Source organism: Ascaphus truei, chromosome 20 (genome assembly GCF_040206685.1).
Source record: "Ascaphus truei isolate aAscTru1 chromosome 20, aAscTru1.hap1, whole genome shotgun sequence".
In the NCBI taxonomy this organism is placed as follows: Eukaryota; Metazoa; Chordata; class Amphibia; order Anura; family Ascaphidae; genus Ascaphus; species Ascaphus truei.
The window spans coordinates 362136-434224 of record NC_134502.1 but is presented as its reverse complement, the minus strand read 5'-3'; the positions used below and the strand labels follow the sequence as shown (position 1 = coordinate 434224).

General features: G+C 47.0%; 2 long non-coding RNA genes across 2 annotated transcripts; both read right to left on the bottom strand.

Annotated features, from left to right (window-relative positions):
• Positions 1 to 23476: 23476 nt before the first annotated feature.
• LOC142470638 (uncharacterized) lies at positions 23477 to 44358 on the bottom strand. Its single transcript, XR_012789283.1, has 2 exons — positions 44144 to 44358; positions 23477 to 23881 (listed from the first exon to the last, which is right to left on the bottom strand). It is a non-coding gene; the product is annotated as an uncharacterized LOC142470638 (long non-coding RNA).
• On the bottom strand, positions 37431 to 42646 carry LOC142470639 (uncharacterized). Its single transcript, XR_012789285.1, has 3 exons — positions 42156 to 42646; positions 41470 to 41544; positions 37431 to 37814 (listed from the first exon to the last, which is right to left on the bottom strand). It is a non-coding gene; the product is annotated as an uncharacterized LOC142470639 (long non-coding RNA).
• Positions 44359 to 72089: the final 27731 nt, after the last annotated feature.

The following is a 72089-nucleotide window of genomic DNA, read 5'->3' as shown; positions in this document are numbered from 1 at the left end:
GGCTGGCAGGTAATCTGGGGGTGGTCTAACTGTGCCACAACCCCTGGTACCTCCAGCCCATAGCAAGGCTGCAACAGGGGGTTGCTGATCTGAGACACCCCCTGAGGCTTTGCCAGGGTAACGGGGAAAACTGGCTGGCTCACTCGCTGCCTTCCCTCCCCGGTTCCCACTGGCCCACCCAACCCTCTCCCAGGCAATCCTACCCTAGAGCTGGGTGCTAACGGGGCTAGCCCCTATCCCTGAAGCTGTGCCCCCATTACCGGAGGTGAGCTCAGGGTTGCTGGTGCAGATGCACCCACCTTAGCTCCTGGCTGGCAGGTAATCTGGGGGTGGTCTAACTGTGCCACAACCCCTGGTACCTCCAGCCCATAGCAAGGCTGCAACAGTGGGGCTCTTAACTGAGAGTCCCCTTGCTGCTCTGCCCAGGTAATGGGGAAGCCTGGCAGCCCTACAAGCTGCCCTTCCTTCCCCTCCCCTGGTAACTGATGCGGGCTACCTACCTGCAGCCTCCCCTCACTCCGTTTCTCCCTAACTAATCCTAACCTGGATCCTAGGGACACCTGAGTGAAGCCATCTCCCTGACACTGTCTCCCCATTACCGGGGATGAGCTCAGGGTTGCTGGTGCAGATGCACCCACCTTAGCTCCTGGCTGGCAGGTAATCCGGGGGTGGTCTAACTTTGCCACAACCCCTGATACCTCCAGCCCAGAGCAAGGCTGCAACAGTGGGGCTCTTAACTGAGAGTCCCCTTGCTGCCCTGCCAAGGTAATGGGGAATCCTGACTGCCCTACCAGCTGCCCTTCCTTCCCCTCCCCTGGTGCCCCTATCTCCTGCCACCCCCCAGTCACCCCTAGAGTGAAACAACAGGGTACAGTCATAGGGAAACATAAGTCAGAGTCAGTCTGCGACTTGGTCTGGCTTACCTTGCTGGTCCCCGCAGAGACCGCCGCCTTCGTTGGTCCCAATTGCAGGGGGACTGGAGCGGCCGCCGCCGGCCCCATCTGGGCTGGGCAGCACCGGGCCACTGCCGCAACAGCGCCCGGGTTGGGTACAGGTAAAACGGTGCAGGACAAGGGTCCCAGGTCTTTGTGGAGGAACACAGCTCCATGCAAACTTGGTAAAATAACCCCCTCCCGCAACCCCTGTCCCTCCCCCCGAATAAAACTGCCGCCGGCAGGATGCCGGAGTGGCGGCGTCTTCTCTGCCGCCGCCGCTGGTTCTCCGCCGGGATCAGGTGGATGGCCGCTGCTCTCCGCCACTGTTGCTGATGCAGCCCGTCCAGGTTCTCCAGGAGACGTCCCGAGGAGGGTTGTCGCCCTGGCTGGGCGGGAGCCATCAGAGGATGCCGCTAACTGGGTCATCTTTTCCGCAGCTCGTGAGCGTTGGCCCTGAGGGGCTTCTTCGCCTGACCGCGCACGGTCAGGGCACTGGGCATTATTGTGGCCCATTTGTTGGCAGTGCCGCAGCAGCTGCCGGTGCTTCTCCGCCACCAGTGGACTAACCCCAGCAAGGGGCAACGGAGTCCAGAGCGGAGTTGCCTGAGCGCCGGGCTCATTCTAGAGCTTCTCCGCCGCCGGTGGACTAATCCCAGCAAGGGGCAACGGAGTCCAGAGCGGAGAGGCTTGAGCGCCGGGCTCTGGGAGGGGATAAGTGGGTCGGATCATCGCCAGCTTCAGCTGCTCGAGCCGCTCAGCCGGGGACATCTCTCCCTGCGCAAACATCAGGGCCAGCAATTCTGGGTAAAATGGACTGGCCGCCGCAACGGCCAATACCTCTCCTGGTGCAAGACCACCCGCTCCCTCCACATGTCTGATGGTTACAGCAGCTGCAGCTGTGGATCTTTGCTCAGCCTGCCGGGTTTCATGCTCACCGATCGCTGTCTCTCTCTCAGCCTTGCTGGCTGCTGCTCCCCGCGCCGACTTGATGCACTCCTCTGGTCTCAGTGCCCGGCTCCAGTCAGATGGATGGCCGGCACTTTGGTTCTGGAGGAAATGCTTCTCACAAGTAGGGGAACAGTGAGGAGGTGCCATATCTTGTGTTATATGTTGTACACTGTGTGTTCAATATCTTTAGTCCCAGGAACTTGCAATTACCATCAAGCTCCCACTGGATCACAGTACCCCGCAGAATACTGTAATCCAGGTCCAGTTCGATCCCGCCGCTGCCACCAGTTAATTACAAGCCTGTCACGAGAGCTTATATATATACCTGGGTTTGAACTGGGACGAGACTTAGATATGATAAATAGAATTTATTCCTTGATAAAGGTGAACACAACAGATTATACAATAACAGGCAAAATATAGACACTTACTTAAAGATTATGGCAAGAAAGCCAGCAGGATCACAGCCTGCCACTTCTCCCATTTGAGTTGACATCACAGCAAAACAGGCAGGTCACATGCATGCATGAAGATCATTTGCATGAAGAACAATGAACAGCATGAACACCATGAACAGCATGAACACCTGATAGAGGATGGACAGCTAGTTTATATACCGTTTGTCCCTCTATCTGTAACCTTAGGTGCCGAGACGGCTAGCAAATGTCCCTTGGAAGCTTTTGAAGCTCATTTTGGGACTTCCAGCTTGGGGTAGCCCCCCCATCAATAAACCCTTTGAAGCAGGGTGGACATTTGTCATGTTCACTCCTGCAGGAAACCTTGGTGTGTAAATGTGAGTTACCACGTTTACAAAGGCATCCTCTTCCCTGCTCATTATCATAGCAGGGGGGCTGCAGTTTCTGAGAACTTCAACCAAAATTTCATATTTACTGCAAATCATTGCATAACTTCCGTTCCGTTATACACACAGTCCGGTGAGATATATTAATACGGCCGGTGGCACCTGACGGTCGCAGAAAGACCAAAAATTACATTGTAATATGAACATTAATAGAGATATTAATATCTGGCATTTCGTAACAGGTAAATGTACAATGTTTAGCCTCAAAACGATGGGCTACATCCAACGGATACACATATGTAACTCTTATCCTTTTCCGCCCAGGACATCTCATAATATTCTTATATTTAATAAAGTTACTCACTTTGATTTGCTGCTGGGGGATACCTTTTGCTGGAAGGTGTGAATAACAAACACTTCCCTTCCTTTTGCCTGCTTCCCGCATAAACAATTCCCCTGGGAAGCCAGGCTCCAATCTGGCCAATTCACACCTCCCTTTTGATATTCACTGGGAGAGAGGAAGCATGCATAGGCAAGTGACTAGACTCAGATGAGGCAAACCATTTGGTTTCTGGACATTTCTACAAACTGCAAAAAGTCACTTTATCAAAAATATATGTCCCCCATCTGCATCTATCATGTGGGGTGCTAAAACCTTCTCTTCTCTAAGACCCCAGCTCAGAATACCTCGCTGGCAGGCAAGACAGGTTAAAATATTCCCCCCCCTTTCCCCTCATGTTCCAGACATCACTTACACTCTGACACAGGCAGTTGCAGGCCCATGAGGCAAAGGGAATACACAGATAACGCATTAACTAGCCCACTGGGCTTACACAATTAACCCCTGATGACCCAGTGTGTGTGTTATGCAGGTACTGATTAACCCAGACATTACAATGGAACAGGGAAGAATACATTTACAGGTTATAACAAGGGTAAAATCACATTTCTGGGCCTCAGCCCAGTTAACCCCTTGTCTCCCTGGCGACGTTAGAGGGGGGCCCTTGGGGGGTAACCCCGTTAACCCCGGGCCAAACCCTTCCTACCGCCACAGTGACCAACCGGAATTTTCTCCCCAACAGGTAGTATTTGAGCGTCTCTACAGCCCACTTTATTGCGAGACACTCTTTCTCTACTATGTATTAATTTTTCTCCTGGGGATTTAGTTTCCTACTTAAATAAAGGATGGGGTGTTCCTCACCTTGAGAGTCCTGGGAGAGTATCGCCCCCAGCCCTACCTCAGATGCGTCGGTTTGGACTACGAACTCTTTGGAGAAGTCAGATGTGACCAACACTGGTTGGGCACAGAGAGCTTCTTTCAGGCTTCTAAAGGCCTGTTTGGATTCGGGGGACCACTTTACCATTAGCGGTCCTCTTGCTTTTGTGAGGTCGGTTAGTGGGGTTGCCTTAGTTGCAAAATTGGGAATAAACCTTCTATAGTACCCAATTAACCCCAAAAAGGTCCTTACTTGTTTTTTTTGTAACTGGCCTTGGCCAATTTTGTATCGCCTCCACTTTGAGTGTTTGGGGTTTGAGTAAACTTCTGCCAATAGAATACCCCAGATACTTGGCCTCCTCCAGACCAATGGTGCATTTAGCGGGGTTAGCAGTTAGTCCAGCAGACCGAACTGCGTCGAGCACAGCTTGGACCTTTGGAAGGTGGGATTGCCAATCTTCACTATGGATTACCACATCATCCAGGTAGGCAGCAGCATACCGAGCATGTGGTTTTAAAATTTTATCCATCATTCTTTGGAATGTGGCGGGAGCTCCATGTAAGCCAAAAGGCAGCACCCTATACTGAAAGAGGCCGTCTGGGGTTGAGAAGGCTGTCTTTTCTTTTGCCCTTTCTGTGAGGGGAATCTGCCAGTACCCTTTTGTTAGGTCTAGGGTTGTGAGATATCGGGCTTTGCCCAGTCTCTCTACAAGTTCATCTACCCTGGGCATAGGATAAGTATCACATTTTGACACCACGTTTAGTTTCCGGTAGTCATTACAAAACCTTGTTGTACCATCTGGCTTTGGGACTAAGACTATAGGGCTGTTCCACCCACTTTGGGATTCCTCAATTACGCCTAGTTTTAGCATTTTTTTAACCTCTAAACTTATAGCCTCTCTTTTGGCCTCTGGGATTCGGTACGGTTTAAGGTTATCTCGGACCCCCGGTTCAGAGACTAGGTCGTGTTCAATTACGCTAGTTCTAACTGGCTGTGTAGAGAAGATTTCTTTGTTTCTTCTCACTAAATTCTGAACCTCTTGTTTCTGATGAACGGACAGGGTTTCAGCTATGCTAACCTCTGGGTCAGTTTCTTGACTCTCTGACGGACCTGGGGTTACTAGGGTTGACAAGACTTCTCTATCTTTCCAGGGCTTGAGTAGGTTTATATGGTAAATTTGCTCAGGTTTCCTCCTACCTGGCTGTCTTACCTTATAATTTACTTCTCCCACTCTTTCCAAGACCTCATATGGCCCATGCCATTTAGCAAGGAATTTACTCTCCACGGTGGGAACCAGAACTAGTACCCTATCACCTGGAAAAAAAATTCTGACCCTAGCACCCTTATTATACGTATTCCTCTGTGCTTCTTGAGCTTTCTCCATGTGTTCCCTCACTATGGGTAGGACTGCAGCAATGCGGTCCTGCATCTGGGCAACATGCTCTATTACACTTCTGTAAGGGGTAACCTCGTGTTCCCAAGTCTCTTTGGCTATATCCAGTAAGCCCCTTGGGTGTCGGCCATACAATAGTTCAAACGGGGAGAAGCCTGTGGATGATTGGGGAACTTCCCTAATGGCAAATAACAGGTACGGTAACAAACAATCCCAGTTTTTCCCATCTTTATCGACCGCCCGCCGTAACATGCTCTTTAAGGTTTTATTGAACCTTTCCACTAAACCATCTGTTTGTGGATGATAGACTGAGGTTCTGAGATGCTTGATTTTTAGGAGTTTACATAGCTCTTTTGTTACTTGGGACATAAATGGTGTTCCCTGGTCAGATAGAATCTCTTTAGGAATCCCGACCCGGGAAAACAGAACTACTACAGTAACTCTTTTGCTATGTTTTTAGCAGAGGTGCTACGTAGGGGAACTGCCTCCGGATATCGGGTGGCATAATCTAATATTACCAATATATGCTGATGTCCCCTAGCAGACTTTATTAGGGGTCCTACTAGATCCATAGCAATCCGGTCAAATGGTACCTCTATTATGGGAAGGGGTACCAATGGGCTGCGGTACGCCTTGAACGGGGCGGTGATCTGACATTCTGGGCATGAGGAACAATAATTCGTAATTTCTGCCAGAACCTCAGGCCAATAGAAGCTTTGGAGAACCTTTTCTTTTGTCTTTTCCACCCCTAGGTGTCCCCCCAATGGATGACTATGTGCGAGGTGTAATACTACATTACGGAATGTCCGTGGTACCAACAATTGTTTAGTTGTAACTGATTTCCTTTTATCAACCCGATATACTAGGTCGTTCTCTACCTCGAAGTAGGGGTAAGCAAGTGACCTATCTGGTTGGCCAGGAGTACTATTCTGGTCCCGTATATTTCCCCTTGCTACCGCTAATGTGGGGTCCTCCCACTGGGCCTTCTTAAAACTCCCAGGACTGACCTCTAGGTCAGCGAGGGTCTTATCCGGTTCTGGGGTGGTAAGTGCCTGATCAACATCTTGATTTGGGGTATTCCCTACCAAAGTAGTGATGGGGAAGGGAATTTTACAGCACTCCTCCTTTTCCCCCTTCTTATTTGGGCCCTCGTCAACCTCCATTTCTGAAAAAGGGAAAGGATTTGTTTCTTCTAATACTTCGTTATGGTCCGCTATTGAACTCTGGGCGCTATTCTGAGCGGGGGACCACATTTTTAGAAAATGGGGAAAGTCGGTCCCTATTAACACATCATGTGCCAGTTTGGGTACAATACCCACCTTGAAATCTAAAGAACCAAACTCTGTTTCAAAAAAAACATCAACAGTGGAATATTCATGATTATCCCCATGTATACAACAAATTGCCACTCTTTGTGAACTGTGTCCCTGTTTCTTCTTAATGGGCAAGAGGTATTCGGACACTAGTGTGACCATGCTCCCAGAGTCAAGAAGTGCCCGAACCCTCTTACCATTAACCTTTACAAATGCCCACAGATGGTTATTCAAGGGGTCCTCTGGGCTAGGGCCCATACATTGGGACAACAGCGAATAAGGTTCCACGCTGTTGCATTGCATGGGCTCATCATTTAGTGGGCAGATTTTTTCTGTGTGGCCCCTCTCATGACAATTTACACATTTAGGTACATAGTCTGTGTCCCACTTAGAGCCTTTTCCCGGCTCCCCATGTTGGCTATTGCCCTTAGTGTGCGAACCACTGTTGCTGGTGCTGCATGAAGGTGGTCGCCGCTCTTCAGCGCCCCTTAACCCCGGTACCCTTTTACCGTCTCTGGAAGAGTCCTGGAACCTCGGGTAGTGGGTTTGCTCCACGACTTTGGGTTGCGGGTGCTCTTCTGCTGCATTCTACCTTTCTACGAGGGCCACAAGCTCATCCGCATTGTGGGGGTCACTCCGACTGACCCAACGGCGTAAGGCAGAGGGAAGTTTCCTCAAGAACTGGTCCATGACCAACCATTCCACGATGTGGCTTGCTGAGTTGATCTCGGGTTGTAGCCACTTCCGGGCGAGGTGGATGAGGTCATACATCTGGCTTCGGGTGGCTTTATCCATCGTGAAGGACCATGCGTGAAACCTTTGGGCGCGAACAGCCGTGGTTACGCCGAGGCGGGCGAGGATCTCGAACTTCAATTTTGCATAGACGTTAGCTTCGGCTGGCTCTAGATCAAAGTAAGCCTTCTGGGGTTCGCCGCTTAGGAAGGGTGCGATTAGACCAGCCCACTCAGCTTCTGGCCATCCCTCTCTCTGTGCCGTGCGTTCAAACGTGAGAAGATAGGCTTCCACATCATCCGAGGGTCCCATCTTCTGAAGGTAGTGGCTTGCCCTGGTCATTTTCGGAACTGGGGCTGCCTCTGCCAGTGGAAGGTTACTGATAGTCCCCCTCAGGATCTCGAGTTCCTGCTGTAAGCCCTGAGCGAACCGCTGTTGCTCCTCTCTCAGCAAGCGGTTTGTCTCTTGCTGGTTTGCATTAGTCTCTTGTTGGGCTATTAACAGCTTTTGCTGGGCTTCATTCGCGTCTTTCTGGACAGCGACATTGCGTACCAGCGCACTCACCACGTCTTCCATCTTGTTTGGAGAGAGAGAGAAAAAAAAACTTTTTTTTTTTTTTTTTCTTAAAGTTCTTTAACCCGCAGACCTTTTAGTGTTCTGCCCGCATTCTCCACCATATGTGACAAACAGCTTACTCCGGGGCTCCGCCGCTTGTCCGGGACTGTTAGAACACGGTCTTTTAGGGTAGGTTAAATGAGGAGGCGTCACGTACTGTTCCTTTAAATAGGCTATGCCTGGTTTATTCAGTCCCAGGCACTGAGACTGCCACAGTGCATACAACAAAACACATCAAAACAAAAGCTGCTCACCTGAGCGATAACTTAACTTAGATTTCCCTAACTCAGGGTGGAAGTGGCTTTTCCACTTTCCAACAACAAAACAAGGTACTTTTGCAGTCTTAGCCAAATGAACAGAATGATCGAACCTGTGTGGGGAAGAGGCTTTTCCCCACTGTAGTTCAGCAGCCTTCCAGGCTCTGGAGAAGAGGGGAGAGCAAACAGGAAATCAGTCTTACATACCTGATTTCTAATTAGCATGACAGGTGACAGAAATCAGGCAGGCAGACAAACTCTGGTCTGGATCTCTCATCCCTCAGTTCCAGCGCTTGCCAAACTGTGGGATGGAGTGCATGTATTATAAGGCTGCACTCCCAGGCCAGACAGGATAGAAACTGTTCAGTATCCTGGGAGCCCTATATATGGAATTTATTACCATCCCCTGGTTTCTGTCTCAGAGGCTATGGAAATGATATTCCCTCTGATTGTAGCCTTATGGGCCTCCCATAGCATCGCTGATGACTCTACGGAGCCCTTGTTCAGTGTAAAGTATTCTCTGAGTTTTTGTTTAATTTCTATTTCTACATCTGGTTGGTTTAACAGAGAATCATTTAGTTTCCAATTGTATTGGCTATTTTTATAGAAGGGGAGGGAGAGCGTCAGCGAGACCGTGGGCGTGGTCCGACCAGGATATTGATCCTATATCTGACTGGGAGGTTGCCTGGAAGATATCCTTAGTACCCAGAAAATAATCAATCCTTGAGTAGGTCTGGTGCGGGGGGGAGAAGTAGGAGTAGTCCCTCTGACCCTGGTGCTGTGCTCGCCAGATATCTATTAATGCGAACACTTTCAGTATGTTACGGAATTCCCTAGCATTTTTCTCCGTAGCACGAGGGAGGGGGGTATCTAATGTACTCATCCTGTCCTGGTCGGGATCTACAAGCATATTTAGGTCTCCGGCCAACAACAGTGTAGTTCTAGGCTGGGGAGCTAGGCTGTCACAAAGTTCTCTCAGGAAGTCAGCTTGGGCCTCGTTTGGGGCGTATATATTGACCATAGTAATATCCACCCCGGACAAGGTGCCTTGGAGGATAAGAAATCTGCCTTCCGGATCTGCAGTTTCTTTTTTTAAAGAAAATTTAACATTTTTTTTGAACAAAATAGCTACCCCTCTCTTTTTGGTTGGGCAGGATGCATAGTAGGTCTGAGGGTAATATCTCTGGAAGGTATTGGGGGGGGGTTGTCGTGTTAAAGTGAGTTTCCAGTAAAAACAGGATGTCTCCCTTTGTCTTTTTGAGCTCCTGAAGAGCGAGCCTTCTTTTAAGTACTGAGTTTAGTCCTCTGACATTTAGGGATATTAGTTTAAGTGTTGTGTTGTGGGCCATTGTTACCTGGATGGCATTTCAGGGCTTCTGTCAGTCCCTCCACTTTCCCAAGGTGGTGGGCGTCTCTACAGTCATACCTTGTCTTGACCTCTTAGTGGCCTTTTTGTGGAATCTTGGTTTCTGGGGACTCTGGTTGTCTGCGTATGTGCTCGTCCCTGCTGGGTGTGAGTGAATAGAAAAACAGGGTTGTGTTCATTTTTATGTGCGACTTTTCTTTTGTATAGAGTACCTGGTGCTGACGAGAGCTGGTTCTGCAAGATCTTCCCCAGTGTTCTCTGGGCACGTGGATGGCTGGGGGGGCATGGGGGGGATGGGGGAGGAGAGGAAAGAGAGGGGGTGAGAAAAGAGTGGAAAAAGAAAAGAAAGTGGGCTGTCCTAGAGCCCAATTTTAGAGACCCTCATCTCTCTATTGAAGTATAATAATATAAATATATATATAAATAATACCATATGAGCTATATTTTATATCTCTGCAAATACAGTGGTGTCTTCATAACCCTTCCATTGTAATTAATGCAGCACGAGAAATTGAATCTATGGAATGGTTTTAATTTATGTAATTAATGTTTTCACTGTTTTAATTTTTCTAATCTTGTATGCAAATTATCCTTCTTATAAATACTGTGGGGTCACAACCAATGGGTAACCCCTGATGAAGTCATCATAGATGACGAAACGCGTAGGGCGTGGCTAAGGCAGAGGAGGCACTTTCCCACTGAGAACCTTGCATCACGGACTAAGATGAACGCAGGCTGTGAGAGGCTAAGCCAGTCAGAAGAGCGGGCACATCTCTACTTCCCCTGGTGGTGCAGCAGCCAGAAGCAGGCAGGCGAAGGCTTTGGTTCCCGGAGGGATTTCCTTTTGCGGGGCACCAGACCGGGAGGACGTCACTTCGGAGACCGCGCCATGTGTGTGTAGGAGAGGACACCATTGCTGATCCGGACACTACCACTGGCTTATGAGGGCCTATCTCATAACTGCACTTATTACCGTTACACTTGTGAGTGGGCATTTGTCTGTTTTTAATGTTCCATAAACTGATTGTTATACTATAATGCACTAGGTGTGCGCCTGTTTTCTTTCTTTTTTCTTCCATATATATATATATATATATATATAAATATCCAGAGATTGTCCATAGCTGACTGGGGAGAACATTGGGATAAGGACCCCAAATACGTTTTATGTGTTCTCACACATGGCAGTGTGAGTATTAATTATATCCACACCTCATGCTCCATTACATTATTCAGTGATACAAACAATACTTTACTATCTGTTAATTGTTGGTGTTTACCAGTTTTGTAACCAGCGCTCCCCATCTTTTTGTGTATATTAAACTTGATGAACATATGTATTTTTTCAACCTCATTTACTATGTAACTATGTAAGAATGAGAGAGACTGCTTTACAGTGAACTAGACTGCTTTCTATGGGGTCAGATGTCCTTCTGATGAATAAGACCATCCTTCAATGTGAGAAACTGCCCACCCAAAAAATGAGACAACCTTCCAATGAATGGGACATCCTTCTGAGTAAGACCACCAATGAATGAGACTGGGTTCCAAGCAGTAAGCCATCATACCATTTAATGTATCATTGTGCATAGCGTATCACCCACACACAGCTATTTTAACAGCACATTTAGAAAGGGGATCTGTCTTCATTCATTATTGTATGGGTCTGTGCTTCTCCCTCCCCCGTGTGTAGATGCGATTTATGACTTGAGGTGTTAAATAGTCCCTGAATTTTAGTGATGTAAGAGTGTGTGAGTGTGTGTAAATATAAATGAATGAAGAGCTCACAGTCTATACAGCGCTTTACAAAAGGTGTGTGTGTGGAGTGGGAGTGTTTATATATGGTGTGGGTAGGTGTGGAAATGTGAGAGAGTGTTGCATTTCTATGAGTGTGTGTACTGTAGATACTATGTGGTCCCTATTGGTATATAGGGATGGAATGACATAGATTACTGTATATATATGTGTAAGAGACAGCTGTGTGTGCATGCATATAGCACAGAATGTACAGACATGGCCTTTAGCACTCATGGGAAGAAAGAGAGTTCACTTGTGTCAGTAATGACTCATAAAACATTGGGATCGGATACATATACAGTATATATATATATATATATATATATATATATATATATATATATATATAAATATATATATAGTAATAGGACTAGTGTATCTATCTATCTATCTATCTATCTATCTATCTATCTATCTATCTATCTATCTATCTATCTATCTATCTATCTATCTATCTATCTATCTATCTATCCATCCATCCATCCATCCATCCATCCATCCATCCATCCATCCATCCATCCATCCATCCATCCATCCATCCATCCATCCATCCATCCATCCATCCATCCATCCATCCATCCATCCATCCATCCATCCATCCATCCATCCATCTATCTATCTATCTATCTATCTATCTATCTATCTATCTATCTATCTATCTATCTATCTATCTAGTAATAGGACGAGTGTATGTATGTGTATATATATATATATATATATATATATATATATATATATATATATATATATATATATATAATCAAAAAATAAATAGATGATACCGTTCTGTGGCTAACGAAATGCTTTTATTTGTGCGCGCTTTCGAGATACACTGATCTCTTCTTCTGGCGATGTTACAATGAATGAAGCAAGGGTATACTAAAAATATATATATATATACACACATATATACACTTGTCCTATTAGAGTACTATATATAGCAAGATAGGAGAAAGGAAGAGGCACACAAATTCTAGTGGAATCAAATGATTTAAAATGTATTAATGCATCAGAGCTAACAATGGTAACGTTTCAGGACAAGCAGTCCCTTCCTCAGACCAAACACCTCGAGACAAGAAATCATTCTCAGCTTTATCATATAGCTGCAGCATCCCCTGAATCCCTATACTAGGTTCAGGGTACCTGGTCATGTACCTGGGCACTCCTCCTTATACTAGGGTCCCTCCTTTATACTAGGGAACCCCTGTATGGTTGCAGATATACATTAACCCTTAAATGACGGTTTACCGTGTCTGGAAGATGCTGCAGCAGGGATCCTGGCGGTGAGTTGTAAGAACATTTTCAGAGTCAGAGTTTGCCCGGAGGAATGTGCTTGGCTGTATCCGAGATTCTCACTTGATTCCCGGTTCAAACTTTTGGGGTGTCCCATAACTCCGGAACCCCGATACATAGATACATTCTGTAAAGACTTTCTCCTGCAAACCTACCCTGAAACTTACAGCCTAGAAATCTCCCGGTCCCAGCACCCCAGGAAAGGCAAAAGATTGAAAAATCATTAATGTCGCATAATTTGCACACAGTCACAGTATTGCATTTCTGACATCTATGTCCAAGAGCTGACACTCTAGGACCTTTAACATATTGATCAAGTGTAACCAAGTAGGCTTAACATTTATTAGTTAGCCTGGTTAACCCCTTCAACTTCACACCCAGGTAACCAAAAGCCATTGTTTTATAGGACTGTAGAAGCTAGCAAAGGCTACTTTTTTCACCCAGAGCCCCAGTAAGTGTGTTTTTCCATTGTATATTGCAATCCATTGTGTGTGCGTCTGTTTCCAAGGAATAAATCAACAATTTATTTTACCTCCTTGTTTTGCTCAATGTTATGATCCCGGTTTAAAAGGTGTAAAAACCTGGTCTCCCTCAACACAGAGACAGAGACGAGAGACAGAGACAGGGAGGAGAGACAGATACCGAGATTAGGGACGTGCTGCTTTATATTTCTCCATTTGCCCACACAGGAGTACCACCACCAGCTATTTAATATCTATTTACTATCAATTAACATATTTATCTGTGTCTGTCTGTGTGTATGTGTCTGTCTGTCTGTGTGTGTGTGTCTGTGTGTGTCTGTCTATGTCTGTATGTGTGTCTGTGTGTCTGTGTGTGTCTGTCTATGTCTGTATGTGTGTCTGTGTGTGTCTATGTGTGCGTCTGTCTGTCTGTCAGTATGTGTGTGTCTGTATGTGTGTGTTTGTGTCTCTTTCTGTCTCAGTGTGTGTTTGCCTGTGTATGTACAGTATGTTTCTGTGTCTGTTTCTGCATTTCAGTGTATCTGTGTATGTTAGTGTATGTGTGTGTCTGTGTATCTAGCTGTATATCTATCTTTAACAAACATAAAATAAACAGACATTGTGGAGCTGTCCCCTCACCATATGTCCTATCCCCTCTTATTATATATACACTGACAGTAATATATATTACCTTTAGTTATAGGGAGCAGCAGGTTCTCTGATGCAGCAGATATACAGTGGAGAGAAATGGTGCTCAAGCACCTGACCTCACATTAATAATGAAAGGACAAGAGGGCACTGGGAATTGCAATTAAGTGGTATAAACCTATGAAGAGGGCTCCAATTACCCTGAAGGCAGGGGGTAAATGCACAAAAACACCCCCCCTTACCTCATTGGGATGGCCCCAGGCAAACGTACTCACACTAGTACTGTACCTCCAGTCCCTCTCTCCTTGGGCGTGCTGCTGAATCCAGTGAGGAAAGATCCAATGTAGTGAAGCGTGCAGCGCACAGCCAAAAAGGCAAGAGTGGTCTGGCAAAAAATCTTTTATTAAATTAAGAGATCATAAACAGAGGGTTGTGAAACCTTCGACGCGTTTCGTGCAACAACAATGCACTTTATCAAGAAGTGCCTAAAACATAGATCAGGTACCTTTAATAGGGATCGTCTGCCGCTTTGGCGCCAAAATTCAGCGTGTGACATCACTTAAAATCTCCAACCACAACCGGAACACGCTGCGCACGCGCCATGCAGACCAACAGCTAGCTGAGTCTCACTGTGAGACGCAAGCCTGAACACGCCCCAGCTAGATGACACGCACCCAGAAGGGAAGTGAGCGGCGAACTCTCACGAGATGCGGCTCAAGCATGTCTCACCTGCCTGCGCATGCGCAGACGTTGTACCAGTCAGGCATGATTAAATGCTCAATTTCGCGAGATTAGGTCAACAGCCCATCCACCTTCCTATAACTGCACAATATGCGCTATAACAATGCTCAGCATTGAGACAAAGTGAGAAAGTAATCAATATTAAAAAAAATGTATCCAACCATTAAAATATGTATCCAACTACCCCAGATCAGTGACTCAAGAGCTCTTCTCATGTGAAAACACAGACAAGAACACTCTATGAGAAACACCACCTGGGGAGGGGTGTTGAGCATTTAATCATGCCTGACTGGTACAACGTCTGCGCATGCGCAGGCAGGTGAGACTTGCTTGAGCCGCATCTCGTGAGAGTTCGCCGCTCACTTCCCTTCTGGGTGCGTGTCATCTAGCTGGGGCGTGTTCAGGCTTGCGTCTCACAGTGAGACTCAGCTAGCTGTTGGTCTGCATGGCGCGTGCGCAGCGTGTTCCGGTTGTGGTTGGAGATTTTAAGTGATGTCACACGCTGAATTTTGGCGCCAAAGCGGCAGACGATCCCTATAAAAGGTACCTGATCTATGTTTTAGGCACTTCTTGATAAAGTGCATTGTTGTTGCACGAAACGCGTCGAAGGTTTCACAACCCTATGTTTTATGATCTCTTAATTTAATAAAAGATTTTTTGCCAGACCACTCTTGCCTTTTTGGCTGTGCGCTGCACGCTTCACTACATTGGATCTTTCCTCTCTGATGCAGCAGGAAAGGTGAGAGGTTTACTATGTCTGTAGGAACACAGGAGTATTTAAGGGAGAGAGGGAGGTAGAGGAGGGACAGTGACAGAAGAGGTACAGAGACAGAGGAGGGACAGTGACAGAGAGGAGGCAAAGAGGGGAATGACAGAGAGGAGAGGCAGAGACAGGGAGGAGGGATATGTGCTGCATTTTTTTTACAGGCATACCCGCATTAACGTACGCAATGGGACCGGAGCATGTATGTAAAGCGAACATGTACTTAAAGTGAAGCACTCCCCTTTTCCCCACTTATCGATGCATGTACTGTACTGCAATTGTCATATACAGGCATAACTGATGTAAATAACGCATGTGTAACAGGCTCAATAGTCTCCCCGCTTGTGCACTGCTTCGGTACAGGTAGGGAGCCGGTTTGCCTATTGAGCGATATGTCCTTACTCGCGAGTGTACTTAAAGTGAGTGTCCTTAAACCAGGGTACAGGTATGCCTGTACTCCATTTTCACACCCAGGAGTACCACTACTATCTATTTACTATCTATTTACTATCAATTAACATATATACTGTATGTATGTGTGTGTGTGGGTGTGTGTTTGTGTGTCTGTCGGTCAATCTGTGTATGTGTGTGTATTGTATGTGTGTTTGTCTGTTTCTGTCAGTGTGTGTCTGTTTATGTCTGTGTCTGTTTCTGTCAGTGTGTGTGTGTCTGTTGTGGATATCTGCTAATTCATACTGGTACCGTATGAGGAAAAACGAAAAAAGAAACAGCGCAAAAAACCTCATAGTGTAGCATATAAAATTATATTGTGGTAAAGCAGGTGAGTATTGCACGTACATCAGATTAAAAATTACCAGCAGGACATGTATATGGACATGTTACCAATCAGTACTCTTCTGGCTGGCCGAGACTACGTGAGACATCCGTCGGCGCCACTTGATGACGTCATCAACGCGCGCACTCAGTGGATGCCGTGCACTCTAACCGACGCCAAGGAACCAGAGAGAAAGCTTACCTTCCCGCAGCAGTTGCTGTACCCACGCCATGTAGCAGCTGACTTCTACCCGAGCGAGTGGAGCGTTGCTGGGACTACTTACGGGAGACGTGAGAGGAGATTCCACCCGGTGATTGCTACTAAACCACCAGTTGTTGCTGATTGGTAACATGTCCATATACATGTCCTGCTAGTAATTTTTAATCTGATGTACGTGCAATACTCACCTGCTTTACCACAATATAATTTTACATGCTACACTATGAGGTTTTTTGCGCTGTTTCTTTTTTCGTTTTTCCTCTAGCACTTGGTTTGTGGATCCATTCCACGAAATCAGCAGCACAAACCTCACATTTAAAGTAACAGGTTTTTTTATTTTACTTAATATTCACCATTAAGCACTTTATTCACGATTATAAGAGCGCAGTTCACCATTTGTTTCTACCTGGTACCGTATGCGCAAAAACAGGTATGTTATTGTCATGGGAGACCAGCCCTTTTAACCGCTTTTACTTTCTGGGATCATTTCACTCGGCATAACATGGAAGTGGAATAACATGTAGTTTATTCGGTTAAACCCATGTAAACACAATGATAAACAAAATACAGATAGAATAAACACTTACTTGGGGTCTGGGGGTAAAAACTAGCCTCAAATAGGTGCAGTGCGCCTGCTTTGGAAGGCTTTCCCAGACCGGGGACCTCGTCCTGAGCTTCCTGGTACTCTTTACAGGTAGAACACCTAACCGCGACCGCTACGTACTATTCTGAGAACTTGGTCTTCTGCTGGGCAGGCTTTCCTTGCTCCAAACATGAAGCCGGATGCTCTTCTATTCGCAAAAGCTCGCCCTTGCATTGCCGACTCAAGCCACTAGATGGTCTGGTTCTCTGGTCAGGCAGTCTCCGTACATAGAAATTGCTGTTCTATGTTTAACATGGAATGGAGAATAGCGACCAATCAGAGGACAGATCCTGACTCAGCCAGCCAATCAGAATAGGGTTTCGTCTCGCTGCTGATGTCAGAGAAGGTGGCGTGCCAAATCGTCTCGAAAAGCCGGGTGGGTGGGAAATATGAATCACGTACCCGCCAATCATACACTATTTGCGAGTAAAATATCAGTACTACCTGTATCTCCGGCCAGCAACACTTTATATAGATTTTAACTCTAGTTGCCTCCCCGATATCCACCTTTAACCTCCTGCTTCCAAATTCCCAGTCCTGCAGCTATTTCCTATAGGGGACCCTGACCACACATGGCATCCCTAGCTTATAATCCTGCAGGGGACAGTATAATGGGAAAAGCGTTAAAGGGAAACATAACAGGTTGCATTGCTAGACCCAAGTGCTGACACTCTCAGCTCTTGACACACGTATTTTAGGGGCAGCCAGCTGGCTTTATTATGAAGGCCATCTATCCCCTACCGTCAAAGTTATATTGAGTAATTTATTGCGTATCACATACTGAATGATCACACAGGACAGTCACCAAGAGACTCTGCAAGGGGAGGTCCCAAGAGGTTTTATATCGTCATCTCATTTTCATAGTCTAACATTGTTTACTACGCAGATTATAATGACGTGAAACATACATTCGGATATCACGCGGGCTTCTCCCTATACTTTGTCTATAATTTTAAAGGTCACTAAAATGAGTAAAAACTGCTATTAAAACAGCTAAGTACAACAACAAGGTACGTCAGGGTACATCTTATCACTACAATTCTGTACAACAACAGAATACATCTTATCACTATACTTCTGGGTATTGAGACATAGGCACGGCCTTGAAAATATACTGTCAGCGAAACTCAATCTTTCAAACACATTCTTTCACAGAGAAATTGAAACTGAGACAATACAGGACAGACAAAATGGATTCAGTCTAATGCTAATAATTGTTTTCCAGAGACACCCCCCCCCAGTCAATTTCAACACTGTGTATGTACGTGTGTGTCAGATTCTGTCTGTCAGTGTATGTGTGTATCAGTGTATCTGTGTGTAACGGGTGTTCCCCCTAGTCTGACCCACCCAATCTCACATTGGCCCGTGTGGTCTAACCGGTCCCCATTACTTGATCGTGTATGGGGGTGCACCTGCAAGTAACAGGACTCCAGAGTCTCCCGCTTGATGGTATTAGGGGATGTCATCAGGACAGGTAGCTGAGGTAGTGGGTGCGAGTCCAACTTACTTCACGTGCAGCGCCTCCACCTCATCAGGATCTATGACTTCGCAGGGAGATGGTCCTGGTGAGGAACTCCTTCTTGGTGCCATCCACTGTTGAGTAAGCTCACACTCACAGTGGGGGTATCTTTAACAAGGCCATCTTTATTGTAGAGTTGGATGTAGCAGACTGCCCCATGCAGCTGCCGTCTCTAGCCGCACATTTCTCTGTGCTGTCCCTTTGCCAGGTACGCCCTCCCGTATTGAAGTGGAATTCCCTCTTCTCTTAGGGAGATCACCTCTGTGCCAGGTCCCTGGACACAGAGTGGCCTAGACAGACTTGATTGGTCAACCTGTACCACTAGTTACTGCACTAGGGTCACAAAGTGTTCCTACAATCCCTTATGCAGGAGCCAAACACTTTACCAACACAACCACTAACTGACAGTGTTGTGCCTTATATACTTCAAGAGGCAGGCACAGCTCTGATGTCACTATCCAGGGACTCAGAGCATACGGCCACTCCCCTCCATACATAGGGCACCTCACCACGGTGTGAGGGAAAACCTCCATAACTACTGCTGGCATACCTGTACTTACCAGGACTTACTGCCAACAGGGAAGAGGTCTGCAGTCCATTATTATGCATGGCTACATACTCCCCCTTGTGAATCCCCACCATCCCGGCTGGGACCTAAATTTGGTGTACCTTGCGCCAGGAAACACTGCAAAAGAACACACAAATTAAAACGTCAAACATGATCACATTCACATAATAATGTAAGAACATCTCACTCACTGACCAGCAGGGAGTGCCAAAGACAATGCAGACCGCTCTATTTCGGGACCTAATAATAGTGTCGAGGGTCTGGTTTCTTCACCTCCCGTCCCGCTGCATCGGTGACTGTCACACTATATTCCCGGGGCAGGGATCGTTCATTACAGTACACTGCTTTATTCATGTAGATACTGCGCCCGATCTTCCAAACCCTCATTAGTCGGGAAACCCTCTGTTCAGCCTGAACTCCCTTAATGGCACCTCCCTTACTGACAATATAATACTCTATGTCAGTCCGGAGCCATCTCTCCCGATTATCCTCTATCTCTCTCATAAGAGGTTCGGGAACATAAGGGTACTCAAGCCCATGAGATTTCTTATACTTCGTGGCAATAGCTCGCTCTGCCCGACAGGCCCGGGTCAATTTAACTTGTCCCGCCCTCCCCGGCAACACCCATGATAGGGGCTCGTCTGATTCCACGGGACCCTCTAATCCTTCGGAACCTTTGGGCGTAATTAACCCTCTCTTAATTTTGTTCCACCTCACTCGCAGCTCCTTGAGGTACGCGTCATCGTTGAACTCCCCGGGAGCCCACCAATGGTCAACTATCCCATCCCTTTCTAAAATGAACCGGGTGCGATCTATCCACGCTACATACCCCTCATATAGGGGCGCCCACCATCTAGTCTCCCGTATTTCCTCCTGCCCGGATCCTAGTGGCTCCACCTCATCAGGATCTATGACTTCGCAGGGAGATGGTCCTGGTGAGGAACTCCTTCTTGGTGCCATCCACTGTTGAGTAAGCTCACACTCACACAGTGGGGGTATCTTTAACAAGGCCATCTTTATTGTAGAGTTGGATGTAGCAGACTGCCCCATGCAGCTGCCGGCTCTAGCCGCACATTTCTCCATGCTGTCCCTTTGCCAGGTACGCCCTCCCGTATTGAAGTGGAATTCCCTCTTTTCCTAGGGAGATCACCTCTGTGCCAGGTCCCTGGACACAGAGTGGCCTAGACAGACTTGATTGGTCAACCTGTACCACTAGTTACTGCACTAGGGTCACAAAATGTTCCTACAATCCCTTATTCAGGAGCCAAATACTTTACCAACACAACCACTAACTGACAGTGTTGTGCCTTATATACTTCAAGAGGCAGGCACAGCTCTGATATCAGTATCCAGGGACTCAGAGTATACGGCCACTCCCCTCCATACATAGGGCACCTCACCACGGTGTGAGGGAAAACCTCCATAACTACTGCTGACATACCTGTACTTACCAGGACTTACTGCCAACAGGGAAGAGGTCTGCAGTCCATTATTATGCATGGCTACATGTGTATGTGTGTGTGTAAGGATTCTGATCAATGTGTGCCAGGTTTTGCTGCCAGTTCGTGTTTTCCAGGCTGCCTGCCCTTCTGCTCAATTTTGCAATTTTTGGTTACTGGCTGCCTGCTATATAAGGCTGCACTTCCTGGTGGGAGTCGCCAAGCAAAGTTCTGTGTTTTTGCAGCTCCTCTCTGTCTTTGCTGTCGCCTTTTCCTGTTATCTGTTTGGATTCCCTGTTGCTGACCCCGGACCGTGACCCCGATCTCACTGCTTTCTGCTTTCCCCGACCTTTTGCCTGTTGCCTGGACTTTACACGGCTGCCAATTGCCCTGACCTTTTGCCTGTACCCTGGGCTCCACACCATTGCCGCCAGCCCTGACCCCTGCTTTCATACCGACTATGGATATTCTTACAGGACTCTGTCCCTGGGCTGTGATCAGTTTATTTGCATCCCTACCTCAGCCCTGCATGAAAACATGGACTCGGCTGAGGTAGCGCCAGCCGTATCTCTCCAAGGAGAACTACTTGGAGATCATGCGACACGCCTCACCCAGCAAAACCAAGAGCTGTCACTCATTTCTAGCCGGCTTCATGACATTAACACCGGCTGGATACATTCCAGGTGGGTTTTACCCCTGCACCGCCATAGCTGGTAGCGTTTCCAGCCCCACCTCTCTCATCTTCTATGCCCAGGGAACCACGGATCCCGATGCCTCTACGTTATGGAGGGGACCCTATGACGTGTAGAGGATTTTTGAATCAGCGTTCGATCCAGGTTGAACTCCAGCTCCCCATGTTCTGCACCCATCGATCCGGGGTAGCATACGTAATTTCTCTACTGTCAGAGGAGGCTTTGGCCTAGGCCTCCCCTCTCTGGGAAAAGGAATCCCCACTGATTGACAACGCCGCTGATTTTCTCCAAGCATTCATAAGAGTTTTTGACGCTCCCGGTCGCGGGTCCTTGGTTTTGCTACGCTCCTTCGAATACGGCAAGGAACCTGCAATGTGGGCCAGCGAGCAGAGATCGCAGGGGGGGGTGCCAGCGAGCAGAGATCACAGGGGGGGGGGTGCCAGCGAGCAGAGATTGCTGGGCTATGAGGATCAGGGTGAGTTTTGCAGAGAAAATCTTTTCAGATTGTGGCTACAGATGAGACAACGAGTATTCTAAGGCTTGGGACATAGTATGTTAAGCTCACTGAGCCGCGCTCCTGCTCTGCCTCGCCTGCTGAAAATGGGGCTTTTTTCTGTCCTTGCAGGTGAGGCAGTGAGCGCGCTCTGGGGGCGGGGCAGAGCTGGGGCGGGGGCAGAGCGGAGGCGTGCCAGGAGGCGGAGCGGGAGGTGGGACTAGTCCCCCGCTCCCATTGGATGACGTGACCGCTCCTCCGCTTCCCTGAGAGGCAAATTTCAAACCTGCCTGTCTCTGCAAAGTTTCTCAGCCTCCGCACGCATCAGCGCGCATGTGGAGGGAGAAACTATAGCCGCGTTGATGACAGATGCAGGGGCTTTGTGCATCTGCTCAGCGCGGCTCAGCCCGCCTCAGAATGCTTAAAACTCACTATGTCCCAGGCCTAAGGCTTGCCTTTAACTAGCCCGGTTACATGCTGGGTACATGCTGGGTGTAACCTGGCTAGTTTAAGGCAAGTTTAAGGCATTTCTGCAGTGACCAATGACCCATCGGATTAACACAGCAGGGGTCCCTGGCAGTCCCATTCAGTTTGACTGCCAGGGACCCCCGCTGTTAATCTGATGGGCCATTAGTCAATGCAGAAATGCCTTAAACTTGCCTTAAACACAATCCAGAATGTACCTGGGTCTTTTTGGCGATTGCCACTGGTTTGTGTTAGAATAACCGTCGGCACTACGGTATGTAGCGGGATTCCAGAGTTACTGGATACTCCAAAAAGTTAGCCAGGAATCAGCTCAGATTCTCGGATACCTGGAAGCACAATGCTCCGGTCAAAGTCCTACCATGAAAACGTTATTTCAGCTTACCGCCAGGAGTCCCCGCTTCAGCACAGACCAGAAAGGTAAAAGGGGGCATAGGGAGTTGTGTATCCCGGGTATAGTCAGGGGTCCCTGGTTCAGGGGGAGTCCCCCACAGTATGTGCCCCAAACCCCCGGACCCGGTATAGGGGTTCTGGGTGTCTCCAACCATGTATAAGGTTTGCGAGAGTAAAATTGTTTCTAAGTCCAGCTTCGGTACAGTTGAAGCAACTCTGAAAATGAACCTAAGTGTTATTTGATGCAACTTTTTGTAAACTTCTTATAGGAAGGGCTAGGAGCTCTGAAAATGAACTGTGCGTCTTTTCAGGAGATCTGAGGGACTTAGAAGAATTTTGTAAGATTTTAATTAACATGGTGTCTATAACAAGGGGTCCCTAGTATAAGGAGAGGTGCCCAGATACATGCCCAGATGCCCTGAGCCTGGTATAGGGGTTCAGGGGGTGCTCCAGCTATGGGATAAAGCTGAAAGTGATTTCTTGTGTGTAAAAAGTTTTAAAAGTTATTTTCTAAAGTGTGCCAAGAATGGGGCTAGTGAGTGTAAGCAGTATATCCCCTCACTCCATCCCTGACACCAGAATAGGGACTTATACATTTTATCACACAAGATACAGCAGGACACCGTATATTTTATTAAAGGGTTTTATTTAATAGGTATATCTGCTGTTAACTTGTGAATGAACTGTGAGATTTCCAAGTCATGGATTCCGAGGGACCCGATGGCGACCAAGCTTGGTGCCTATGGGTCTGTGCGGAGTCCGGACTTGAAAGCCTGAGGGATGCCAAGGTGTTAGAACAGGAGGGGTTCTGCAGTTTTGCTTGAGTACTGCGTCATGGGCTCGCACAGGGCTATCCGGCCACCATTTGCCAGAGCCCAGACTCTGGGGAGCCTGGACAGCGGGTGAACAGCTGAATGAGACATCCTTCTAATGAGTAAGACCACCAATGAATGAGACTGGGTTCCAAGCAGTAAGCCATCATACCATTTAATATACCATTGTGCACAGCGTATCACCCACAGACAGCTATTTTACCAGCACATTTAGTTGGGGGATCTCTCATCATTAATCATCCTACATGAGTGTATCCCGGATGGGAGTCTCACAATTCTTGGCTTCCCAGGAGCGGCCATTGTTATCCTGACGCCGACATTGGAGCGGATGCTTAAATGGACTACAGGGTCCAGATTGTCAAGGTTTTCTGGGTCATCGATGCTGATGGTGACCGTTCCAGCCTCTGTTGCTGTGTAGCGGCGTTGCCCATGCTGGATTAACATCCGTTCTTTAAACCCGTCAGGGTGAGTGATGGTCACCGAGACATCTTTTCCATATTTGTTGCAGACGTGGGTAAAGTGTTTGTTCCCCATTGTGAATTTCTGAAAAATGATAAATAATCAATAGGAGGAGATATTAAGAGCGCTTATATAGCCAGTAGAAGGAGGAGATAGATTTTTTTTATATATATATATATATATATATATAAAGCTCAGCTATCACAGTACAGATCTCTCTCTCTCTCTCTCTGTCTCTCTCTCTCTCTCTCAATAATAGCACTCTAGTATACCATATGAATATACAAAATACACAATTTATTTATTAACTGTCACAGAACAAAATATAAAAGAAAGCATAGAATATTTAAAATCATGCATGGATCCCATGTACGTAAAACATGCAAATCAGAAAGGACACAATATCTCAGATGACAAAATCTCAACCCAATAGGGTCTCAAGCATAGGGTGAGATAATACTGCAGATTAAACTCACAGCTGCAGTATGGAGGAAATATCTATAACCAACTAATCAAATCACCCACTACAAAAATCACGGGAATAATATAAAGTAATCCCTAGAAGGCTGAACACAGCTGTGCAACAATCAAAGCTGTGGGTGAAGGACCAGGTTAAGCACACTCCAGAAACTGTATACCATGAAGAACATACCACCTAAGTGTAACCATGCTGTAAAATGGCTGCAGTCATCTCTCCTGCTGACAGTAAGGCCTGGTAAGTTATGGGCATGCCAGCAGTTATCATGGAGGTTTGCCCTCACACCCTGGTGAGGTGTCATATGTCCCATAGGAAGTGACAACATGCTGTGTGTCCACGGTTAGTGACATCAGAGATGTGCCTGTTCCTAGGTGATATAAGACACAGCACTGTCTAAAGTTAGTTCAGTTCCTGTTGTTGTGCTGCCTCTGTTCAGTAAGAGGCACATGGAGGTCTGCAACATTGTTGCAGTAGTCTGATGCAGAGCTGTGAGTCTGGCAGCATAAGGCAGACAGAGAAAAGCTGTTGGTGGCTGATGTAAGAGCTATGAGACAAGGAGTAAGTCTGAGTGCAGGCTTGGGAGGAGACAGCTTATAAGACTGTGACCAGGGACCTGGCACAGGGACTATCTCCCTAAAGGGGAGATAGGGGAACCCACCAATTAAGGGAAGAGATACCTTTCAGAGGGAAGCAGCTGAACAATGGAGGGCTAAATACACCCCATTGTGGAGGGCAGCTTGCACACCGTGCAATAAAGATGATGCTGATAACAGAAACCCTCGTGTGTAAGAGTGAGGTGATTGCACAGGGGGCTGCACCACAGAGGAGTTCCTCACCAGGACCATCCACAAGCTAATGCTGGGATCCTGATGAGGTGGAGGCGCTACACTGGATATAGGTAGGACTCTGCCCACTACCTCAGCTGCCTGTCTGGACGGGTCATCCCCATACACCATCATGCGGGAGACTCAGGAGTCCTGTAGCCAACAGGTGCACCACCAGACACAATCACACTGTAATGGGGACTGGTTAGACCACAGGGGCCAATGTGAGATTGGGGGGGTCAGGCCAGTCCAGAAAACCCGTTACATTTGTAGGCGCTGCTGAGATGCTTTTAGCTAGGTCACTGGGAAACAGGGAGAAGTGTCTGCTGCCACTTTGTGCTGCGTTGGGACGGTGCCTAGGGGTAGTCAGGGGGCTGATGGTGTATGTCAGTTCGCAGGGACGACCTAGGGGCCTGAAAGGAGTGAGAGGTTTGGAGCCGGGCTATAGCTGACCGAGTCACCTTGAGGTAGTGCTAGTTGGTAGGATGCCAGAAGGGATAGCCTGTTAACGTGGTCAGGAATCCTGGAGAGGGTCTGCGCTAGGCTAACCAAGACAGGTAGACGCCCAAGTACTGCATGCATTTACTGTACATTTAGTTTTGTTTATACACTGCTATGGCTGGCCTTTTGTCCCAATTGCCCGATTTTGCAGCATGGAAGAAGACAGAGGCGGCCAATGTCTTTTCACTTGATGGAGATGTATCCACAACCGGGGTCACGAGCAATAACACCTACTTCTCTGGCTTGGAAAAAATATATAAACGGCGAGCCAAACTGTGGTGGGAGATAGCGAGCTTAGAGAACTATATATCAACCGACCTCATTCCCAGAGGCCTACGAGTTGATCTTCCGCCATCAACCACACACACTGACCCTGAATTTCTCATCAAGTGGAATAAGATTTTAGGCATTTGCTCTGCCTCTTTTTTTTTTTTTTTTTTAACTTTCTTTTATTGGTTTTTGCAAAGATAGTACAATCCAAAATCACATTGGTATCATTTAGTCAGCTTTATGACATACAACATCAAAACAAACATGGTAGGGGGAAGACGTGAAGGGGGATGGTGAGGGGGTGGGGAGGGGGGGAGGGGCAGGTAACGGCTAGAGGAAGAGTGTAATCTCCTCCGAGTATTCCGCTAAACCTGGCTCTTTCTGCGTGTTCTGAACTAACTCATTGATCATCACACCGAGTCCAATGATCAGGGAAAGGCGGAGGTCTCTTTCTTTTGTCATATATTTCGAGCTTTTTGTCAACCCTCTCGTGTGTCTGTTCCGCCATTGAAGGACAGCCCACCTGCTACTATCAAAGCCAGACGGTGGCATTGCTCATCCCTGGGATATCGGTCTGTGCCAGCCACAATGACCAGACTTTTTGGAAATTTGAGCCAGTGTCGTTGACTAGACTTGTCAACTTTTCCATCTGGCAAGCGAACCAAATTCTATTCCGAATTTTGTCTATCGATGGAATTGCATTCTGATTCCACAACTCTGCGGTCTCGCACCTCATCGCCATAGCAAAGTGTGCTATTAGTTTGTTTCCTGATCTAGATACCTCGTCTGTGGGCTTACCTAATAAGAAAACCCACGGATCTAGTTGAATTTTGAGGCCCAAAAAGACCTTCTGTAGCCAATCTCTAATTTGTGTCCAGACGGGTATGATTCGTGGACAAGACCACAGCATATGCACCAGATCTCCTCTGTTCCCCACACTGTCTAGGACAGAGTGGGGAAGCTCCCGCAACAAATTTTGCCCTTCTAACTGGGGTGAAGTACCACCTCAATAATACTTTATATGAGTTCTCCTTCAATGTCGTACAAATCGAGCTGCTGGCCGCAGCTTTGAAAATTGCTGTCCACTCTTCGTCTTCTAACGGTCCTGTCAAGTCTGTCTCCCATTGAGTCATGAAACTGGGTCTATGTGAGTCACCAATGTCTGTCCTGGCCACCTCTCTGTAAAGAGCAGAGATGAGTCCCCGCGTATCGGTTCCCTGATCACAGAGCTTTTCAAAATTAGTTAGTGGTGGTCTGTTTGGGTGTTTGGTATAAAATGCCCGAACCTGGAGGTATCTAAGAAAATCTGTGTTGGGTAAGCCCGTTTCTGACTGTAAAATGTTGAATGTTTTGATTGTGTCTCGGCCCTCCAGGTCCTTAAGCCTTCTTAAACCCCCTTTTTGCCAGAGTGTGAAATTCCTATCAATTAGCCCCGGAGCAAAGTCCGAATTGCCATATAAAGGGGCCATTAATGAATCTTTAGAGGTCAATGAGTGCCTATTTTTAGTCGATTCCCAGACCAAGAGAGAGTTCAACACAAAGGGTAGCGGGTTCTTGAGATCTTTTAGTCTAGTCTTGGGATACCAAATAAGATCCTTGAGCTCTAGCGGGGCACATACCTCCCTCTCCAAAGCGACCCATCGCCTCAGCTCCGGATCCCCATGCCACTGCGTAATTTGGCATAGTTGGGCCGCTTTATAGTAAGCCATCAAGCTTGGCACTGCCAGACCTCCAGTTTCCTTAGGCCTTTGCATAATTGACATTTTTACCCGTGGTTTTTTATTTTTCCAAATGAATTTCGTAACTGCTTTCTGCAGTTCTATAATGTCTGATCTTACTACGGGTATCGGAAGGGTTTGGAACAGGTATAGTATCCTAGGGAGGAGGTTCATTTTCACACAGAAGATCCTACCAATCAGGATATCCCATATGCAGACCACTCTTTAAGTTCCTTTGTGAGGGCTCTTAGGAGTCTCGGGTAGTTCTCTTGATAGAGATTGTGGCTATGCTTAGTGAGAAAGATTCCTAGGTATTTTATAGCTCTGGTCTGCCATTTAAATTGAAAGTTGTTTTCAATTAGTTTCTCCGTCTCCTTTGGAATATTTAGATTCAGCGCCTCCGATTTCGATTGATTGATCTTAAAGCCGGAGATTCTGCTAAATTTATCCAGTAGCGCGAACAGATTGGGCAACGAAGTAAGCGGTTTTGTCACAGATAATATAATGTCATCTGCGTATAGAGCGATTTTATGCTCTTGGGAACGTATTTGCACTCCGGCAATGTCTGGGTTATGGCGTATGTGTGCCGCCAACGGTTCCACGCATAGGGCGAACAACAGAGGCGATAGTGGGCAGCCCTGTCTGGTACCGCTTTTCATTTTAAACAATTCCGATGGGAAGCCCTGGTGTATCACCCTGGCGGTCGGGGTCGTATATAATGCTTTTATTGCCCTTATAGTTTTGTCTCCAAACCCGAATGCCTCAAGCGTGGACTCCATGTATGGCCAATCGATCCTGTCAAAGGCCTTCTCCGCGTCTAAACTTAAAACTACTCCTCGGATCCCGTTGGCGTTAATGAAGTTAATAATATCTATTATTTTTCTTGTGTTGTCGGCCGCTTGTCTGTCTCTAATAAAGCCAACCTGGTCCGGGTGGATAAGCCTTGGCAGGATCGTACTCAATCTATTGACAGTTTGGAATATATTTTAACGTCCGAATTGATTAAAGATATTGGCCGATAACTTTGGCAATTTGTAGGATCTTTGTCCTTTTTATAAATTATGGATATTGACGCCTGAAGCATCTGGGCCGAAAAGGGTTCCCCCGCCAGAACTCCATTAAATAACTTGAGCATATGTGGTGCTAGCACCCCTATAAATTTCTTGTAGTATAAATTAGAAAACCCATCTGGGCCTGGGGCCTTGGAGGGTTTGAGATGTTTGATTACCGCTGTCAATTCCTCTAACGTGAAATCAGATTGGACTGCCTCGTTCTCCAGCCTGCTCAGCTCCGGTAGGGCTGCTTCCTCTAAGAAGGACTGTAAAAGTTTGTTTGTTTTTGGATTGTGTGTCACTTTCTCCCCATTATATAACTGTTCATAATAAAGCCTAAACTCTTCCACTATGCGTTTGGGGTTGGAGGTCATCTCCCCCGATTTGGTTTTTAAAGTTTGTATGTTATAACTCGGTTGCCTATTACGGATCCTGTTAGCTAGCATAGTGTCCGGCTTGTTGCCTTTCTCGAAAAATTTCCTCTTTGTCCAACTTATATCTCTCTCGGCCCGGGATGTGAGGAGGAGGTTAAGTTCTATCCTTACATCCTTCAGCTCCTTGAGAATGTCCTCTCCACCTGATCGGCTATGTAGTGCAGAGAGTTCATGTAACCTCTGATATAGCTGAGTCAATTTTGATTCTCTCTGTCTTTTACGTCTTGCTGCAAGACCAATCAGAGTCCCTCTTATTGTGGCTTTGTGAGCCTCCCACAGCGTAGTGTGGGATTCCACAGTGCCTGTGTTTGTGATAAAAAAATTGTCTGATTTCGTCTTTGACTACCTGTGTCAATTCAGGTATTTTAATCAGGGACTCGTTTAGTTTCCAGTTTGCTCCCGGGCTAACCTGTCTGATTTGTGTGCATCTTAGCTCAATAGATGCATGATCCGACCATGTAATGTCATGGATCAGAGTGTTGGAAATTTGTGGGACCATTCTACTCGATACAAAGAAGTGGTCAAGTCTGCTGTAGCTGTCGTGTGGGTGCGAGTAGAATGTATATGTGCGCTCACCTGGGTGTTGTTCTCGCCATATGTCCACCAGACATCCCCTTCGTAGCCCTTCTAGTAGCTCTTTGGTTCCTGCTTGTCTCCCCTTCTCCTGTCTCGGAGATCTATCAAGGCGAGGGTCTAGGGCCTTATTAAAATCTCCCGCTAGTATCACATTACCAATTGCCCAATTTTGTAATTTGAGAAAGAACTCTGTAAAGAACTGGGGATCATTTTCACAGGGGGCATATACACACGCCAAAGTTACCCTAGTTTGCTGCAAAGTGCCTACCATTATAATGTATCTACCTTCTGGGTCTCGTTTTAATTTTTCCAACACGAATGGGACTCTATTGTGGATCAAGATAGCCACACCCTTTGTTTTTTCTTTAGCTGAAGCCAGATAGACTTTCCTATAATGTTTGTCTATAAAACTCGGGTTCTTATTGCGGCAATAATGCGTCTCCTGAAGGAAGAGAACATCGGAATTTCTGCGCTTAAATTCAGCAAACGCTATTCTGCGTTTTTGGGGGGAATTAAATCCCTTGACATTCTGGGATATGAATGTTAATGCCATCTTTGTGTGTGGAGTGAGTCTGCGAATGTGTACAGGTTTCTCCGCCTACCCGAGTCGCGATGTCCCGGTGGATGATGGTAGTGGATCTGCAGGTCTTGTGTTGCCAAGTTTTCTTTTCTGAGGATACCTGAAGGGGGGGGAGGAAAACACATAGGGGAGTGACAGGGAACATATAACCTTGTTGTACAAACAAGGGAAACCCATTTGGTCTTTGGAGACCTGTGGTTTGCTGCCCGGGAATACCACACAGACTCCGGATGTTCCCATTTCCCCATGTAGGGTTGTGGGAGATCATCCAGGCCGCGGATGCCCAGGTCTTTGATTAGACTGTGGCTTAAGGCCACATTCCAACCCCAGAGGCACATGCCAACAGGCACTAGAGAGGTCAGACATCCGCCCCTCCGCCGGCAGCAAAAAGAAAACATTATTTTTAATATTCAGCATGTAAACATTATGATAAACCTCAACTCTAACTCATCTTATGTATAGTGAAACTCTGGTTAATTCTAACCTTTAACTTTTTTTTTTTTTTTAAATCTTTAACTGGCTACCCTGCCTCTATAATTCATCCTCTCTCCCCAGTAAGGGAATGCGCGGACCCCTCTGGAGAGCTCCGGTGCTCGGAGCAGACCCTCCGGTTTCTGCTCCTGTCCCCTGGGCTTGGGTTGTCAGCGTCCTGAGCGTCTTGCGCCAGAGGCGCTGGTAGTGACGTCAGATTCCGGGCGCCTCACTCTCGCGAGAGATTAGCCGTCGACGTCAGCTGAGGGTCGTGCGCAGCTCTGGCAGGGGATTGTAGCGGAAGTAGGCGTGTCAAGTGGGCGGAGACTTCTGGAGCACCTCGCGTTCGCGCCCAAACGTCCTCCGCCATTCGGATCCGGCGCTTCTTCTCCGATTTCTCCCGCCCAGCTACTCGTGGAGCCTCGTGGAGCCATCTTGGTGAGTTGAAAAAATAAGAAACTTTTGCAGTGTTCTTTCTTTATTTAGCTTTTCCTTGTCCGCCAACGAGGCTAGTTCAGCTGTAGTCGGATCTTCCGGGGGGAGATGTAGTATAGCTCCTCTTACTTGGGACTATAGTTCGGGAGGGTAGACAGTTCCAAACATGGTAACAATAACAACTGGCGAGCCTGGTATAACTGTGAACCTCAGTGTTTAATTTTCACCCCGGTCTTGAAGGGCCCGACTTTGTGTGCTGTTGTCCGGATGGCTGTCGCACTTTTTCCCATTCGGTCCGCCTAGTTGTTCGGCCAACCGGGGCTTCAGACAGTGGTAGGGCATTGGGGTAGCCCAACTTGGTCAGGAACTCAGGCCCCTCTGCAATATGTTTAAGAACGTGCGACCTGCCATTTTGTAGTACAATCAGGGCAAAGGGAAAAGCCCAGCGATAGCGGACATTTTTCTCCCTTAGAAGTCTGGTGACTGGTTGTAGGGCTTGACGTCATGCCAAAGTGATTGGAGAGATGTCTTGGAATATTGACATCTCTATTCCCTCGAATTTGATCGTAGGGGTGGCCCTGGTGGCTTTACATATGTCGGCTTTGGTCGTAAAATGGTGTAATCTCAGGATCACATCTCTGGGGGGGTTATTAGGAAGTGGCCGGGCCCTCAATGCCCGGTGACACCTGTCCATTACCAGTTCTGATTCCGTTTTTCCTGGCATTATAGATGTCATCCAGCGGTTTATTAATAGCTCGGGGTCCAAGATCTCCTCTGGTATCCCCCGTATCCTGAGGTTGTTCCGTCTGTCTCTATTCTCGCTGTATTCGTGGCGTTCTTCGAGTTCTGCCACTTTTCTCTCCAGTATGGTAACTCTGGAGTCTGTTGCGGTCTGACAGCGGGTGGATTTGTCCATTTTCTCTTCCAGGTCATTTGTACGGGCCCCGATACTGTGTATATCTTTTCTTAAGGTGTCCACTTCCCCGCGAAAGAAGGTTTTTAGATCGTAGAGGAGTTTAGTAATTTCTTTTTTCAGGGCACCCGTCTGTTTCTCCGTTGTCACGTCCAGCTCCGGACCGGAGTCAGATTCGGATGCCGCCATGCTGTCCGTCTCCTGTATCTTTTGCGCTCCCACAAAGTATGTGCGAACGTTTTCTTTCTGTTTAGACTTTCGTCTTGTAGCCGCCATGAAGTTTTATGCCTGATGCTTATGTCTACTAAATCCTGCCGTTTTTATGTAGTTTGGATGAGTTTTACTGTGCGCTTTGTATGTTTACTGCCGGTGGGACTCGGAGCGATCAGATTAGGCTGCCATCTCTGCTCCTGCCGCGCATGCGCCTCCTGCTCTGCCTCTTTAATGAGATTACTAGTCGAAACAGACAATAATACATTAGTAGTCGTAAATGCAGAACTAGCAGAACAGCGTAATGATGCCGAGAAATGGCGAGGTAATTCAGAGTTTATTAGTCTAGAGAATAAACTGGAAGAAACGATAGGTAGGTTTACGCGCGAACTAAAAGAAAGAAAGCAGCGTAAATACATTCGCGACACTAAGGACTTTAAGGAAGGCAAAATATACAAACAAAAAAAGGAGAACAAAAAAGTCCGCTTCCACCACCCAGAGTCCTCGACCGATTGGGACACTTCCAATGAGGAGAGTGACGGTGGGGGAAGAAGAGACCAGGGACCAGTTGATACACCAAGGTTAGGTTTTTTAGACCAGGACCCCCGCCACCCACCACCCCCAGATCGGGCAAGACCCGAAGAGGCCAGATGGGGTGGGCTGCGCGACAGAGACACCTGGGGTTACAGGGGGGGTCCGAAGCGACGATCACGTCGACGGCGATAGCCAATGTCACTGATGATTTCAGTCAGGTGATAAATCTATCTGACGTAACCCTGAGTGAGGGTCAGATGTCTGTCCTGCATAAGGGATTGTCATTCTCTCCCACTGAGGATTTTTCCAGATTTGACTGGATCAAAGACACATACTTATTTGGCCGCAAATTACTACTGCACAAGTTCTTTAAGAGAAGGGCCCAGAACCTACTTAGAGCAGCAGGTCAGGAAGACTTTGATGACCAATATTTAGAGGGTATTAATATCTTAGCAGCATTGGAGGAGGAATCCTTCAGGTCATTGGGCGAAGGCCCATTCACCACACTGAAACCCAAGTCAAGGTTCACACCGGGACTTGAGACATGCCACAATGTTGCCACCTTTATTGGTTTAGTCACTGCTGACATTGAACACCTTAAACCTAGACCCGCCCCTACTAATCTGAATAATCTGGAGAGACAATCACTGTTAGAATTGAAACAAAATTCTACAATCACGATTAAACCCTCAGACAAAGGGGGCAATATCGTGATAATTAACACCACAGATTATGTCAAAGAGAACTTGCGCTTGCTATCTGATCGTGACTGTTATTCAATTTTGAGAACAGATCCCACTAACATCTATCTGCGTGACCTGAAACTCATCCTAGACTCAGGCGTTGACACTAAGGCCCTCTCAAAACAAGAAAGTATGGCACTCCTCAATAAGAACCCAAGGATGGCTACTTTCTATTCCCTCCCCAAGGTGCATAAGAGTCTTGTAGCACCACCTGGATGCCCCATAGTCTCAGGAATCTCCAACCTAACTGAGCAATGTAGCGTCTACGTTGATAGGGTGCTTCGCCCCTTTGTGGTCAAACTACCCTCATACTTGAGGGACACCAAGGACGCCCTTAACAAGTTCAGGGAGGTTGCAGTCGAGGAGGACACGTTGCTAGTCAGCCTGGATGTGGAATCTCTGTATACTTCTATAATACATGAGAGAGGCATCCAGGCTGTAGAATACTATCTGAACAAGAGGTCTTGTGAATACAGTAATCACAACATACTGGTCCTAGACCTCTTAAAGATTCATCTTAACGCATAACATGTTCACCTTCGATGGTAAACTTTACCACCAACTCCGTGGCACTGCCATGGGGACCACCTGCGCCCCCACCTACGCCAATCTCTATCTGGGCTGGTGGGAGGCGGAGGTTGTATTTTAAGAACGTTTTCGTCAATATACCTCCCATATCCTTTTGTGGATAAGATATATTGACGACATCTTTGTCCTATGGCAGGGCACCAAGACGTTTCTTGACACGTTTATTGATGAGCTCAACACCAATCCCTTCAACCTCAGACTAACTTCGGAGGTCGATCGGGAGCACATCACGTTCCTTGATCTCTAAGACCACATGTGGGACCCTAGCCACATCCCTCCATCGGAAATCCACAGCTAGAAACAGCCTCCTCAGAGCCGATAGCCACCACCCTAAACATCTGTTAAGGGGTATACCTACTGGCCAGTTCTTACGCCTGAGGAGGAACTGTTCCTCTAACGAGGACTTCAAGGCACAGGCTGTAGCCATGAGATTAAGACTCATGGAAAGGGGATACAGCAATAGGGCCATTAAAAAAGCGTACCAAAGAGCTAGGGCCACAGATAGGAACACGTTACTAGACGAGAAGGCGGCACCACCCAATGCGAAACAAATAATACGCTACATTGGTACGTTCAACAACCAATGGCCAGAAATCACTAATATTATGAACACACACTGGCATGTATTACGTGAGGATGTGGATTTGAAAAAGGTCCTCAATGATAGGGCGACATTGGTAAGCAGAAGAGCCACGAGTCTTCGGGATCTGTTGGTGCATAGCCACTATCAAAGACCATCAGCAGGTACGTGGCTGGCCAACAGATCCGTTGGCTTCTACAAATGTCACAAATGCACCGCCTGTTCCTCCTGTACTCCCACAAAGACCTTTCATAACTGGAACAACACACACAGTTTTAATATTCGGCAGTTCATTAACTGCAGAACCATGGGCGTGGTCTATCAAATTATCTGTGTCTGTAACAAAAAGTATATCGGTAAGACTAAACGACAGCTAAGACACAGAATACTTGAGCACCTAGGGGACATTCGCAATCATCGCGATACCCCTGTTGCGAACCACGTCCACAACCAACATCAGGGACTACCTACAGCCATCAAATTTGTGGGGATCGAGGCTGTGTTCAATCACAGTAGAGGAGGTGACTGGGACAACGAGATTCTAAAGCGTGAATCTCAATGGATTTACACCTTGGGCACACTGGTTCCAAAGGGACTTAATGAGGAATTTCTCTTCTCCCCATTTATTTAAAGAGCCCATGTATCCCTTTTACCATTATCCACCAGTCTCTCACTCGCTAATTGAACATCATATGATATGTGTGTGTCTGTTCGTCTGGCACCTAAATGCGTATGCTCCTCATTTTCGTGACCATTCATAATGGGCAACGTCTCTACACTTATGTCTTTGGCATGCTCCCTCCCTTTGAGCCGTTAGTGTCCCCCAGATACCCCTATCCTCAAACTCTAGCCACTTATCTGCAGGGTATGCTGCAATATGGCACTTACCTCTGCAGACAGAGATATGGCTATCCATACTTCTCCCCACACTATCTTTTTCTCTGCCCCCCTATACTTCAACGATTACAGTGTAGTGTTGCTAGGGGGAGATAGATATAATTATCAGCCATAAGGATCTCAGGCAAGATGGCAATGCCTTTATTTATCTGGCATCACCATTTAAACAATTGTACACATTTTTATTCAAGTTGCTGCTGCTCTCACCTGCATGCATATAAATATACTCTACTTATATGGTATGCGCTAATATTGGCCTGCACAGGGTACTTTAACAAGGGACAAACTAACCCCAATATGTGTGCAAGCCACGTCACTCCCGGGATTAACCAAGAAACTGCAAGATTGACAATGCATCAGATAGCCTAGCAGGCGACATAGGGGAGACACTCCCCCAACAGTCGCCATAACAACCAGTAGCTATTTAAAGTGCACGTTTACTATGTGCCTATACCTTTGAGAAAGCGCGATCACGCGCGAAACGTGCGTCAGGTGACCAGAACGTGGTGACGTCACCGCACCCAAGATGGCGCCTCCGCGGCTGCAGCTGCTACTGTGAAACCGGGACACTTTCTTCTGGGCATCCTGCCTGCTTTCCCTTCCACTCGGGGAAGCAACGAAGGGGCTATGAACTTAGACAGCATCCAGGAGCTAAGTATAACACTTTATTAGCCTGTTAGATGCCTATGTCTAGGGAACTGGGACTACACGGCACTATATACTCTGCCTCCCTCCCCATATAGCCACCATTCTACAATTACATCACCCGTGCAGGGCATAGGGATCAATGATTTAACCCCCAATACTAAGGGGCTGAGTTAGGGGCACTATTTACTTAATGTGTGCAGCATCAGCTACTCACTGTCTATATATGCTTACATGTATGGAGGTATAACACTAGTAACCATTTAGTGAGTCCCACAACCTGTGTACTCATCCAATAACCCAATATTGACCCTGTTTGCTCAGTGTCTTTTACCGGTTTCAAGTAAGGAGATTATGTTAACGATCTCTGCGTTAAACTATCAGTATATTAATGAGGCTATAACTGGATACGGTCCTTGAACCGTGCCTCTGGGCATCCATAAGAGCACACTTTGTGCCTGCCCTTTGCAGAGCATTAACACCATCTAGCCAATTATTTTATTATATTCTGTTTACTCACACATTACTTTATGTGTGGTTATGTTTTCATTTTATTTTCTTTCTGTTGTTATTGACTTCACCCTGTTCTGGATTTATTCTATACCCACCCTTAAAGTGGTCTAGTGATCACACACAGATTTATATTATCTGTCCAGTCGGCTTTTGTTTATCACCCCTCCAGATTTAGCTTCAGTAGATCTGGATCATTCCAGGTTTATTGAATTATTGATAATAGGAACTCCATAGGCACAATAGGCCTTCCAGTCTGGAGTTACATACAGGGGATTCACTAAGCGAGTAAGCCCACTTTAGGGCGGTGTACTGTTACTATCTTCCTACTTATGTTGAAGATTCTGTTGGTTTGTTTATAAGGGGCTGGTCCTGGACTATTTTACCACACCCCTCTATACAAATAGGTTTTAACTTTCTTATGTGATTAAAAGGTTTTTAACTATAATTACCACATCACCAATTTAGCCACTCTGAGTGCATTCAAGGAGGTATCTTCTGTTTGTTTGTTTACTGCATGGAAGAGCCAGAGTACTCTAGTCCATTCCAGACCACTCACCGTAGGGAGCACAGACTGGGAGGAAGGAGATACAGCAGACACTAAGAGAGTGAGCCTAGCCTGAGGTAGTGCATACAGGAGTCCGGCTTACATTAAGTACACGAAGGTGGTGCATCAGGGCAATCTTTATTGTACCGGTGTGGTGGCTGCTCCGCAGAGCGGAGCCTTATATACAATCAGAACAACACCGCAACGCAAGATGGCGACGGCGTTGGAGTCAGTAGTAATGCTCAATCAGTCCGTTGTGTGTAAAGAGGACATGGGACAATTGATGAAGCGGTACTACAGTCTTCGTCAGAAAGACGGAGAGGAGCTATCTGAGTTCCTCCTGCGGATTGGAGCAGTCTTGTGGGAGATGCGGAGAAGGAATCATATTACGGCCACCGAAGTGGATATGTTCTGTTGTGATCAATTTCTGAGAGGAGCGATACCTGACCATCCTGTTGTGGTCATGATGAGGTGCTCTTGGATGCAGGGTGACCCCCTTTCCTGGAAGTGGCTAGTGGAGAAGATAGAGAAATACGAAGTTACAACTGCTGCTAATATGAATAGCAGAGCGACCCAAAATGGCGGTTCCCGCTTCCCTGGGAGACCGCGTGAGCCAGTTGCAGAAAATGCTGCAAATGCTAAAATTGCAGAAACTTGTCCGGGATTGGCGGGAAAACCTAAACCCCACCCCCGCCAGCCGAGTGACGCCGTGCAGAGCCAGAGTCACTCCTTGAAAGAATGTGCCGCCCCTCCTTTAAATTCCACCAGGGGAGCGAGAGTTTTGAGCAGTCATCAGCCATTTCTGTTCACCAGGAGGAGGAGCCGGGACTCTATATCACTATGAGTCCTGCTGAAGTTCAGGCTGTCTTCAGGGAGAAGTTACTTTGTGCCTCCCATGACCAACACCCAGCTGTGGTGATGCCCCAGCCGGCGGACCACACCAGTGAAGCTGGAGATAAGGAATCACCTGCCCCGTTATCTATGGAACAGGAGAGACCACTGTGCAAAGTGTCTCCCGTAACCAGCACAACAAAGAACGAGATAGACATTGGGGTATATCCGTATTTATTGCCAGGAGGCTCCCTGGTAGTCAAGGCGGGAGCGGACACAGCCATGCTGACGGCTGAAGTCCCGCGTGCGGCCTGCACCGAACCAGTTGATCCCGGAGAATGGGGATCGCTCCTAATGATCGCAACGGAGCCTAGAGAGAACGGGGTCTACAACCGCGGTGAGAACCCGGAACCTCACCGTCGGTCCCCTGCGGAAGTGCCACTACTAGCGTCGGAGTCTGCTTCATCGGACGAGGAGCAGGCAAGCCCGACATCGGTGGTGATGCACCTACCGGCGGACCACTACAGCGGTGCTGCAAAAGAACCAGCACTTACCTGTGTTGCAGCGGAGCGGAGTCTCGAGGTGCCGAGATCGCCTGTGCGGAGACAACCGGAGCGGCGTAGTCCCACGGCCGTGGTGACTTACAGCGCGGAAGGAGGAGAAGATCCCATCCCGAGACGACGGAGCGATGAGATACATCCTTACCCTCCCCAGGCGCCGGTAGTGGCAACGGCGGAGGAAGGCCTAGCCCAGGCCCGAGCGGAGCGGAGAGCAGAACCATCACTTCCGGCGGCGGATGTCGTTGTGGAGGAAGAGATCCCGCATGGGGATCCATCGCAAGATGGCGGAGTATCCGGTTCCGGTGATGATGTCACTTCCGGCGGAGGTAGCGGAACGACCAGAGAGAGAACCACAACGCCTCGGCGATCGGGCAGTGCTTCCCGATCACCTGTGACAACAAAGAGCTGGCAGGCAGCGAGGAGAGCCGAAAAGGGTGAGGCTCAGCCAGCGGAGAGTCCTCACAATGATACGGGACTATCCGAAAGCAGAGAGCAGGTCGGAACCCCGCAGATGCCCATTTCCTGTCCCTATGCCCAACCCCATGCCCTAGGTAATGCCCCTGTCCCTGTCACCTTTTCCTGTGGGTCCACATCCAGTTTGGGAGTGTCGGAAGGGTCCCAGGGAATCGGTGAGGAAAGGACTGGGGAGAGACTGAACAGCTATGCCTCTGATGGTGGGTCGAGGGGTGGAGGGCAGTTGGGAAAAGTATCCGAGTCTCGATGGGTACCTAGTGTGGCCGTAGTTAAGTCTCAGGATAGCTCCAAACAAGAGAGGTGGTCTAGGCCTCTTTCATCAAGGACCTCTGGGGTATCTTTTTGGGGGGATACACAGGAGGGGGACTCACTAGAGTGGGGGTCTGAGGAACGTAAGGAGACCCGATGGTGGGCTCCCTTATTTGAGGGATACGTGGGGTGGATGGACCGCACACGGTTCTTACTACAGAAAGAGGACGTAGTGGACTATTGGTGGGCGGTGGGGGAATTTACACCGGCCCAGAGGAAGAGGGAGATGCAGGAACGATGGTTTCAGATATGTCAGCATAATATACAGTCTATGGGGCCTGGGATATTAGCTGACCCCGTGGACACAGACGAGCCCCGGTCATGGGTGTTGCCAGGGAGGGCAGGGAACGCAGAGCTGACTAGGAGCAGCCGGTCCGAGAGGGCTATTATAGCCAAGTACAAACACTCGCATGGCCTGGAATACCCATACGTCCCTGAGCCCCTCAGAAAGGGAGAAATTGAGTTTGAGATGGGTTCCACTTGTGAGGATAGGGGATATGGCACTGAAGAGGAGGAAGGATCAGGGGAAGAAGATTGGGATCCTGGCGGGTTACATGAGAAGTGTCACCCAGAGGGTTACAGCATTGCTGCTTTAAACCCAGTGGACCATGCTGTGCGTAGGCCACCTTAAGAGGGTATGGTAGTACCACTAATGGATACTCCATCAGGGAGTAATCCTGGTTGTTATACATCTATGTTAGGATGTATCTGTTATTATGTATGAAGATATGTACTGTAATGTTGTGACTAATTATGTGTGTTTTCCATTTTACAGTGCTTCCTGAAGAAAGGTACTTCAAATTTAGGTCCCAGCTGGGGTTGGTGGGATTCACCAGGGGGAGAATGTAACCATGCTGTAAAATGGCTGCAGTCATCTCTCCTGCTGACAGTAAGGCCTGGTAAGTTATGGGCATGCCAGCAGTTATCATGGAGGTTTGCCCTCACACCCTGGTGAGGTGTCATATGTCCCATAGGAAGTGACAACATGCTGTGTGTCCACGGTTAGTGACATCAGAGATGTGCCGGTTCCTAGGTGATATAAGACACAGCACTGTCTAAAGTTAGTTCAATTCCTGTTGTTGTGCTGCCTCTGTTCAGTAAGAGGCACATGGAGGTCTGCAACATTGTTGCAGTAGTCTGATGCAGAGCTGTGAGTCTGGCAGCATAAGGCAGACAGAGAAAAGCTGTTGGTGGCTGATGTAAGAGCTATGAGACAAGGAGTAAGTCTGAGTGCAGGCTTGGGAGGAGACAGCTTATAAGACTGTGACCAGGGACCTGGCACAGGGACTATCTCCCTAAAGGGGAGATAGGGGAAACCACCAATTAAGGGAAGAGATACCTTTCAGAGGGAAGCAGCTGAACAATTGAGGGCTAAATACACCCCATTGTGGAGGGCAGCTTGCCCACCGTGCAATAAAGATGATGCTGATAACAGAAACCCTCGTGTATAAGAGTGAGGTGATTGCACAGGGGGCTGCACCACAGAAGAGTTCCTCACCAGGACCATCCACAAGCTCACGCTGGGATCCTGATGAGGTGGAGGCGCTGCACTGGATATAGGTAGGACTCTGCCCACTACCTCAGCTGCCTGTCTGGACGGGTCATCCCCATACACCATCATGCGGGAGACTCAGGAGTCCTGTAGCCAACAGGTGCACCACCAGACTCAATCACACTGTAATGGGGACTGGTTAGACCACAGGGGCCAATGTGAGATTGGGGGGGTCAGGCCAGTCCAGAAAACCCGTTACATAAGCATAAAAACCACAATGTCAGTGAAAAAGCATGGAGCAACTGCTCGAATTATAATTACGTGTCCCTGAGAGGGGACAGACCAGGGGATACTGCCTACAGCACCCACTCCTACGCATTTCGGCAGATGCCTTCAACTGGGAGCGGTGGGGTAGGCCGGATGAGTAACAGGCTTTAAAAGGGATTATTGTCGCGCCAAAAGCGCCGTCTACAGGTGAGAAATTAAAGACTTTCAATTACCTTAAAGTGTTCTCAGTGGTGCACTCGCATATCCGACCAAGTGCGCATGAGCGCGATGACATCATCAGTGAAAGCCTATATGACCAAAGCGTCGCAAGCTTAGAGATGTCACAGGGCTGGCAATAGATTCCCTCAAATCAGAGGGAGCTTATCCGCATGCGCAGAGCTTATGTGCATTGCCCTGAATTTAAAGGGAAACTAACAATGCAAGCCCCAGTATATTGTGAGCGGGCATAATTAAGAGGATAAAGCACAAACGATGCACCTCCTGTCTGAGAGCCATAACCTAAAATAGATAGGTATATAGTAATATGGCTGAGAGAAAGTAGTAAGTCTACTAAGTAGAACGCAGAATACACCACCATACAGACAACATGTAAGAGTGTAGAGGTACTTGTATGGTTACTTTAAATCTTTTCTTTTGCTTAACACATTACTAGGCACCACTGACATACTATTAAGTTTCTTTATTATTGCAGTCAGTATTTGGTTACCCTTATTGGTCTTGTGGATGCAGGGTCCGCTCTCTCTTTTAGCATATATATATATATATATATAAGAAAAACAAAACAGAGCGCACGCCCCATATGTAACACTAACATTTTATATAGGGGAATAAGGATGGGGGGATTAAAAACTCTCACAATGTGTAAATTAAAAAATATCAATATGTGATTTATAATCACCACCAAGGCTGGCACAGTCCGCAACAGGTAGAGAGTCCAAGATCAGCTGGAATCAAGTTCCCAAACAGCGCTTTTCCTCCGGTGCCACTTAAAATCCTCCAAATCGGTAAGGTAGCAGAGTGAGCCTCACTATAACTCCATGTGCTCCCCGGCCGTATAGGACACACACAGCATGATGACGTAGTGTCGTAAGGTACGTCCCTGACGCGTTTCGTCGCAACAAATGCAACTTTATCAAAGGGAATGTCTCTGAACAGAAATGGCAGTGTATAAGTACTAGAGTGTCTCGATCGTGATTGGTGGGTAAACTAAATGAGATGACCTCCCCTAAAAACGAGCCGTAACATAATGGAATTGCAATTAAAACTTTTAACACTTTAGATTCTGCATTTTATAACAATTCTAAGGACCACTATTTGTTATATTCCAGTAGGATAAATACCAAGTTAAATGGACTCTCTAGTGCTAAAACACTGCCAAAAAGTGTAAAAACATAGCACTATCACATACAGTATAATACTATAATTAAGTTATTAAAAGCTATGTAATGAAAGAAAAAATAAAAATAAATATATGACAAACTGTAATATATATAAAAGTATATATAAGATGTTACAATGATTCCATGTGAAATATATAATTATTCATAACAGAGATATGATCAATTGACAAAACACCTTGTAATTAAAAATGAACTTGAAATCAATATTCATATGGAATCTTTGTGTATACACATATTATGTAGTTAAAAACAATTAGAAGTTTATATTTATAAAAACAATAATAATTTTAACACATATTCATAAAATACACACATGCCAAATGCCAGTATTATATTATATAGACAAAAAAATAATAAATAGTTATAATTAAAATATATCTCAATTATAGAGAAAATGTAAAAAGAAAGAAATGGATGATATATCATATGTGATGAACTAACAATAATGTGATAATCTAACAATGTATGGGGGAAGGGGAAGGGGGGAGGGGAGGGGGAGGGGGGGGGAAAGGGGAGTGTGGGGATAGGGGTGAGGAAGTGAGGGGGATGGATGAGAGTGGAAAGTGACGGCGGGTTGAGTGAGGGTAGGGAATGGGGATGTGGGAAAAGGAGGGGGGAGAGAAGGGGGGAGGGGGAACTACAGCAGTGGATGGGGAAAAGATACAAAAGAGGGGGACGGGATCAAAAAGACAGCACAGAAATAAACAGAGAAACATATCCACAATATTTCTATCAAGCCTACACCAGAGTACTGGTATCCAAACATATATAAATATATATATATATATATATATATATATATACTAGCTGATATACCCGGCGTTGCCCGGGATGTAAATCTGTAATAGGTAGTATTATTTATAAATTGTGGAACAATAGGTTGAGTATTTGTTGGAAAGGTTGGATAATAATGTTGAAAAGAAAGATGGAAGAAAATGTAATACGATGTTGTATAAAAATGGTTTATTGTAAACACACCACAATACAATGTGAGGAGGAACAGTGACAGGGATCAGAGACAGAGAGGTATAGAGAGGTATAGAGACAGAGTGAAGGGACCACTATTATCTATTTACTATATATTTACTATCAATTAACATATATACTGTGTGTGTGTGTGTGTGTGTGTGTGTGTTTGTGTGTGTGTGTGTGTGTATGTGTGTGTGTGTGTGTGTGTCTGTATGTGTGTCTGTGTGTGCGTCTGTCTGTCTGTCAGTATGTGTGTCCCCGTATGTGTGTGTTTGTGTCTCTTTCTGTCTCAGTGTGTTTGCCTGTGAATGTATGTTTCTGTGTCTGTTTCTGCATTTCAGTGTGTGTGTCTGTGTACTGTTTGTGTGTGTCTGTGTATGTTAGTGTATGTGTGTGTGTGTATCTATCTGTATATCTTTTTTTAACAAACATAAAATAAACATAAATTGGGAACTGTCCCCTCACCATATGCTCTATCCCCTCTTATTATATATACCCAAACAGTAATATATATTACCTTTAGTTATTGGGATCAGCAGGTTCTCTGATGTAGCATGAAAGGAGAGAGGTTTGTTGTGTCTGTAGGAACACAGGAGTATTTAAGGGAGAGATGGAGGGACAGAGAGGAGGGACAGTGACATAGAGGAGGGACAGTGACAGAGAGGAGGAACAGTGACAGAGAGGAGTAACAGTGACAGGGATCAGAGACAGAGAGGAGGGACAGTGACAGAGAGGTATAGAGACAGAGTGAAGGGACAGAGACAGAGGGGAGGCACAGAAACAGAGAGAAGGGACAGAGACAGGGAGGAGGGACATGTGCTGCATTATATTTCTCCATGTTCACACCCAGGAGTACCACTACTATCTATTTACTATATATTTACTATCAATTAACATATATACTGTATGTATGTGTGTGTATGTGTGTGTGTATGTGTGTGTGTGTGTGTGTGTGTGTGTGTGTGTGTGTGTGTGTGTGTGTGTGTGTGTGTGTGTGTGTGTGTGTGTGTGTGTGTGTGTGTGTGTGTGTGTGTGTGTGTGTGTGTGTGTGTGTGTGTGTGTGTGTGTGTTTGTTTGTCTGTCGGTCAATCTGTGTGTGTGTGTGTATATTGTATGTGTGTGTGTCTGTGTGTGTGTCTATTTCTGTCTATGTCTGTTTCTGTCAGTGTGTGTGTGTGTCTGTTGTAGTATCTGCTCGTTCATACAGGTAGGAGCAAACACAGGTGTGTGATTGTCATGGGAGACGAGCACTTTTAGCCCCTTTTACTTTCTGGGATCAATTCACTCGGCAAAACAAGGTAGTGGCATAACATGTAGTTTATTCGGTTACACCCGTGTACACAATGATAAACAAAATACAGATAGAATAAACACTTATTTGGGGTCTGGGGGTGAAAACTAGCCTGAAATAGGTGCAGTGCGCCTGCTTCGGATGGCTTTCCCAGACCGGGACCTCGTCCCGAGCTTCCTGGTACTCTTTTCTATTAGAATACCCAACCGCGACTGCTGCGTTCTATTCTGAGAACTTGGTCTTCTGCTGGGCAGGCTTTCCTTGCTCCAAACATGAAGCCGGGTGCTCTTCTATTCGCAAAAGCTCGCCCTTGCATCACCGACTCAAGACACTACATGGTCTGCTTCACTGATCGGGCAGTCTCCTTACGTTGAAATTGCTGTTCTATGTTTAACATGGAATGGAGAATAGCGACCAATTAGAGGACAGATCCTGACTCAGCCAGCCAATCAGAATAGCGTCTCGCTGCTGATGTCAGAGAAGGTGGCGTGCCAAACCGTCTCGAAAAGCCGGGTGGGTGGGAAATATGAATCGGCCAATGGGAAACGCGCCTACCAGCAGCATCTTCCCCAAGCAAACCCATTGCCAGCCACTGGGCAGGCACCACCAGGTCTGGCATTCCAAAAGGTGCCCCAACTGGATGCCCTTTGTTCTCCGGATCTGGCCCTTCGCCCTTCCCCGCTCACCAAACAGTTTTTTTCACTCCTGGACATCCTTTCTCCTTTGAACTCCGATGTCTATACAGACATTCCGCAAGCTATGTAGATGCCCGGGCTGACTGTACACACACTATAGTCTCGGGGATTGACTCACTAACTGCCAATCTCTCTTTATACATAGATACTTTTTTTACAGCAATTTTTAATGTGGTTAAACAAAAGGCCTATTTGAAGGACACTGTTGACATACTCAATCTTTTGAGTGGTGTGAAATGGGAAAACCATTTTATATTAGCAACTTGTGACGTTGCTTCACTTTACACGATCATTGAACACTCACAGGGATGTGAAGCAGTCAGGCAAGTTTTACAAGAAGATGAAAGTTTACCAGAAACACAGATTAATTTTATTATTGAAAGCATTAAATTTATATTAGAGCACAATTATTTTTGGTATGCACAAACTTTTTATCTGCAGAAATGTGAGACGGCGATGGGGTCGAGATTCGCGCCAAGCTATGCCAATCTATTCGTTTCAGGTTGGGAGAAAGATAACATCTGGTTTGAGGGAGAGCTTGGTGCGAATCTTGTCCTTTATCGCCGCTACATAGATGATATATTTTTTATTTGGAGGGGAGGTGAAGACACATTAGTTAAATTTATAGAAAACATGAATGTTAATACACATAATCTAAAATTCACGAGTGAATGGAGTCATGAACAAATTAACTTTTTTAGATTTGAATATCTATATTGAAGATGAACTAATAAAGACAAAGACGTATTTCAAGGAGATAGACAAAAACAACTTCATTAGAAGCGACAGCTGCCATTTACCAAGATGGATGGATAATGTACCATCAAGCCAGTTTACAAGAATTAGAAGAAATTGTTCGGATATAGAACAATTCAATACACAATCTGAAAAAATCAAAGATAGATTTCTGGAAAAAAATTATAAAGAGGAGACAATTGAATCAGCTAGGAGGAAGGCAGAGGGACTTCAGAGAGGTGATCTATTGGTGCCCAAACAAAAGGATGCAATTAGAAATAACAAATTTGATTTTGCTTTTCTGACGGGATACAGCAGAGATGCTGGGAAGGTTAGAAGCATAATCTCAAAACACTGGGACATCCTTAAAAACGATCCAGTCCTCGGCCCCAACATTCCAGAAAGACCGAATGTGATCTTTAAAAAAGCAAGTAACCTTAAAAACAAATTAGCCCCCAGTGCGCTTAGGGATAATAAATCAAAAGACAATGGGTGGCTTAACAGGAAAGTTTTTTTTGGCTGTACCAACTGTAAGGCATGTCAGTTCAGGTCGCTAGATCAAACCAAGTTTACCTCTAATGTCACGGGTGAGGTTTTTGATATTGAAACCTTTATGACTTGCAGGACAGACCATGTAGTTTACATGCTGGAATGTTCCTGTAAGTTACAATATATAGGAAAAACAATCAGACCAATAAGAACAAGAATTATTGAGCACCTAAGTGGCATTAAGAGGAAACTAACTAACCACAGTATACCAAACCGTTTTACAGAATTTCATGGTGGTGAACCGACATGTCTTAAATTCAAAGCCATTGAACATGTGCTACCCCATTGGAGGGGAGGGGATAGGGGGTTAGAGTTACTGAAACGGGAAACTTTTTGGATTCACCGCCTTAAGACACTAGCCCCAAGAGGTTTGAATGCTGAGATAGATCTCACACCATTTTTTAAATGAATTCTAAAAATGTATTTGTAAGTAATTGCATCTTCAGTCTGCTTCTGTTCCCTCGTTCTTTCCCCTGCTTCTCTTTTCAGAATAACATCCAGAAATGGCAACTTGTCTCTTATGTTTAAAACATCGTTATGTCTAAAACATCGTTATGTCTATTGCTAATTATATCAACCATTTGTCCATGTATTATAAATACATTCTCTCATTCACTGTAAATGAAATGTCATTATAGCACTATATTGTTAAAGAAAAGTGTAGACTGGAAACTCTAGCTATAATTAAAACTACGCCTTACCATCTCTAGAAGATACACAGATAACTGCCCTATGTGAGTGTTCATATACCATTTAACACATAAAATGCCTTTCACACCCAATATGCAACGTGTTAATTATAAATAATACTCCAATCTCTAATAGTGTCCTTAGAATCTATACATATATATTCGATAGACTTACCACTATATCTATACGCCACAAATTAACGTAATTAGTTTTGATGAACCTCATAAGTCTCTTTCCAGATTGTTTCCTCCATCCTGTTATAGTAAATCTGTAAGGGAAATAATACTAGTATTCCCTAGTATGTGCTGTAAGAATTATGTCCTTCATTAACTATGAGACACACATCGAAATTGTCCATTTATTGCTTAAATTAATGAATATCAATGTCTTGTGACTAATAAAATTTGACCATCTGCTATTAAAACAATTATGTAAAATATAAACACATAGTGATTTTCATATCACAAGTGAGTTTCCTTTAAGAAGCTTAGTTCTATCTCTCAAACCCCTTTCCTCCACAGATAAATAGACCAAGAAAACACTATTGAGATTAAACTCACAAACTAAGATTGGTTGAATAAACAGACAAACACTTGAGTTCAAAAATAATTGTTTAATGACATTTCATATTACCCACTAAGGGTTGCTTTGTTATGCATTTGTATTATAAATTGAAAATTCATAGGAATAGAATATATGTATGTTAGATATATGTCCCCCCACGTATTGATTCTATAGATCATTGTAGCATTTTATGACTTTTTATCCATGTTAAAGACATGATGTCTAAATCCACTTCTACTCCCAGTGCAATATATGCTGATTAAATTGTTTAATTGAAAGATAAGCTAATTTAGCAAGATCAATGGGTATATAAGAGCCATCAGTACACAATTACACATACTCCTGACGAAGCCGACAACAGTTCCTGGAAGCTGGGCGAAACGCGTTGAGTGGACCAATTTTGGGCTTGGAGGCGACCCGTAGCAAACCTACCCTGCAGCCGTGACGTCACACATCCAGACGGGCGCACAGAGGGAAGCTCTGATTCGGGACATAGAGCCGTGGAAGCCAGCCAAATACCTAAGGGAGGCGGTGAGCAGTTCGGGACACCTCCAATTCACCTTGTGTGATAAATGCTTATTTTAAATTGATACATTGTAAGTGCGCATTTTTTACCCCCTTTTTTTAATACATAAAGTTTTCCAATTTGATCGCACTACAGTATGTAGCTTTCTCTCTCATTTTATATGCTATCATTGCTGATGGAGAATTCGAAAGGGGGTCCTGTTTACAGTCATCTATATGGGTGGCAAAACAATTTGCCAGCTGCCTTTATAAACTCTAATATCCTGTGAGTAGAACAACTATCTGAGCCAAGACGCAGTCTATCAATTTAATTGATTTAAAACGCCTGCACTTATATCTGTGTATTTTGTTCTCGTATTCCCCTACATGCTCCCCCTGGATGTTTGAGAAATATACAGACATTCCGCCAGCTATGTAGATGCCCGGGCTGATTATATACACATTGACACATACAGTATAACACATTAAAACACTGTTTTAATAAACTCATAACTTTTGGGGAACCTTATACCTGTTTGGGAAATGGGAATGGAATACTACTGCTCGAAATCTAGGATTCTGGGGGACACTGTGTAGCCCCGGTGTAATTCCCCTCACATGCACACAAATCCTGCCTGCACTTCTGGGAGAATTAAGGGACTACCGGTAACTTTGTCCCCGAGCTCCGGCAACCAAGATAAATACATTTTGACCCACATATGACAACGAAAACGCCCACTCCTGAAGTTTAATGTTTCTGGGGAAAAGGGAACTGGTAAACAGGTCAGGTTTTCCCTATAATTTACATGTGACTTCCATAACCCACCGCGTCTTAATCTACAGACACGTACCCACCAATCATACACTATTTGTGAGTAAAATATCAGTACTACCTGTATCTCCGGCCAGCAACACTTTATATAGATTTTAACTCTAGTTGCCCCCCCGATATCCACCTTTAACCTTCTGCTTCCAAAGTCCCAGTCCTGCAGCTATTTCCTATAGGGTACCCTGACCATACATGTCATCCCTACCTTATAATCCTGCAGGGGACAGTATAATGGGAACAGCGTTAAAGGGAAACATATCAGGTTGCATTGCTAGACCCAAGTGCTAACACTCTCAGCTCTTGACACACGTATTTTAGGGGCAGCCAGCTTGGCTTCACCTTTATTATGAAGGCCGTCTACCCCCTACCGTCAAAGTTATATTGAGTAATTTATTGCGTATCACATACTGAAGGATCACACAGGACAGTCACCAAGAGACTCTGCAAGGGGAGGTCCCAAACAGGCTTTAATTTGTCATCTCATTTTCATAGTCTAACATTGTTTACTACGCAGATTATAATGACGTGAAACATATATTTGGTTATCACGCGGGCTTCTCCCTATACTAAGTCTATAATTTTAAGGTCACTAAAATGAGTAAAAACTGCTATTAAAACAGCTAAGTACAACAACAAGGTACGTCAGGGTACATCTTATCACAATAATTCTGTACAACAACAGAATACATCTTATCACTATACTTCTGGGCATTGCGACATAGGCACGGCCTTGAAAATATACTGTCAGCGAAACTCATCCTTACAAACAAACACATTCTTTCACAGAGAAATTGATACTGAAACAATACAGGACAGACAAAATGGATTCAGTCTACTGCTAATAATTGTTTTCCAGAGACACCCCCCCCCAGTCAATTTCAACACTGTGTATGTACGTGTGTGTCAGATTCTGTCTGTCAGTGTATGTGTGTATCAGTGTATCTGCGTATGTGTGTGTGTAAGGATTCTGATCAATGTGTGTCAGGTTTTGCTGCCAGTTTGTGTTTTCCAGGCTGCCTGCCCTTCTGCTCAATTTGGCAATTTTGGTTACTGGTCGCCTGCTATATAAGGCTCCACTTCCTGGTGGCAGTCGCCAAGCAAAGTTTTGTGTTTTTGAAGCTCCTCTCTGTCTTTGCTGTGGCCTTTTCCTGTTATCTGTTGGGATTCCCTGTTGCTGACCCCGGACCGTGACCCCGATCTCGCTGCTATCTGCTTGCCCTGACCTTTTGCCTGTACCCTGGGCTCCACACCATTGCCGCCAGCCCTGACCCCTGCTTCCATACCGACTACGGATATTCTTACAGGACTCTGTCCCTGGGCTGTGGTCGGTTTATTTGCATCCCTACCTCAGCCCTGCGGGAAAACATGGACACGGCTGAGGTAGCGCCAACCGTATCTCTCCAAGGAGAACTACTTGGAGATCATGAGACACGCCTCACCCAGCAAAACCAAGAGCTGTCACTCATTTCTAGCCGGCTTCAGGACATTAACACCCGGCTGGATACATTCCAGGTGGGTTCGACCCCTGCACCGCCATTGCTGGTAGCGTTTCCAGCACCACCTCTCTCATGTTCTATGCCCAGGGAACCACGGATCCCGATGCCTCTACGTTATGGAGGGGACCCTATGACGTGTAGAGGAGTTTTGAATCAACATTCGATCCAGTTTGAACTCCAGCACCCCATGTTCTGCACCCATCGATCCGGGGTAGCATACGTCATTTCTCTACTGTCAGAGTAGGCTTTGGCCTAGGCCTCTCCTCTCTGGGAAAAGCAATCCCCACTGATTGACAACGCCGCTGAATTTCTCCAAGCATTCATAAGAGTTTTTGACGCTCCCGGTCCTTGGTTTTGCTACGCTCCTTCGAATACGGCAAGGAACCTGCACTGTGGGCCAGTGAGCAGAGATCGCAGGGGGGGGGGGGGGGGTGCCAGCGAGCAGAGATTGCTGGGCTATGAGGATCAGAGTGAGTTTTGCAGAGAAAATCTTTTCAGATTGTAGCTACAGATGAGACAACGAGTATTCTAAGGCTTGGGACATAGTATGTTAAGCTCACTGAGCCGCGCTCCTGCTCTGCCTCGCCTGCTGAAAATGGGACTTTTTCCTGTCTTTGCAGGTGAGGCAGTGAGCGCGCTCTGGGGGCGGGGCAGAGCCGGGGCGGAGCTGAGGCATGCCAGGAGGCGGAGCGGGAGGCGGGACTAGTCCCCTGCTCCCATTGGATGACGTGACTGCTCCTCCGCTTCCCCGAGAGGCAAATTTCAAACCTGCCTGTCTCTGCAAAGTTTCTCAGCCTCCGCACGCATCAGCACGCATGCGGAGGGAGAAACTATAGCCGCGCTGATGACAGATGTAGGGGCTTTGTGCATCTGCTCAGCGTGGCTCAGCCCGCCTCAGCAAGCTTAAAACTCACTTTGTCCCAGGCCTAAGGCTTGCCTTAAACTAGCCCGGTTACATGCTGGGTACATGCTGGGTGTATCCTGGCTAGTTTAAGGCAAGTTTAAGGCATTTCTGCATTGACCAATGACCCATCGGATTAACACAGCAGGTTCCCTGGCAGTCCCATTCAGTTTGACTGCCAGGGACCCCCGCTGTTAATCTGATGGGCCATTAGTCAATGCAGAAATGCCTTAAACTTGCCTTAAACACAATCCAGCACGTACCTGGGTCTTTTTGGCGATTGCCACTGGTTTGTGTTAGAATAACCGTCGGCACTACGGTATGTAGCGGGATTCCAGAGTTACTGGATACTCCAAAAAGTTAGCCAGGAATCAGCTCAGATTCTCGGATACCTTGAAGCACAATGCTCCGATCAAAGTCCTACCATGAAAACGTTATTTCAGCTTACCGCCAGGAGTCCCCGCTTCAGCACAGACCAGAAAGGTAAAAGGGGGCATAGGGAGTTGTGTATCCCGGGTATAGTCAGGGGTCAATAAATATAACAACCAGGGAAGCGCTATATTAGTTGGCATCAGGCTCAGCAGCCAATTTTATGTATAAACCACATATAAAACAATAGCATAAAATAGCATGAATGAATACACAAAAATATATAAAAATATATAAAATGAGTAACACAAGTCTCTGCCAGTTGGAGATTGTCCAGGTGATGTAAGTGCAAGTTAATGCCCCTGTCTGATGTGACAGACTCGGGCAAGAGTGACCTTTGAGAGGTATAAATCCAGAGTGGTAGCTGGGATGGAAAGCGCTACCAACTGTGCAGGTAATGAAGTGTGTAGAAATGGGAAGGTGCCGTAGGCATCAAATATGGAAAAAGCTCACCCAGACTTCAAACTCTTTGCGCTGGTGGCTCCTTTTGTTTCCTCCTTCACAGCCTCGCTGCAGAAACTCCGCTGCACAGCTCTCCTGGGCTTGCACACCAGGGATGGAACTACTCACAGGGCGCCGGGTTTCCGGGTATGACGTCACGGCCGGACGTGACGCACCAACCCTTCCCGGCTGTGCCTGGAGCTGCCGCAGCACACAGGGGCTGAGAGCCGAATTTCACACACCTCACACAGCTTCAAAGTTCCACAGCCTCCGCAGTACACTCTCCAAGGGACTCCACGTTAGACCACCAGTACTGGGGCAATGAGACAGGGATGCACAAGAGCTGCAACCCCTCTAGACTCCTCCTCCTACGCGTTTCAGCATGTGACGTGCTTTCATCAGGGGTCCCTGGTTCTGGGGGAGTCCCCCACAGTATATGCCCCAAACCCCCGGACCCGGTATAGGGGTTCGGGGTATCTCCAACCATGTATAAGGTTTGCAAGAGTAAAATTATTTCTAAGTCCAGCTTCGGTACAATTGAAGCAACTCCGAAAATGAACCTAAGTGTTATTTGTAGCAACTTTTTGTAAACTTCTTATACAGAAGGAAGGGCTAGGAGCTCTGTGTAAGGAATCGGGGAACACGCACCCTGCGGCGTGCTCCCTCCTTACCTGCCGCATCTCAGTTCCCGCTCTCCTTATAGAGCTATCACGCACCGTGGTTCCCTACTCGTACCACGGAGACCGGCCCATGCCTAGTTTCCCTGTTGATTCTCTGTGTGGTGGGCGCTGCCCTCTTACCTAGTTTCCCTGATGTCTCCCTGTATGGCGTGTGCGCCGTCCTCTAGCTGCGAGTCAAGATTCCCTGTTGATTCTCTGTGTGGCGGGCGCTGCCCTCTAGCTGCGAGCCTACCTTCCTGTGCATCGCTGCCCCTTAGTCTCTTGGATCGCTTGGAGTTCGATCATTAAGAGGGGGGTACTGTAACGATGCGCGGAACACGCCCCCTGCGGCGTGTCCCTTCCTTACCTGTTTACTTCTGATCGCCGCCCTCTAGCTGCGAGTCAAGATCCTGTGTCTTTAAGGATTCTGAAGCAAGCAACGCCATCTTGCTTTCTGGCAAACCCTGCCCTCTTCCTCCTGACAGGAAGTAAGCCTCTCTTTGACTTTCTCTCAGCTATTAGTCTTTTGCTACCAGCCCTGGTGCCTGCTGGTACTCATCGCATACTGTTCCTACCAGGACCTCCTGGGGACCTTTACTTATCTCCTGTGGATTCCGGAAGACTGGGACAGTCACTCTTATACTACTGAGGTTAGTTTATCATCGGGTAGTGTAGGTACCTGCTTAGTAGGGTTCACCTTGACGTGGTAGCAGGCTTATAATTCCTTGGCCAATGGATTAGACTAAGAACCCTTATGTTATGTTTAGTTTCGCTGCACCTTGCTGTTTCTGGTACTATGCCTTTAAGAAGTCTGGACATTCTCCAAGAAGCAGTCCTTCTCTGGATGTTATCTTGTGCTCTGGACTCCATGCCCATGTTCCATGTTCCTGGTTTCTGTTTCCAGACTCCCGTGCTGAAGCGTTGGCTTCCCGCAACCCCAGCGTTGGTGCCTGAGAACGCGCGCACTCCAGCTCTGCTGTCAGAGCATGCGCGCACATGCAGCTGGATCACTCGTGTCTCTGAGTAGGCACCGCACCTCCAGACGTGTCACGCATTCTCATGCGCGCGGCGCGGTCACGTGACTACGTGCGCCGATCCCCAGCTGCGCGGCAACTTACTCCCTTCGTATCCCCTGCGGCCTCCCCACCTCGCTAACGGGTCCTTCCCCTTTCTCCCTGCGCTTGTGAGGAGAGCACAAGCGTGACACTCTGAAAAGGAACTGTGCGTCATTTCAGGAGATCTGAGGGACTTAGAAGAATTTTGTAAGATTTTAATTAACATGGTGTCTATAACTGGGGGTCCCTAGTATAAGGAGAGGTGCCCAGATACATGCCCAGATGCCCTGAGCCTGGTATAGGGGTTCAGGGGGTGCTCCAGCTATGGGATAAAGCTGAAAGTGATTTCTTGTGTGTAAAAAGTTTTAAAAGTTATTTTCTAAAGTGTGCCAAGAATGGGGCTAGTGAGTGTAAGCAGTATATCCCCTCACACCATCCCTGACACCAGAACAGGGACTTACACATTTTATCACACAAGATACAGCAGGACACAGTATATTTTATTAAAGGGTTTTATTTAATAGGTATATATACTGGTAACTTGTGAATGAACTGTGAGATTTCCAAGTCATGGATTCCGAGGGACCCGGTGGCGACCAAGCTTGGTGCCTATGGGTCTGTGCGGAGTCTGGACTTGAAAGCCTGAGGGATGCCAAGGTGTTAGAACAGGAGGGGTACTTCAGTTTTGCTTCAGTACTGCATCCTGCGCTCACACAGGGCTATCCGGCCACCATTTGGGGAGCCTGGACAGCGGGTGGACACCTGAATGAGACATCCTTCTAATGGGTAAGACCACCAATGAATGAGACTGGATTCAAAGCAGTAAGCCATCATACCATTTAATATATCATTGTGCACAGCGTATCACCCACACACAGCTATTTTAACAGCACATTTAGATGGGGGGATCTCTCATCATTAATCATCCTACATGTATTTATCCCGGATCAACCCAAATGGGACTCTCACAATTCTTGGCTTCCCAGGAGCGGACATTGTTATCCTGATGTTGACATTGGAGGGGATGCTTATAAAGTCTAGAGGTTTCGGATTGTCAAGGTTTTCTGGGTCATCGATGCTGATGGTGACCGTTCCATCCTCTGTTGCTGTGTAGCGGCGTTGCCCATGCTGGATTAACATCCGATCTTTAAACCCGTCGGGTGAGTAATGGTCACCGAGACATCTTTTCCAGAATTGTTGGAGATGTGGGTGTAGTGTTTGTTCCCCATTGTGAATTTCTGAAAAATGATAAATAATCAATAGGAGGAGATATTAAGAGCGCTTATAAAGCCAGTAGAAGGAGGAGATAGATGATATATTATATATATATATATATATATATATATATATATATATATATATATATATATATATATATATATATATATATATATATATATATATATATACTGTATATATATATATATATTGTGACATAGTACAAAGATGTTAGGCAGCTTTCTGCCCCGTTTTAGAGCAGAAAGTGCAGGAATAGTTAATGATCCGTTCCACAGCTTCCCATTAACTCAGGCAGCTGGATGGAAAATCCAGACCACAGATTACAATGGCTCTAGTTCTCCCTCACCTGCTCTTCTAATCACATGCACAGGTACTTAGAGCAGAGAGGTTTTGCATTTCACTCTCTCTCCTTAGAGCCTGGGGGCTGGGGGTGTCGCTACTCTCCTGCATCCAGTATCGAGGTTGACGGCCTCTCCACGTATGACAGTACCAGAGGATTTGCCTGGACACCACGAACAGATAAGACAAAACAAATGATTACTGCTGTTGCTAAAAGACTGTGCTGTATCTTGTGTCCCTAAATGAGAGAGCATTGTTTTAAGCTGGGGAACCAGTTTAGTTGGCCAGCAGCTGTTAGAGAGACTGATTCTGATGTGTAGTTAGATCCCTGAAAGGGATAGGATTTGCTTATATGATTTTGGTTTTATTTCTTGAAATAACAGTGTGGGAAATATTGTAACACTGAAATGTGTGAACTGATGAATGAAAGTATCTGAGTACCTCTAACGTACACATGTTAAAGCTGCAGTACCTTAATTGGAAGGAAAATAAAGCAGGCAGAAGCCTGAGTTAAGCAGCATAATACTTTGCATGATCCTGTTTGTTGTATAATTAACCCTAGAAGACTGTGTCGGGAAGAACCCAGACAGACGTCAGCACTACAAAAGAGGGGCGTTTGTCACATATGGTGGAGAATGCGGGTCGACACTAAAAAGTCTGTGGGTTTGCAAATAAATGCGGGGGTTTAAAATGGCCACCGAGCTGAACTAAAGTACAGATGCTATGAGTGAAGTCTGTCCCACTGTGTATATCAGTTGTGCTTCTAGCATACACAGAGAATGTGCGAAGTGTGGATGCAATAGCACCCTGAACCCAAACAGAAAACCAAAATGTTTTGCTGAAAAAAAAAAATTTGCATCTAGCAAGTGCTGTTTGAAAAGCTAATGCCTTTTGCTGAAGTGAGTGAATTTGCAGCTAGCAAGTGCTGTATGCAAGTTGCTGAAGTGAGTTAAATTGCAGCTAGCAAATTGTTCCTGCCGGGTTTCTAAAATGGCCGACGTGAAATGTTTGTTGTGTAATGTACGTAACCATACAAAACAGTGTCCCTTCAGGCCATACTATGATCACGACCCTGGAGGAGAGCCGTACCCGCAGATGAATTTAGTATGCGGGGCCTGTCGTGAAGTAGGTCACATGGAAGATGTGTGCCCCAAAATTTTCAACGACAAACAGCTGCAAAAGCAAGCAACGCCCTGTGAGTGCAAGCAAGATGTGGAAGCTGATAACAGTGAGTGTGTGCCCAGTACCACTGATATCTCTGGAGCTAATAAAGCAAAAAGAAAGAAAACTGTTCCTCAAGTCACAGGGGAAGTGACCGAGCCACTTGAACCTGCACTGTCAGGACATGCGTCAGAAAGGCGCCGAGATGAGCAACAGCCCATAGGGCCTGGCGCAATCGTCCCAGGAATGACGACACGCCTAGAGATGACAAAGGCTACTGCTACCATCATAGGCAGAGAGCCAAGCGAATCAAAGAAAACAAGAACTGACTGGAAACTATGCTATGAGATGTCCCAGAAAGATGTGCAAAACTTCATCACAGAGTTGGGGGTTTCTCGGCAAGAGGCTAGCGCGCTTAAAGCAGAGCTGGAACTCTCACGCCATGAGGTCTACGCTCGCAGCACAGAGCTGTGTACATTGAAGGAAACCTATGAGAATACCCTGAGTAATTTAGAGACTGTAAAAAGAGAGAATGTAAGTCTGACACAGAAAAATTCAGACTTGACTGACCAGATCAGTGAAGGTGATGAGAAGCTTCACCAAGCAGAAAAAGTGGAGAAGCAATTGATCCAGGAAAAGTTAGAAATGCAGGAAGCACTGCAGAATACAGAATCAGCGGCGATCCAGGCGACACAAACTGCAGAGCTCCAAAAAATGGAGGCGCTGATGCAAACCCAGAGCAAGCACCAGATAGAGGTGAAGACCCTGAGGGAGGTCTGGCACGATCAGGTTGAAGAGCTGCAGAAGCAGATGGCTGAGCGCGAGATACAGTGCGCCAAGAGAGAGGAGATCTCCGTCCGTCAGGTGGTCTGCCTGACATTGCGCTATGAAAGCGAGATGGCCGATATCTACAAGCAGCTGGACCACACGGCAAATGAGGGGGCCCGGCTGCAGCTGGAGCTGGACAAGACCCAGAAGGAGCACCTGCAGCTGCAGGTCAAGAATAGAGAAAATGAAACAGAGTTAAACCTCGCTCTGAAACAGATGACGGACATGGGAGAAGCGGCTAAAGTGGTTCAGTCGGGCTATCAATCCTACCTCCTAACCAAGCAAGCTGTACGTTCCTATACGTGTATCTTCAATGCTGTGGCAATATTACGATTTGCTATAAAGATGAAGTTGGAGAAAGAGATTCCAAGGCTAAAAGAGACACGGTCACAAAAGGAGACCAGGGAACGTAAACTCAATGCCCTCACTGATGACAAAGAGGAAGGAGAAAGAATTGACTTTGATTGTGCTGCTGTTATTCCAGAAACAGATAGGCACCCTCCTGAGAATATTCTCCCTGATCTGGGATTCAAAAATCCAGATCCTCAATTTCATTTACGTTGTCCAGAAGATTATCAAACTAGTGGACACACCCAGGACACCACAGAAGATGTTTTAGCCAAGTGGGTGGCAGTTCCTGAAAACACAAACTTGTTGACAGATCCTGATGACGTGGTTAATATGGACTACGTTTGTACAGAGGCAACTAGGTCTCCAAAACCCAAAGGCCTGGTAATGGCCACAAAAGGGAAATCAAAGATTGAAAAGAAAAAACAACGAAGGTTAACACGGCGCCTGAATAGTTCCATATCTCACCAATCTGGACCACACTGTGGAGCCAAGGAGAATCCAGTCCAAGGGTCTCATCAGAAGCTAAAGAAACAGTCCAGTCATTTGCAGGTTGCAGCGGGCTATGAAATAAAGTCAAAGGACTGGAAGTCAAAAAAAAAAAAAATATGTTTGGGGGAACTGACCGATTTTTTTTTTTTTATTACACGTGTGGACTATGTCACGGACACTTAACTATGCAAATAAGCATTTTGTCAATATTACAATGTTATATTGGTTCTCTGTGTTGAAAATGTAGCTAAACTACAAATTAATATACAGGGTTGATGGCCCTTAAGATTACAAGGCTGTAGTATAAGGAAAAAAAATATTGGTTGCTTACAATATGAAAAAAAAAAAAAAAAAAAATGCCCTTTTCGGTTGGTAAATTTATAATGAGGTTCATATTCTAGAGTAGAAAAACCCAGGGAGGTAATAGAAATTGTCTGGTTTTGTGAATATATTTAGCAGATCCTGGGTTGTAAGAATGTGTGCTAGACATTTATTTTTCAAAATAGTTCCCTAATAGAGAAAAAAAAAAAAAAAAAAAAAAAATATGTTTGCCAAGTATAGTCTCTTATGACGAAACCTATTGTCCATAATTGCCGTGGAAAAAGTTCATATTCGTGTCATGTGAATGTTTAATATTGTACTGAGGAGTTAGCTCAAGTATTTCAGGTAGGACGCTCACCCCAGTGAGGTCCATGGCCGCTCACCCCAGTAGGTGTGAGCTGGGGAGGGGGATATGTGACATAGTCCAAAGATGTTAGGCAGCTTTCTGCCCCGTTTTAGAGCAGAAAGTGCAGGAATAGTTAATGATCCGTTCCACAGCTTCCCATTAACTCAGGCAGCTGGATGGAAAATCCAGACCACAGATTACAATGGCTCTAGTTCTCCCTCACCTGCTCTTCTAATCACATGCACAGGTACTTAGAGCAGAGAGGTTTTGCATTTCACTCTCTCTCCTTAGAGCCTGGGGGCTGGGGGTGTCGCTACTCTCCTGCATCCAGTATCGAGGTTGACGGCCTCTCCACGTATGACAGTACCAGAGGATTTGCCTGGACACCACGAACAGATAAGACAAAACAAATGATTACTGCTGTTGCTAAAAGACTGTGCTGTATCTTGTGTCCCTAAATGAGAGAGCATTGTTTTAAGCTGGGGAACCAGTTTAGTTGGCCAGCAGCTGTTAGAGAGACTGATTCTGATGTGTAGTTAGATCCCTGAAAGGGATAGGATTTGCTTATATGATTTTGGTTTTATTTCTTGAAATAACAGTGTGGGAAATATTGTAACACTGAAATGTGTGAACTGCTGAATGAAAGTATCTGAGTACCTCTAACCTACACATGTTAAAGCTGCAGTACCTTAATTGGAAGGAAAATAAAGCAGGCAGAAGCCTGAGTTAAGCAGCATAATACTTTGCATGATCCTGTTTGTTGTATAATTAACCCTAGAAGACTGTGTCGGGAAGAACCCAGACAGACGTCAGCACTACAAAAGAGGGGCGTTTGTCACAATATATATATATATATATATATATATATATATATATATATATATATATATATATATATGTATATAGACATATACATATATATATATATGTATATGTATATATATATATATATATATATATATATATATATATATATATATATATATATATATATATATGTCATGGAACAGGATTCCATATTTCTCTGTCTCCTTTTGCAACTCATGGGATTCATTTCTCCCTAGTTCAGCTGCCTGCTATTTTCCCTGTCCCAGCAGCTTGCTGCATGTGAAAGAGCAACATTTTTGATACACATGTTGTTTACTCAGACATGGCCAGTGAGTTGCTATAGCAACCTCAGCCTTTCTCTCAGAATGGGCTAGTCTGCTCTCTCCCCCTCTGCCTTGCTGACAGATGGTCTGTCCCCAGACTATCTTGCTACCCAGAATACACTCACACTTCCTTTCACCTTCAACATTGGCTAAGTGAATACCTTCTGCTATTCACTCTACTGGCAAGGCCTCATCCTTTTCACCTTTCCCCACTATCAAGCGTCCTCACCATGGAGACATTCTCCCACCACACCATCATCCACAAGTGCCTTTGTAAATCCATGCTTTTCCCAATAAAGTGAAGAAAAGACAAAGAACTTGTTGTGCTTGTAAAAGGAATGAGTTGAACCTATCTGAGCTATTCATACTAAACGTGACCCTGGCCTCAGAATTATATATATATATATATATATATATATATATATATAGCTCAGCTAATACAGTACAGATCGATCTCTCTCTCTCTCTCTCTCTCTCTCTCTCTCTCTCTCTCTCTCTCTCTCTCTCTCTCTCTCTCTCTCTCTCTCTCTCTCTCTCTCTCTCTCTCTCTATAGGAGGAGTTATAGGGATTTGTTAAAGGGGGCAATAGGAGGAGTTATAGGGAGCAGTTATATGGGGGTAATAGAAGGAGTTATAGGAATCGGTTAAATGGGACAAAAGGAGGCGTTATATGTAGAGGTTAAATGGAGTAGTAGGAGTTGTAAGGAGCGGTTATATAAGGCAATAAGAGCAGGTATAGGGAGCAGTTAAAATGGGCAATAGGAGGAGTTATAGGGAGCAGTTAAAAGGGATGATAGAAGGAGTTATAGGGAGCGGTTACATGGGGTAATAGGAGGAGTTATAGGATGGGATATATGGGACAAACGGAGGAGTTATAGAAATAGATTATATGGGTTAATAGGAGGAGTTATAGGGAGCGGTTATATGGGGTAATAGGAGAATAAGGTTGAGGAGACTCTGAGAGTCCAAACTTAGTCACAGGGAAAGTGTGAGGGGGAATAAGGCAGCAGAAATAAAGACACCACCTTTTTCCTTTTCTGTTCCCTGTACCCCCAAGTCCTTCACCTAAAGTCCCACATCGCTGACGGGGATCCCCGAGACCCAGAGTGTATTCAAATATAGTTTTAATATGTTTAAACATTCGGAACCGATGCCCACACAGGCAGCCCGTGTAAACCCATAGGCGCCGGCATGTCTGCTGGACATCGGAGTTCAGAGCAGCCAGAGGAAGCCCAGAGGTGGGGACAGCATTTGGTCAGCGGGGAAAGGAGGAGTACCAGGTCCGGAGATCAATGGCCGTCCCCCGGGATGCCACTTGTTCTGCCAGACCTAGGGGCGCCTGCCCCAGCGGGGGGCATTGGGATAGCTGGGGGGGTATGTGGCAGCTTGCGTATGCCCCTTAGCTTTTTCACATTTCTGACCCGGCTTTTCTACTCAGTTTGGCTCTCATTGGCTGCTTGGGAAAGTTCCCACGCGCTGATTGGTTGTCCGCTCTGCTTCTATTTTATGAATGAAGTAGAGAATACTATAAGAAGCCCTGAGCCAATCAGACACAGGCAGTCCTCAATTATCCGACGCAATGCGTTACTCAAAAAGGGCGTCAGATAGCGAAACGTCGTAATGAGAACCGCGTTTTCCCATAGGACACTGTTTAAGTGAAAGGCTCCCTGAAGGCATTTTTAACACTAAAATACACCAAATATTTTACGCAGGCAATAAGATATGCAGCACACACATAAATTATATAGTGTATATGCTGTATTATATATATATATATAATATAATAATATAACATAATATAATAATTTATTATAGTATAATAAAATATTATATTATGATATATATATATATATATATATATATATATATATATATATATATATATATATATATATATATATATATATATATAATGGAAATATTCCTGTATGCTTATTTGCATGACTTAGACAGGTCTGCAACCCCGCCTTTCACCATTATCACACAGCACACAGCACTTCCACTGCAGCAAGGGATTCTGGGAAATGACATGCAAATGGGCACACACTGTCACCTTTTGCTTCAAAACCATTTTTAACATGGTTCCCTATAGGCTTAAGCTTGCTGCATGGTCACAGCTTTAAGCACAGCCAGGGTTAAGATGCATAACCAGAAAACCCACCCACAGACAGCCAGCTGTTTCAACCTTAATGGGTGTTATCAGTGTGGGGTTGGTTAACTGGCTATGCAATGAAGCAATGAGGATGGGCATTACCACACTTAGTTAAGTTATGGTGGGTGAAAAAAGTGACAAAAAACCTCCACAGCAAAGCATATAGCAAATGGAAATATTACTGTGTGCTCATTTGCACGTCTTAGACAGGTCTGCAACCCTGTCTTTCACCATCATCACCCAGCACACAGCACTTCCACTGCAGCAAGGGATTCTGGGAAATGACATGCAGCCCTGCCTTTCACCATCATCACCCAGCACACAGCACTTCCACTGCAGCAAGGGATTCTGGGAAATTACATGTAAATTCCTATAACTCATATTTTTGCCCCCTTTAACTGCTCCCTATACCAACTCTTATTGCCTCATATAACCGATCACTATAACTCCTCCTTTTACCCCATATAACCGCTCCCTATAAGCCCTCCTTTTGTCCCATATAACCGCTAAATATAACTCCTCCTATTGCTCCTTTTAGGAGTTTGATCACCAATGAATGAGACTGCCTTCCAATAAATGAGACTCCTTCCTGAATGAGACATCCTTCCAATGAATAAGACCACCAATGAATGAGACTGGATTCCAATGTTTGAGACATCCTTCTAATGAGTAAGACCACCAGTGAATGAGACTGGATTCCAAGCAGTAAGCCATCATACCATTTAATATATCATTGTGCATAGCGTATCACCCACACACAGCTATTTTAACAGCACATACAGTATAGAAGGGGGATCTGTCTTCATTAATTATTGGGTGGTTCTGGGCCCCACAAAGACCCAAATTTGACTCGGACAATTCTTGGCTTCCCAGGAGCGGACATGCTTATTGTGGCGCCGACATTGGAGGGGATGATTATATCGCCCACAGAGTCCGGATTGTCAATGTCTTCTGGGTCATCGATGCTGATGGTGACCGTTCCAGCCTCTGTTGCCATGAAACGCACTTTCCCTTGCTGGACTAACATCCGTTCTTTATGCCCGTCGGGGTGAGTGACAGCCACCGTGACATCTTTTCCATAATTGTTGGAGACGGGGGTGTAGTGTTGGTTCCCCATGGTGAATTTCTGAAAAATTATCAATAATCAATAGGTGGAGATATTGAGAGCGCTAATATAGCAAGTAGAAGGTGAGTTTCAAGGGGGGTTTTGCGGAGGAACCGTTGACAGAATGCACCTAGGAGGTTGGGGTCAGTAGTTGTCGGTTCCCCCATAAATGTATACGGGAATCATGCCTGATTCTCAGATACATGTAGGCTCATTGTCTCCCCTTGAATACGCAAGCGCAACTCAACACTAGGCTACCCTGCTTCAGCACAGCCCAGTCAGGAGAATGAGGAACAGGGATAAAACATGTATTCCTGTGGCTGAGGTAATCCCTAGGTTAAGGTGGGTACCCCAGCTAATGCCAAGGTGGCCCACAACCAGTATAGGGTTTGTGGCTGCCCCAACAGTATATAAGGTTGAGGGGGGGCTCTGAGAGTTCAAACTGAGTTCATGGAAAAGTGTGTGGGGAATAAGGCAGATAGAAATAAAACTACAATATTTTTCATTTTCTGTCCCCTGAAATATGAGATGTCCAAACAGGCTGACCGAACTAACCCATAGGCGCCGGCATGTCTGCTGGACATCGGAGTTCAGAGCAGCCAGAGGAAGCCCAGAGGTGGGGACAGCATTTGGTCAGTGGGGAAAGGAGGAGTACCAGGTCCGGAGATCAATGGCTGTCCCCCATGATGCCACTTGTTCTGCCAGACCTGGTAGAGCCTGCCCATGAGGTGGCATTGAGATAACCAGGGAGAGAGGTGGCAGGCTTGTGCATGTCTCTTGGCTATTTTGGATTTCCCGTTGACCCGGCTTTTCTAGCCAGGTTAGCTATGACTGCTGTTCAGTTTTGTAAATGAAACTGAAAATACAATAAGAATCGATGAGCCAATCATATTCGCTCTCTCCGGTAGTAAGAGCGCGGGCGGGCTTTTCAAAGATGCTTCTGTGCGAATACCAGAGCAACCGACTTCGATTTTGAGCCTGAAAAGCCTGCCCGACAGAGACTAAGTCCAGCTTTTTGGGACCAAATTCTCAGAAATTAACATAGCGGTCGTAGCTGGGATTTTATGCCGATTTGAGTTCCAGGAGAGTTGGGCTTACTCGCTGCCAGGAGGGACCAAGTTCTCAGAACAGAATGTAGCGGGGGCGTGTGGAATTTTATGTCGATTTCGGTTCCAGGAGAGTCTGGCTAAGTCCCGGTCAGGGTAAAACTCTCCCATAGAGTTCCCTGCACCTAGGAAAGTCTCATTTTCGATCACAGGCCCAAAGTAAGTGTGACAAAGAGGAGGTACAGAGACAGACAAGGAACAGATGTAGAAAAGGAGGGACAGTGACAGAGAAGTTGGACGGGGAGAAGGAGCTGTGAAAGAGAGGAGGGACAGGGATACAGAGGACAGAGAGAGACAGAGAGAGAAGAGGGATAGAGAGCAGAAACAGAGAAGAGGGACAATAACAGAGAGGAAAGATAGAGAGGGACAGTGAAAGAGAGGAGTTACAGTTACAGGGAGGAGGGACAGAGACAGAGAGGAGGGACAGAGACAGAGAGGAGGAAAAGAGACAAAGAGGAGGGACAGTGACAGGGAGGAGGGACAGTGACAGAGAGGAGGGACAGTGACAGAGAGTAGGGAAAGAGAGGAGGGACAGAAACACAGAGGAGGGACTGAGACAGAAAGGAGGGACAGAGACACAGAGGAGGGACTGAGACAGAAAGGAGGGACAGAGACAGAGGAGGGACAGAGACAGAGAGGAGGGACAGAGACAGAGAGGAGGGACAGAGACAGAGAGGAGGGACAGAGACAGAGAGGAGGGACAGAAACAGAGAGGAGGGACAGAAACAGAGAGGAGGGACAGAGACAGAGAAGAGGAACAGTGACATATAAGAGGGACAGTGACAGAGAGGAGGGACAGAGAGGAGGGACAGAGACATAGAGGAGGGACAGTGACAGAGAAGTGGGACAGAGACAGACGAGGGACAGAGAAAGAGAGGGACAGTGACAGAGAGGAGAGACAGTGACAGAGAGGAGGGACAGAGACAGAGAGGAGGAACAGAGACAGAGAGGAGGGACAGTGACAGAGAGGAGGGACAGAGAGGAGGGACAGAGACAGAGAGGAGGGACAGTGACAGAGAGGGACAGTGACAGAGAGGAGGGACAGTAACAGAGAGGAGGGACAGGGACAGTGACAGAGAGGAGAGACAGTGACACAGAGGAGGGACAGAGAGGACGGACAGAGACAGAGAGGAGGAACAGTGACAGAGAGGTGGGACAGTGACAGAGAGGAGGGACAGTGACAGAGAGGAGGGAAAGGGACAGTGACAGAGAGGAGAGAGAGTAACAGAGAGGAGGGAAAGAGACAGGGAGGAGGGACAGTGACAGAGAGGTGGGACAGTGACAGAGAGGAGGGACAGAGACAGAGAGGGACAGTGACAGAGTGGAGGGACAGAGAAAGAGATGAGGGACAGAGACAGAGAGGAGGGACAGTGACAGAGAGGAGGGACAGAGACAGAGAGGAGGGACAGTGACAGAGAGGAGGGACAGTGACAGAGAGGAGGGACAGAGTGGAGGGACAGTGACAGAGAGGAGGGACAGGGACAGTGACAGAGAGGAGAGACAGTGACAGAGAGGAGGGACAGTGACAGAGAGGAGGGACAGTGACAGAGAGGTGGGACATTGACAGAGAGGAGGGACAGAGACAGAGAGGAGGGACAGAAACAGAGAGGAGGGACAGAAACAGAGAGGAGGGACAGAGACAGAGAAGAGGAACAGTGACATATAAGAGGGACAGTGACAGAGAGGAGGGACAGAGAGGAGGGACAGAGACATAGAGGAGGGACAGTGACAGAGAAGTGGGACAGAGACAGACGAGGGACAGAGAAAGAGAGGGACAGTGACAGAGAGGAGAGACAGTGACAGAGAGGAGGGACAGAGACAGAGAGGAGGAACAGAGACAGAGAGGAGGGACAGTGACAGAGAGGAGGGACAGAGAGGAGGGACAGAGACAGAGAGGAGGGACAGTGACAGAGAGGGACAGTGACAGAGAGGAGGGACAGTAACAGAGAGGAGGGACAGGGACAGTGACAGAGAGGAGAGACAGTGACACAGAGGAGGGACAGAGAGGACGGACAGAGACAGAGAGGAGGAACAGTGACAGAGAGGTGGGACAGTGACAGAGAGGAGGGACAGTGACAGAGAGGAGGGAAAGGGACAGTGACAGAGAGGAGAGAGAGTGACAGAGAGGAGGGACAGAGACAGGGAGGAGGGACAGTGACAGAGAGGTGGGACAGTGACAGAGAGGAGGGACAGAGACAGAGAGGGACAGTGACAGAGAGGAGGGACAGAGAAAGAGATGAGGGACAGAGACAGAGAGGAGGGACAGTGACAGAGAGGAGGGACAGAGACAGAGAGGAGGGACAGTGACAGAGAGGAGGGACAGTGACAGAGAGGAGGGACAGAGTGGAGGGACAGTGACAGAGAGGAGGGACAGGGACAGAGACAGAGAGGAGGGACAGTGACAGAGAGGAGGGACAGAGACAGAGAGGAGGGACAGAGACAGAGAGGAGGGACAGTGACAGAGAGGAGGGACAGTGAGAGAGAGGAGGGGTTGAGACAGAGATCAGGGACAGAGACAGGGAGGAAGGACAGAGACAGAGAGGAGGGACAAAGACAGACAGAGAGGGACAGAGACAGAGAGGAGGGACAGACAGAGAGGGACAGAGACAGAGAGGAGGGACAGAGACAGAGAGGAGGGACAGAGACAGAGAGGAGGGACAGTGACAGAGAGGAGGGACAGTGACAGAGTGGAGGGACAGAGACAGAGAGGAGGGACAGTGAGAGAGAGGAGGGAGGGAGACAGAGACAGAGACAGAGAGGGACAGTGACAGAGAGGAGGGACAGTGACCGAGAGGAGGGACAGAGACAGAGAGAAGGGACAGTGACAGAGAGGAGGGACAGAGACAGGGAGGAGGGACAGAGACAGAGAGGAAGGACATAGACAGAGAGGAAGGAGAGTGAAAGAGAGGAGGGACAGAAACAGAGAGGAGGGACAGACAGAGAGGGACAGAGACAGAGAGGGACAGAGACAGAGAGGAGGGACAGAGACAGAGAGGAGGGACAGTGACAGAGAAGTTGGACGGGGAGAAGGAGCTGTGACAGAGAGGAGGGACAGGGATACAGAGGACGGAGAGAGACAGAGAGAGAAGTGGGATAGAGAGCAGAGACAGAGAAGAGGGTCAATAACAGAGAGGAAAGATAGAGAGGGACAGTGAAAGAGAGGAGTTACAGTTATAGGGAGGAGGGTCAGAGACACAGAGGAGGGACAGAGACAGAGAAGAGGGACAGAGACATAATGGAGAGAGAGAGACAGAGAGGAGGGACAGAGACAAAGAGGAGGGACAGAGACAGGGAGGAGGGACAGTGACAGAGAGGAGGGACAGTGACAGAGAGGAGGGACAGAGAGGAGGGACAGAGACAGAGAGGAGGGACTGAGACAGAGAGGAGGGACTGAGACAGAGGAGGGACAGAGACAGAGAGGAGGGACAGAGACAGAGAGGAGGGACAGAAACAGAGAGGAGGGACAGAGACAGAGGGGAGGGACAGAGACAGAGAGGAGGGACAGAGACAGAGAGGAGGGACAGTGACAGGGAGGAGGGACAGTGACAGAGAGGAGGGACAGTGACAGAGAGGAGGGACAGAGAGGTTGGACAGTGACAGAGAGGAGGGACAGAGAGGAGGGACAGAGACAGAGAGGAGGGACAGAGACAGAGAGGAGGGACAGTGACAGGGAGGAGGGACAGTGACAGAGAGGAGGGACAGTGACAGAGAGGAGGGACAGAGAGGAGGGACAGAGACAGAGAGGAGGGACTGAGACAGAGAGGAGGGACTGAGACAGAGAGGAGGGACAGAGACAGAGGAGGGACAGAGACAGAGGAGGGACAGAGACAGAGAGGAGGGACAGAGACAGAGAGGAGGGACAGAGACAGAGAGGAGGGACAGAGACAGAGAAGAGGAACAGTGACATATAAGAGGGACAGTGACAAAGAGGAGGGACAGAGACAGAGAGGAGGGACAGTGACAGAGAGGAGGGACAGTGACAGAGAGGTGGGACAGAGACAGAGACGAGGGACAGTGACTGAGAGGAGGGACAGAGACAGAGAGGGACAGTGACAGAGAGGAGGGACAGAGACAGAGTGGAGGGACAGTAACAGAGAGGAGGGACAGTGACAGAGAGGAGAGACAGTGACAGAGAGGAGGGACAGAGAGGACGGACAGAGACAGAGAGGAGAGACAGTGACAGAGAGTTGGGACAGTGACAGAGAGGAGGGACAGTGACAGAAAGGAGGGACAGGGACAGTGACAGAGAGGAGGGACAGAGACAGAGAGGAGGGACAGTGACAGAGAGGTGGGACAGAGACAGAGAGGAGGGACAGTGATAGAGAGGTGGGACAGTAACAGAGAGGAGGGACAGAGACAGAGAGGGACAGTGACAGAGAGGAGGGACAGAGAAAGAGAGGAGGGACAGAGACAGAGAGGAGGGACAGAGACAGAGAGGAGGGACAGTGACAGAGAGGAGGGACAGAGACAGAGAGGAGGGACAGTGACAGAGAGGAGGGACAGTGACAGAGAGGAGGGACAGAGTGGAGGGACAGTGACAGAGAGGAGGGACAGGGACAGTGACAGAGAGGAGAGACAGTGACAGAGAGGAGAGACAGTGACAGAGAGGAGGGACAGTGACAGAGAGGAGGGACAGTGACAGAGAGGTGGGATATTGACAGAGAGGAGGGACAGAGACAGAGACGAGGGACAGTGACAGAGAGGAGGGACAGAGACAAAGAGGAGGGACAGAGACAGAAAGGAGGGACAGAAACAGAGAGGAGGGACAGTGACAGAGAGGAGGGACAGAGACAGAGAGGAGGGACAGTGACAGCGAGGAGGGACAGAGACAGAGAGGAGGGACAGAGAGGAGGGACAGAGACAGAGAGGAGGGACAGAGACAGATAGGGGGGACAGAGACAGAGAGGAGGGACAGTGACAGAGAGGGACAGAGACAGAGAGTTGGAACAGAGACATAGAGGATGGACAGAGACAAAGAGGGACAGAGACAGAGAGGAGGGACAGAGAGGAGGGACAGTGACGAGAGGAGGGACATTGACAGAGAGGAGGGACAGTGACAGAGAGGAGGGTCAGTGACAGGGAGGAGGGACAGAGACAGAGAGGAGGGACAGAGACAGAGAGGAGGGACAGTGACAGAGAGGAGGGACAGTGACAGAGAGGAGGGACAGAGACAGAGAGGAGGGGCAGAGACAGGGAGGTGGGGCAGAGACAGAGAGGAGGGACAGAGACAGAGAGGAGGGACAGAGACAGAGAGGAGGGACAGTGACAGAGAGGAGGGACAGAGACAGGGAGGAGGGACAGAGACAGGGAGGTGGGACAGTGACAGAGAGGAGGGACAGAGACAGAGAGGAGGGACAGTGACAGAGAGGAGGGACAGAGAGGAGGGACAGTGACAGAGAGGAGGGACAGTGACAGAGAGGAGGGACAGAGACAGAGAGGAGGGACAGAGAGAGAGAGGATGGACAGAGACAGAGAGGAGGGACAGAGACAGAGAGGAGGGACAGAGACAGAGAGGAGGGACAGTGAAAGAGTGGAGGGACAGTGACAGAGAGGAGGGACAGTGAGAGAGAGGAGGGAGGGAGACAGAGACCAGGGACAGAGACAGAGAGAGACAGTAACAGAGAGGAGGGACAGTGACCGAGAGGAGGGACAGAGACAGAGAGGAGGGACAGTGACAGAGAGGAGTGACAGACAGAGAGGGACAGAGACAGAGAGGAGGGACAGAGACAGAGAGGAGGGACAGTGACAGAGATGAAGGACAGAGACAGAGAGGAGGGACAGACAGAGAGGGACAGAGACAGAGAGGAGGGACAGAGACAGAGAGGAGGGACAGTGACAGAGATGAGGGACAGAGACAGAGAGGAGGGACAGAGACAGAGAGGAGGGACAGAGACAGAGAGGAGGGACAGTGACAGAGAGGAGGGACAGAGACAGAGAGTAGGGACAGTGACAGAGAGGAGGGACAGAGACAGAGAGGAGGGACAGAGACAGAAAGGAGGGACAGAAACAGAGAGGAGGGACAGTGACAGAGAGGAGGGACAGAGACAGAGAGGAGGGACAGTGACAGCGAGGAGGGACAGAGACAGAGAGGAGGGACAGAGACAGAGAGGAGGGACAGAGACAGAGAGGGGGGACAGAGACAGAGAGGAGGTACAGAGAGGAGGGACAGTGACGAGAGGAGGGACATTGACAGAGAGGAGGGACAGTGACAGAGAGGAGGGTCAGTGACAGGGAGGAGGGACAGAGACAGAGAGGAGGGACAGAGACAGAGAGGAGGGACAGTGACAGAGAGGAGGGACAGAGACAGAGAAGAGGAACAGTGACATATAAGAGGGACAGTGACAGAGAGGAGGGACATTGACAGAGAGGAGGGACAGTGACAGAGAGGAGGGTCAGTGACAGGGAGGAGGGACAGAGACAGAGAGGAGGGGCAGAGACAGGGAGTTGGGGCAGAGACAGAGAGGAGGGACAGTGACAGAGAGGAGGGACAGTGACAGAGAGGAGGGACAGAGACAGAGAGGAGGGACAGAGACAGAGAGGATGGACAGAGACAGAGAGGAGGGACAGTGACAGAGTGGAGGGACAGTGACAGAGAGGAGGGACAGTGAGAGAGAGGAGGGAGGGAGACAGAGACCATGGACAGAGACAGAGAGAGACAGTAACAGAGAGGAGGGACAGTGACCGAGAGGAGGGACAGAGACAGAGAGGAGGGACAGTGACAGAGAGGAGGGACAGAGAGGAGGGACAGAGACAGAGAGGAAGGACAGTGACAGAGAGGAGGGACAGAGACAGAGAGGAGGGACAGAGAAAGAGAAGAGGGACAGACAGAGAGGGACAGAGACAGAGAGGGGGGACAGTGACAGAGAGGAAGGACAGAGACAGAGAGGAGGGACAGACAGAGAGGGACAGAGACAGAGAGGAGGGACAGAGACAGAGAGGAGGGACAGAGACAGAGAGGAGGGACAGTGACAGAGAGGAGGGACAGAGACAGAGAGGAGGGACAGAGACAGAGAGGAGGGACAGAGAGGAGGGACAGT